The sequence below is a fragment of the Argopecten irradians genome, chromosome 8 (assembly GCF_041381155.1).
Source record: "Argopecten irradians isolate NY chromosome 8, Ai_NY, whole genome shotgun sequence".
NCBI classification, from domain to species: Eukaryota; Metazoa; Mollusca; class Bivalvia; order Pectinida; family Pectinidae; genus Argopecten; species Argopecten irradians.
This window is the reverse complement of record NC_091141.1, coordinates 2,949,730-3,013,906: the sequence shown is the minus strand read 5'-3', so window position 1 is coordinate 3,013,906 and position 64,177 is coordinate 2,949,730. Positions and strand designations below refer to the sequence as shown.

The following is a 64,177-nucleotide window of genomic DNA, read 5'->3' as shown; positions in this document are numbered from 1 at the left end:
TTTGCCGTTTTGACCTCATACACTAGAATTTAAAGCCATAATTCCCTAATGAGGTGTTTGATATGTATGGATGTTTGTAGAATTTATTTTCAAGTAGTCTTCATTAAAAATATACCAGTTATGATTAGTAAGAGTCATATTTTTTCTCAAAATAACAAAATATGCTACCCCTACCCCTTAATTTTGAGCTCCAAAATGCACTATTTTCAGCCATTTTTGTCAAATTTAACCCTTTATAGAAAAAGTTCTGGTATTAAACTTTTGTCAATAGTTTGCATATCAATAGGGAAAGGGTTGTTCTTTCTAAATCAGGCAGAAAAATGGGGGGTCCGTGTGCTTACTTTTTTGCCCCATTTAAATATTTGTTATTTTTCAATATTTTTTACTAAAAAATAAAAGTGCTCAAATTACCATTAAATGTAGAAATAAAGTGACAAAAGTGTTTCATTTCACACATTAATGTTTAATATTTTAAATAACTTGAACCCAGTGAAGATTTACAGCAAAAATTAACTCGATACAGCTGAAAATGCTGACGCGGTGATGATTTAAGTAAAAACAATTTAAGTAAAAAATGGGAAAACGGTGGCTCTACTCAAAGACAAAAAATACACAATTTCAAAATGGCGGCCAAATGGGTCATTTCTTAAAATCCCTGTGTAAAAAAATCTACTAAAAATAGAAATGTAATTCTTTGACAAAATTTGCTACAGACCACATGCTACAGATATTGATTATTGCTCCGGGTGATGTTATTTTAAGTTAAGACAAAAACATTTATCAATATTTGGTTATTGCTCCGGGTGATGTTATTTTACGTTAAGACAAAAAACATTTATCAATATTTGGTAAGACATGCTCCGGGTGATGTTATTTTAAGTAAAGACAAAACATTTATCAATATTTGGTTAGACTTGCTCCGGTTGATGTTATTATAAGTTAAGACAAAAACATTAATCAATATTTGGTTATTGCTTCGGGTGATGTTATTTTAAGTTAAGACAAAAACATTAATCAATATTTGGTTAGACATGCTCCGGGTGATGTTATTTTAAGTTAAGATAAAAACATTTATCAAGATACGGTTAGACTCCCTGCGGGTGATGTTATTTTAAGTTAAGACAAAAACATTTATCAATATTTGGTTAGACTTGCTCCGGGTGATGTTATTTTAAGTTAAGACAAAAACATTTATCAATATTTGGTTATTGCTCCGGGTGATGTTATTTTAAGTTAAGACAAAAACATTTATCAATATTTGGTAAGACTTTCTCCGGGTGATGTTATTTTAAGTTAAGATAAAAACGTTTATCAATATTTGGTTAGACTTGCTCCGGGTGATGTTATTTTAAGTTAAGATAAAAACATTTATCAATATTTGGTTAGACTTGCTCCGGGTGATGTTATTTTAAGTTAAGATAAAAACATTTATCAATATTTGGTTAGACTTGCTCCGGGTGATGTTATTTTAAGTTAAGATAAAAAACATTTATCAATATTTGGTTAGACTTGCTCCGGGTGATGTTATTTTAAGTTAAGACAAAAACATTAATCAATATTTGGTTAGACATGCTCCGGGTGATGTTATTTTAAGTTAAGATAAAAACATTTATCAATATTTGGTTAGACTCCCTCCGGGTGATGTTATTTTAAGTTAAGACAAAAACATTAATCAATATTTGGTTAGACATGCTCCGGGTGATGTTATTTTAAGTTAAGATAAAAACATTTATCAATATTTGGTTAGACTCCCTCCGGGTGATGTTATTTTAAGTTAAGATAAAAACATTTATCAATATATGGTTAGACTCCCTCCGGGTGATGTTATTTTAAGTTAAGATAAAAACATTTATCAATATATGGTTAGACTCCCTCCGGGTGATGTTATTTTAAGTTAAGATAAAAACATTTATCAATATATGGTTAGACTCCCTCCGGGTGATGTTATTTTAAGTTAAGATAAAAACATTTATCAATATATGGTTAGACTCCCTCCGGGTGATGTTATTTTAAGTTAAGACAAAAACATTAATCAATATTTGGTTAGACTCCCTCCGGGTGATGTTATTTTAAGTTAAGACAAAAACATTTATCAATATTTGGTTAGACATGCTCCGGGTGATGTTATTTTAAGTTAAGACAAAAACATTTATCAATATTTGGTTAGACCTGCTCCGGGTGATGTTATTTTAAGTTAAGATAAAAACATTTATCAATATTTGGTTAGACATGCTCCGGGTGATGTTATTTTAAGTTAAGATAAAAACGTTTATCAATATTTGGTTAGACTTGCTCCGGGTGATGTTATTTTAAGTTAAGATAAAAACATTTATCAATATTTGGTTAGACTTGCTCCGGGTGATGTTATTTTAAGTTAAGATAAAAACATTTATCAATATTTGGTTAGACTTGCTCCGGGTGATGTTATTTTAAGTTAAGATAAAAACATTTATCAATATTTGGTTAGACTTGCTCCGGGTGATGTTATTTTAAGTTAAGACAAAAACATTAATCAATATTTGGTTAGACATGCTCCGGGTGATGTTATTTTAAGTTAAGATAAAAACATTTATCAATATTTGGTTAGACTCCCTCCGGGTGATGTTTATTTTAAGTTAAGACAAAAACATTAATCAATATTTGGTTAGACATGCTCCGGGTGATGTTATTTTAAGTTAAGATAAAAACATTTATCAATATTTGGTTAGACTCCCTCCGGGTGATGTTATTTTAAGTTAAGATAAAAACATTTATCAATATATGGTTAGACTCCCTCCGGGTGATGTTATTTTAAGTTAAGATAAAAACATTTATCAATATATGGTTAGACTCCCTCCGGGTGATGTTATTTTAAGTTAAGATAAAAACATTTATCAATATATGGTTAGACTCCCTCCGGGTGATGTTATTTTAAGTTAAGATAAAAACATTTATCAATATATGGTTAGACTCCCTCCGGGTGATGTTATTTTAAGTTAAGACAAAAACATTAATCAATATTTGGTTAGACATGCTCCGGGTGATGTTATTTTAAGTTAAGATAAAAACATTTATCAATATTTGGTTAGACTCCCTCCCGGGTGATGTTATTTTAAGTTAAGATAAAAACATTTATCAATATATGGTTAGACTCCCTCCGGGTGATGTTATTTTAAGTTAAGATAAAAACATTTATCAATATATGGTTAGACTCCCTCCGGGTGATGTTATTTTAAGTTAAGATAAAAACATTTATCAATATATGGTTAGACTCCCTCCGGGTGATGTTATTTTAAGTTAAGATAAAAACATTTATCAATATGGTTATGGTTAGACTCCCTCCGGGTGATGTTATTTTAAGTTAAGACAAAAACATTAATCAATATTTGGTTAGACTCCCTCCGGGTGATGTTATTTTAAGTTAAGACAAAAACATTTATCAATATTTGGTTAGACATGCTCCGGGTGATGTTATTTTAAGTTAAGACAAAAACATTTATCAATATTTGGTTAGACCTGCTCCGGGTGATGTTATTTTAAGTTAAGATAAAAAACATTTATCAATATTTGGTTAGACATGCTCCGGGTGATGTTATTTTAAGTTAAGATAAAAACATTTATCAATATTTGGTTAGACTTGCTCCGGGTGATGTTATTTTAAGTTAAGATAAAAACATTTATCAATATTTGGTTAGACTTGCTCCGGGTGATGTTATTTTAAGTTAAGATAAAAACATTTATCAATATTTGGTTATTACTCCGGGTGATGTTATTTTAAGTTAAGACAAAAACATTTATCAATATTTGGTAAGACTTTCTCCGGGTGATGTTATTTTAAGTTAAGACAAAAACATTTATCAATATTTGGTTATTGCTCCGGGTGATGTTATTTTAAGTTAAGACAAAAACATTTATCAATATTTGGTTAGACTCCCTCCGGGTGATGTTATTTTAAGTTAAGATAAAAACTTTTATGACATGCTCCGGGTGATTTTATTTTAAGTTAAGACAAAAACATTTATCAACATTTGGTAAGACTTTCTCCGGGTGATGTTATTTTAAGTTAAGACAAAAACATTTATCAATATTTGGTTATTGCTCCGGGTGATGTTATTTTAAGTTAAGACAAAAAACATTTATCAATATTTGGTTAGACTTACTCCGGGTGATGTTATTTTAAGTTAAGATAAAAACATTTATCAATATTTGGTTAGACTTGCTCCGGGTGATGTTATTTTAAGTTAAGACAAAAACATTAATCAATATTTGGTTAGACATGCTCCGGGTGATGTTATTTTAAGTTAAGATAAAAACATTTATCAATATATGGTTAGACTCCCTCCGGGTGATGTTATTTAAGGATTAACTTGAATAGATTTTTTATGTTATGGAGATATAACACAAAAATCTGAGTGTACTCTAAATAAACCGCGAAGCGGTTTATGATGAGAGTACACTCAGATTTTTGTGTTATATCTCCATAACATAAAAAATCTATTCAAATTAATCCTTATAATTCAATTTACTAAAGATAATCTCTTCAACATTTAAAATTCATTTTGGGACTCTTTTGTCTATGAAATTATTACGCCGTCATCTCAGCCAATCAGAACTCGGTAACCATTTTTTTCATTTCAGAATATTTTATTGTAGTATTACAATTGGGATTGGGCAACAGGCTATGCCTATATTAGCCCTCTCCCCGGTAGCTACATGAATAACAGTACAATACATAAAATCCATCAATAGAAATAGCATCTCGTTAACAGAAATTACAACTAATTTAGGAGAATCTCATAAGCTTAAAATAAAACATAAGAAATTATTGTCAGATAAGTATCACAATATTTACAATATTTTAAAGATGCTCCACCACCAACAAGGAATAAATGAATTTCATTATTTGAGCAATAATTAGCATTTAATCATGTTAATATATATCTATTGAAGTAATTTACAATACATTTGGTGAATGTGTTCCATATAGAGCACAGTGGCATGTCTCGGGATGTAATAAATTATTTTATATTTTTATTTAGAAGTAGAAAAGAAGTTAAGACTTTCTGTAGAAAACATCAGTTCGTTTGCTCATGTATTTAATGGAGAGAAAATAGCATTCGTTGGTGGAAAAGCATATTTAATAAATGTTCACAATATCTTAATGAATAGAATTAAATGTTCTCAGTGTCAATGACATCTCATACAAAACGTCTGGTATCTCTAATGTATTCATGTACAATTTTCAATAGTTTATCATTTGAATTAAAATAATGGCAATTATATCCATAGAGGTAAGTGTCGATAGAATGAGGAATGTTGATATCTAGTGCAAGAATAGAATTACACAAGCGAGTTCTTTGATTATTATAGAGAGGGCAATAAAGGAAATAATGATAGGAATCTTCAATTGGAAAACCACACACAGGCAGACAGGACTGTCGGTTAAATGAGAGTTAAATAAATCAGAGTTTAGATTACTAGCGGAATTTCTTAATTGGCACAATGTAATATTTGTTTGCCTCTCGCCAGAATATTTAAATGCTTCCGAACATATTGGAAAATTATCGGTAATACCAGTTTGTAAACATTCCTTTTTTATTGCACGTATGGATGACATAGAGGGAAACGGACAGGACGGAGAGTTCCATTCTGACATTAAAGACGGAAAAAAGCTGTTATTGTATATTTGAGTTCTGGAGGTTGGAATATTAAACAATCTAGTATGGCGAAAAGTATAGGCAGTACTGGTGTTAATGAATGGTTGTAGTCGGTCTTTTATATGGTTGGGACAGTTATTGTTGAAGATATTATAAAAAGTGATATTTTGATGAAGATGTCTTCTCTTAATGAGAGGTACAATACCAATTTCATTATATAATATATTATGACTAGTCCCCTTTCTTAAACCTGTAATTATACGTATTGCTTCAAGCTGGATTGACTCCAAGAGGTCACATTCTGCCTGGGTACAATTTGACCACACGATACTAGCATATTCAAGAATAGGTCGGATAAAAGAAGTATATACAGTTGTTAAAGACTTTCTATCTATTTTGTATTTTAACATTCTGAGTATATTTATCTTTTTATATGCTTTTTCATAAATGAAATTGACATGATTCGACCAATTAGCCATAGAAATATAAAGAAGAGACCAAGATGTTTGTGGTTAGTTACATTCACTATTGTACGGTTATTAAAGACTAGGTCAGGATGTAAAGCCTGGGAGTCAGTCCGCCTTGAAAATAGAAGAGCTACTGTTTTATCTGGATTAAAAGCAATTCCCCAAGCGTTTGCCCACAAAGTGATTTTTCTAAGATCAGAATTTAAGATATTTGCAGATTCATGTCCGTCTCCCTCTATAAGTGTATATAATGATGTGTCATCAGCAAATAGTTTTACGTTAGAATTTAAATTTTCACTAATATCATTTATGTATAAAAGAAAGAGATAGGGACCTAACACTGAACCTTGTGGTACACCTGCCTGAATGGTTTTCCAAGAAGATCTGAATCCATCAACGACCACTCTCTGCATCCTATTACATAAGTACGATGAAAACCACTTAATCATGTTTCCGCTAATACCATATTTTTTTTAATTTATATATAAGACCATCATGCCAAACGCGGTCAAATGCTTTACTAATATCACAGAAAACCATTCTTACTTCTTTACCCTTATCCATATGTTTAACAATTGTATCAATTGCGACGTTACAAACGGCGACGCCATTTTTTCCTTTATGGGCTGATAAAGTAAATTTTTAAGCCAATGGAAATGCTCGTAACAAGCAACATTGAATTATTTTAAGTTAAGATAAAAACATTTATCAATATTTGGTTATTTATCCGGGTGATGTTATTTTAAGTTAAGACAAAAAACATTTATCAATATTTGGTAAGACTTTCTCCGGGTGATGTTATTTTAAGTTAAGACAAAAACATTTATCAATATTTGGTTATTGCTCCGGGTGATGTTATTTTAAGTTAAGACAAAAACATTTATCAATATTTGGTAAGACTTTCTCCGGGTGATGTTATTTTAAGTTAAGACAAAAACATTTATCAATATTTGGCTATTGCTCCGGGTTATTTTAAGTTAAGATAAAAACATTTATCACTTTTTGGTTAGACATGCTCCGAGTGATGTTATTTTAAGTTAAGACAAAAACATTTATCAATATTTGGTTATTGCTCCGGGTGATGTTATTTTAAGTTAAGACAAAAAACATTTATCAATATTTGGTTAGACTTGCTCAAATTTTATGAAATGTCATGTTAGCAGAATGTTATTGGTAACCATCAAGACGCTATCGTTCTGAAGATCCCAAGGTCAGATTTAACCATATGCTCTTGCAACGAACGCAAATCAGACACTCAAAAAATACAATGAATTTAGTTTGAGATGATCACTTAAATTGTGATTATTTTGAAACTTGTTACAGTGTTCATGTTAACAACTATGACTTTAGACTGTATTCTTTTTTTTTTTCAAAATCAAAACGTCTGTGTTATATGAAAGCTGATTGGGCTCGACTTTCGTAATGTCAACATTTTCCACCCTTAAAATTCATAACGTACTATTCCAGCGTTTAGATGAATTTTAAAGGTGGTAAACTAAAACTGAAGGCTGGTGGATCGCGATTCGCCTGAAAGCACAAACTTTATGAAATATGTATATGATGTACATGTGTGTACCTGGATTATTTTCAAAGGAATTTTCACACATGACGATATTGGTATTAAACCCACCGCCATGCCGTTCTACAGGTCGGTGATGAATGCGGGATAGCTTAGCCCGGTTATTAGAAGTATACAACCGGATCGTAAAGCGAATGAAATATTGACTGTCACCAAATCAATGGTACCTCTTTTTGATAGACTTTGTAGGCACGTCACGAATTGACATTGGCACCAGCACCGTATTTACGAACGGAGACCACGTTTTATTGGGAGATCCGAATCTCGATATGTGGTAACATTAGTCGGGAACGACATTATTAAGCAGATTTATAAAGAAAATACAAAGCAATGAATCCAATTTATTAACAGTATTGAAAATGCCGCCAACATAATCTTATTAGCATCAGTCATTCCTCGTGGAATCGGAAGCTTGGGTCGAGCAGCGGTAAAGATTCTCTGCTGTAAAAATGTTGGCAATAACTTAGTCAGACAGTGGCGCCGGGGACAGTGTAGGACACATGTGGCAGGATGCAGAAGTTAATGAGAGTTTGGAATCACGAGTTGTGGTGCATTACGTCAAGGCAATGTTCTGGGGCAAAGTCAGCCATACTTTCCGAACGTTGTAATATCAGTTAGAAGTGATTCATCACCAGATTGCCATAACATCTGTATCAATCATTGGACTGTCCGATTTTTAAAGCCCAAAATTAATATCTAGATTTATTTGTTCACAAATAATACTAGAATAGTTCTAAGATTATTTTGTAACGAGTCATTTGACGAACCTTATTTTTTCTCTGTGTAACTTGAGCGTCATTTGATTTGCATGTATACTCTTTAAACAAACAAGTTCTAAATGAAGTAGTACCGGTTTCAATCTGATTAAAATCATATTTTGATTTTTACGTCGTTCCGGTAAACTTCCTCTCCGTTGAAAGTTCTCAGGCCTTGATGCAACAGAGAGAAGGTTTACTTTTGTTTTATTTTTTTTAAATCAGATTGTACTGTTTTGTACGGTTATATCATAATGAGTGTACTGTGTGTATTGTATAAAACAACAGACAAATTGTATGGTATTTTCATGGGTTTTATAAGCAATATATTATGTCAGAAAGCATATACAGATCACTTACGTTTTTACAAGCAAGCAAATTATTGTCCAATGTAATGGTCGGATCATGTGTAAATCATTGTCAAATGTAATGGCCACATCACGTGTAAATCATTGTGAAATGTAATGGTCGAACCACGTGTAAATCATTGTCAAATGTAATGGTCGAACCACTAAATTATTGTCAAACGTAATGGTCGAACCACGTGTAAATCATTGTCAAACGTAATGGTCGAACCACGTGTAAATCATTGTAAAACGTATGGTCACATTACGCGTAAATTATTGCCAAATGTAATGGCCACATCACGTGTAAATTATTGTCAAATGTAATGGCCGAACCACGTGTAAATCATTGCCAAATGTAATGGTTTGATCACCTGTAAATTATTGTCAAACGTAATGGTCCCATCACGTGTAAATTATTGCCAAATGTAATGGCCACATCACGTGTAAATTATTGTCAAATGAAACGGTCGAACCACTTGTAAATCATTGTCAAACGTAATGGTCCAATCACCTGTAAATTATTGTCAAACGTATTGGTCCCATCACGTGTAAATTATTGTCAAATGCAATGACCACATCACGTGTAAATCATTGTCAAATGTAATGGTCGGATCACTTGTTAATTAGTCAAATGTCATTCTGATTAAAAAAAAACCGATTCTTAATATCACTATGTTTGATAAGAGGATCTGACAACATAACATTAGGGGTTATTTTCTGGTGACCTTTGGAAATGGCCAATCAAATTGCTGCTGCCACAACCTTGACTGGGGCGAAGCTGCTCTTTTCGAGTACATAGTCATATCGCCCAAAGAGCACAACAAAGCTAAATATGTAGGTAAACTTGGGCGAACTGTCATTAACAATTGACATAGCAAAGTACAGAAAAGCATTTAATCTAAAGTACATGTGTACAGGTGTCATCCGAACATGACTCCTTATCGGATGGCGTCAGATGCATTATCAAACGGAGTGCTTATAAGGATCTGTATATTAATCAGATTGGTCAAATGTAATGAGCATGTCACGTGTAAATCATTGTCAACTGCAATGGTCGGATCACGTGTAAATTATTGTCAAATGTAATGCTAGGATCACGTGTAAATCATTGTCAAATGTAATGGTCGAACCACGTGTAAATCATTGTCAAATGTAATGGTCGGACCACGTGTAAACCATTGTCAAATGTAATGCTAGGATCACGTGTAAATCATTGTCAACTGTAATGGCCACTTCACGTGTAAATCATTGTCAAATGTAATGGTCGGACCATGTGTAAACCATTATCAAATGTAATGGTCGGATCACGTGTAAATCATTGTCAAATGCAATGATTGAATCACGTGTAAATCGTTGTCAACTGTAATGGCCACTTCACGTGTAAATCATTGTCAGATGTAATGGTCAAAGAACGTGTAAATTATTGTCAAATGTAATGGCCACTTCACGTGTAAATCATTGTCAAATGTAATGGTCACATAACGTGTAAATCATTGTCAAATGCAATGGCCGGACGACGTATAAACCATTGTCACATGTAATGATCACATCACGTGTAAATCATTGTCAAATGTAATGGTCACATCACATGTAAATCATCGCAAAATGCAATGTTCGGATCACGTGTAAATCATTTTCAAATGTAATGGTCACATCACCTGTAAATCATTGTCAAATGTAATGTTCGGATCACGTGTAAATCATTGTCAAATGTAATGGTCACATCACCTGTAAATCATTGTCAAATGTAATGTTCGCATCACGTGTAAATCATTGTCAAATGTTATGGCCACATCACGTGTAAATCATTGTCAAATGTAATGTTCGGATCACGTGTAAATCATTGTCAAATGTTATGGCCACATCACGTATAAATCATTGTCAAAGGTAATGGCCACATCACGTGTAAATCATTGTCAAAGGTAATGGCCACATCACGTGTAAATCATTGTCAAATGTAATGGCCACATCACGTTTAAATCATTGTCAAATGTAATGGTCAGATCACGTGTAAATCATTGTCAAATGTAATGTTCGGATCACGTGTAAATCATTGTCAAATTTTATGGCCACATCACGTGTAAATCATTGTCAAATGTTATGGCCACATCACGTTTAAATCATTGTCAAATGTAATGGTCGAACCACGTGTAAATCAGTGTCAATGTAATGGTCGAACCACGTGTAAATCATTGTTAAATGTAATGGTCGGATCACGTGTAAATCATTGTCAAATGTAATGGTCACATCACCTGTAAATCATTGTCAAATTTTATGGCCACATCACGTGTAAATCATTGTCAAAAGTTATGGCCACATCACGTTTAAATCATTGTCAAATGTAATGGTCGAACCACGTGTAAATCATTGTCAAATGTAATGGTCGGATCACGTGTAAATCATTGTCAAATGTAATGGTCAGATCACGTGTAAATCATATGTAAACATTGTCAAATGTAATGGTCGGATCACGTGTAAATCATTGTCAAAAGTCACAGTCACAGATATATAACGTACTAAAACACTGTAAACCATTGTCAAATGTAATGGTCGGATCACGTGTAAATCATTGTCAAATGTAATTGTAGGATCACGTGTAAATCATTGTCAAATGTAATTGTAGGATCACGTGTAAATCATTGTCAAATGTTATGGCAGATTAAGTGTAAATCATTGTCAAATGTAATGGTCGGATCACGTGTAAATCATTGTCAAAAGTCACAGTCACAGATATATAACGTACTAAAACACGTGTACAGCATACAGAACAACAAGGTTGACAAACGTTATTTGACAACATTTTAGCATCTCACGACCTTAAGAAGGTTAATTGAGTATTTTATTGCAAGATATCAATTCTCAAATTTAGAACCCATTCAAACTCACACTCAGTCAAACATATATGGAATCGTACGCTCTACCACGCACATGCATACGTACGAATCACATCCAGATATTTTAACAAAACCATATATATAAAGCATTTCTGTATATGGTGAACAACACGGTGTGGTAAAACCAGCAGGTGTAAAACTTTATAACATATCATAAAACAATAAAATCACCAAGGTTTTGTCTTAAATAAATATATTTTCACAATATAGACATCTTTAAAATGTTCTGTATATAGAACATATATATATATAATATACAGACTTAACGATTCTTATTGCAATATATGTAAATATATGTAACAACAATAAAACAAAATCGTAAAAGTAACACAAGTACGTGGAGTGCTAGTGATAAACACCTAACATCTACAGCGTCATCGCATCGGCTAATTTAACGATAAAGACATTTAGTATTTATCATCCTCGATACTCTATGGGGCTATTATCACTCTCGTGATATACATCCCGGCAATATATCACAGTAAAACGGGAGGCTCTGTGTTAAACAACAGATGATCAGAAATAATGATCGAATAAAGATCGAATAATGGTATATAGCACGACTTTAAAATTGACCATTGTTCTCTGTAAAAATTCAAAAGAAATCTCTGGAGTGCTGTGATTGGTCATTTTTTTTCTCCTGGTTTGCCTTCAGTTTAACAATGGCATAATCCTGGGGTGTATATTAAGACAGTAATAGTAAGTCCTGGAATATCGAGAATAGGAATTGTAAAGTTACTACATTGACTGTAATAATGAATGGTGCATTATGTGTTTCAAACGCACCACAATAAAAATACATAAGTTACGCATGCTAAGAGCAAAAACATTATATCTATGCGAATAAAATATATTTCTAATGAACACACATTAAACGTACATTGATGGATAGCGAAATATGTCTTAGACAATTAACAATTGGACATTTTTTCTCCTCGGTTTTGTTTATGAGTAGCAATGGTATATTGGGATCTTGATATACTGCAATGCCGTATGTCTTATATGTATATCACTGAGTTTTTTTCCTACTTAGACCACGAATTCACCGTATTGATGTCTTCGTGAATGAAATGGAATAGTGATGCAATCATGAAATAACTAAACTTCGAATTGAAAACTTGACACAGCAATATCATTGTTATCCATTTTAAACTTCAAACTAGAACATTGGATTGATTTAATGATATTGCCTCTTCTAAGTTTACCTACGTGATTCAAATAAATCAAATCAGAACCTATAAATATAACAATGACATTGAACTCATCAAACATTGTCTCAAACTCTGCGCCAAGACAAAACCGGTACTTGTAGCGGTGTGATCAGAGACCATAGTCGCTTGCTTGACCAAACTCATCTCTCTTGAGACTAAACCATTGCCTTGCTAGACCTAGTCTGTGATGTTCTTTCCTCAATTTCTCCAACAAGTTTTTGATGCTTTCTCCTTGATCTCATTTTGCGTATTTAAACTTTGACGTAGTATCTCTTGAAACTTAAAACTTTGTCTGTGCGTGATAAGTTTACAAAGGAGTCGTCAGAACTAATCTCTTGGATACTTGACGAAGTCTCTTTAGAAACCAATACAAATATTCGAGACAATTAGTTTGCAAAAATCCTTGCATTGTAATTCAAAATAAATCGTCCTTCTTTTTGTGATTAAACCTATTAATATTGATATCTCAAGGACAGACAAAGTTTACTTATAATTTGATTAAGTCTGCGATTCTCCTTGAGGATTAGTACTACATTGTTCGTTTTGTAATGTGATCGTAATAGAGTCAGGACCTATGTCTTTAGAGGCAACATTCTTCGATTCTTCACCTGAACATACTGTTTGTGGTTCAGCCTTTGTATCGCCAGTCCCTGCTGGGTTGTCGGTAGTGATGGATTCCACTGTACTGACATTAGCCTTAGCATCGATGTCGTTGTTCTCAGTTCTGCTTTCATCGACAACCTTTTCTGGTAAATTGTTCTCGTTATTAACATTAGTTTTCACTCTCTTAGGAAGATCGTGTGTTTCAACATAGTGTTTTAGGAACGCTACCATGCTTCTTCGTCCTTGCTGTAAACATAAGTAAATAAGAATGAGAATTGCATTGCGTCACATGCTTTGTTTGTTATGTTTTAGTTTGTCCTGTTAAATAAGAAATATTGACTATCACTCGAGAATACCAAAATTACTCTAGTTAAATGCTCAATTTATACTGGTTATTAATTACCTAGCTATTTAATCTTTGTTATCCTAATTGACACAACCTATTATATTGGTAAATGACGTCATACCTGTACTGTGAAGTCTTTGTCAGCTACCTCCATACCGAAGTCCATCACGCCCACGTGACCCGTATTTATCCCAACAGATCGATCAATATCCTTTTCCTGCAGAAAATACCAAACCCATGAAATGTTTATAATTAGACGAAGCTTGAATTACAGAAAATTAAACATTCTTTTATTGCACAGAAAATAACATAAATACATTATACATGTACACTAAATTTCCACATGTGTCAAACGAAACAATCTAGGAAAACGCATGAAATATTTAGACGAAACTTGGATTACAGAAAATTGCACAGTTGGTAATTTCACAGAAAATAACTGTAACACGTTATATTTAAGTGCCATACGAAACAATCTAGGAAATGGTCTAATAGTTAAATCCTTTTGAGAGTATTGGTATCCATTGGATTCTCTAAACAATATGTTTATGATGAAATTGAGCTTATATCAATATGTTTTAATATGCTCATGTTATAATACTGGGATGTTTCTTGGCTATGGATAATTCAGCCACACAGTCCATCAGCTAGCGTGTGTGGCTGTGTGGGTGGGAGGCGTGTCTGTGTATCATAGTTAAACATCGTCAAGGGCTGTCTGCTCTAGACCAAATTAAATTAACATCATGGGGTGAAACCAACATTTCGTAGGAGAAAATTGAAATTGGGCTTAGGATGTAGGCAATTTCATGCACATTAAGAATGTATACATTTCATTTCGTATCAAAACTTTTAATTTACCAAAATGACACTTGATGGATAACCGCGTCTCGGCCTCGGTACTTTACATTTGGTGGTAGCAGTGAGTGGTTTTAGAAGCATTACGACAATTAGTGCAATGGACGAGAAACTCACCCAACAAAGAGTAGACCGTGCGTTTACATACCTCGACATATCGTCTACTCCCATTCACAAGCAATGCATTTTGCAGCGCATGCGTGAACGATTGAAAGTCGTTGATATCCTGTCTACTGTAACCTAGGTAACGTTCTAACAGGTAAACTCCGTTGCTTTGGGCGAAATCCATCAGTTCTTGGAACTGAATCTGCAGAAAAAGAAACAAAAATGAAATTGGACCGATTTTAAGACGGCGATATCGCGTTGTAATGCCATAATTTCTCCTCGCTGCTTTTCAATTGTCTAGCTGTCATCTGAATAACAGAATGAATATTTATTTAACGTCGCATATTAAATAAATATTCGTTCTCTCTATCACATTAACGTCGATTCTGCTTACATTCTAGCATCTATGGCTTGATAGTGTAGGTGGAGTGGAGTGTATACCGATATTGAGTACTGTGATGGTAAAAGGTGACTAAATTTTGATCTTCTTTCTAAAAGACTTTCTTCACCTTTACGCCTTTAAGCTTCGCGCTATAACGAAGACTGGGGTTCATCCATTCGGTAGTGTTCCTACATTCATAATTATACAATATAATGTGACCTGTCGGAGTTTTCTGCTCGGTGTCTCTGACATTGTATTCATGCTTTATTTAGCTGATACATTTAGTAGACAAAGATGCGCCTTAGAAAACCAACAAAAGTGCACACTTTCAACAAACAAATACATTAGACACGCTTAGGACGCCGTCATCAAATCACCTCATATGTTAGAGGGAAGTTAAACAGCGCATTACCAAGATAATCTTAAGTGAAGATGAACTATTCCTGTCAAAGACTTTAACATGAAAAAGACAGCATAATCCTACTTGAACAGATGATTGTGTTCGTTAGTTACAGATAACCGTATTCCTCACCTCTCCATCCTTACTACTGTCTAACAGTTCAAACGCTTTATCTGCCGTGATGTCTGGTCCGAACAAAGTTTCTTTGATTCCATCTGATATCTGTAGATATACAATTGTGCGGTCTTTGAAATTCAATAGTATTATCGTGTTGTTAATATAGCATGTATTGAATAATAATCATCGCTTAGTTTTTATTTGTTCCGTTTATTGAACTTGGTGACGACAACACTAACGCAAGCGGGAAATTCAAAAGATATACGTGTATAGTTTTGGACTAGCATGATCATAATAGAGATAAATATCCAAGGCGCCCTAACGGGCGCCATTTTATTTACCTTCCTTCGGGATTGGCTTCATATTAACTGTATGTCCGATCTGGTAACAGTTTATTGCTTAAGTGAATGGATCTCTAAAAAATATGGCGCTACTTTCGAAAACATATGACGTCACAATCAAAATTTACCCGCGAGAACAGATAACACTATAATATGCAAATAAGGAATTGTGCTGTATGCAAAATTTCGAAGAAACCTAAAACGCTTTTTATACGTTTAATGTTTGCTGACCGATGTCCTAAACGTTAAACTCACAATGTAAATACGAGTCATATAAATTGATACCAATATCTAATCGGATCCTGTGTGCGCATATTTAGGTTACACTGATATACTTACATCTGTAAAAGCTGCCTCCAGTTCTGACTTGCTAATACAACCATTTCTGTTAAGATCATGACGGCGTAGTATCTACCAAAAATCAAAATTGAAAATTTGAATCCCTTTCTTTAAATTATGTTTAGAATGATATTATACAAATATGAGGAATTGCATTTTGAAAGGTTTCTTTTGTATCCATCAATTAAAGCAATGGTAAAACAAAATGGGCACACATTTATTCTTTCAATAGTATGTGCTCTCTGAAAATACAAAATGGGGTGTTGTATAAAAGGAAATATAATTTATGAATGATAATATCGGAAACCTTTATCAACATTACATGTAATTATACACATGTAATAACCATTTAGGAGATGAATGTTTTTCTTTCATACTTCAAAGAATTCCGTGAAAGCTTCCATGATTTTCTGGTGTTCTATTTTCGCTATGCTCTGTAATGCCTTCTTCTTTAATTTCCGTCTGGAATAGAAAAAGTATCCACTATTAAAATCTGGTGATTTTCACTGAGATGATATTTTCTTTCGAATGACGTTATAGAAATCTGAAACATTCAAAATCCGAAACAAATAGCTAACGGGTAAAATACGTCATCTTTTCGCTAGATCAAGATATTATTTAGTGAAACCCGGTGATGATTTTGAAATGGCCGTTTATACACGTATCACAAGGAAATTTTGTGATAAAACGCATAGTGCTAAAATTGACTTTGAACTGAAAATACGTTTACTCAAAAGACTCTTTGTTAAATATATTTCTAAGACATCACAATAGCTAGTATTTTCTATTGTTAATATTAACAATGTATATAATTAGAGTCCGGAAGTCCAGCTTTACTGTACATGTCAACATTGATCAATTCTTTGTCGTATAGGTATAACAACTCAGCTAACATGTCCATTATATTACGTAATAGGATTATCATATTAGTCCACTGGTCATCTTCAGATTGTCTCAGTTTAATTTAACACCTATAGATAAGCGACATCTGTCAATCACAATTCTAGAATTTCATTGTCTGTATATGTATTTAACCATGTTATGTTTTATTTCATGTTAGTTAGGTCTCCGACTTTGTACGGAACACAACGGCTATATTCTGGACACTCCAGAATAGCCATCCGTCAAGTCAAAGTTATCATCATTAAATTCCAAAGTTCAACTTCAACATTTTTTACGTCATTTTTACTTCTTGACAAAACGTGCGGAAGTTTCCGTATGTTAATTGGTGGAGTTAATCCGGATAGTACCCACTTTTTAGCTGGGTACGCTTTCCCGTTACCTCAGCTGCTAAGCGAAGTATTCCCTACGAGTGACACAAAGATCTAGAAGGACCAACTCTATTCGGAATCACACGGACTGGAACCCAACCAAGGCTGTGTTCGTCATACTTTGGATCTAACCAGAGTAATGTTTGTGTATGACAGTAACTGTCAGGATGACGAACGCCGCATGTTACAGATGCGGTGATAAATTCGTCCCCAATCATGTATTGTGGTGTCCTGCGAATGGATGTTACTGTTTCCGGTGTGGAAATATTGGACATTTTTCTCGGATGTGTTTTCGTCGGACCGGATATCGTACTGAAAACATCAGTACTACAGGATCTTCTCCCTGGACCAGACAGTGTCCCAATTCCTTTGCACGTCCTGCTTCTGCTCCGAAAAATTCTTCGGACAGAGAGTCTGATCGTCCGACATCGCCAAGGAAAAAGACCAAGTCCACATCTAAACGGCGGCGAGATTCCGAACGACTCAGGAATTACCGAGAGATCAAAAAGGTACAGAAATCATTTCCTTTTTATGAACTTTCTATCATTGAGCTGACAGCCGTTTTGAAAACTGATATGAAACAGGACAATCTAAAATGTCTCACAAAAAAGAACAAAAGACTAGTGTCTACAGTAGAGATTCTACAACGACAATGTAATAATTTTCGATATGAAATCACAACTCTTAAGGACTGTGTCTCCGAACTTCAGAACTCCCAAGACAACATAGCATCGGCATGGCAAAAACAGTTTATTACCCTTAAGATTGAACATCAGAACACAATAAGGAAATTGCACTCCAGAGATATTTTCATCGAGGACTTACAGGCATCGCTTTCGATTCAAAAAGAGGAATTTCGCACTATTAGTTTAGAAAACAGCAGGCTTATCCAACGGAACACCAACCTCGGCAAAGAAATTTCTATATTAAAGCGGAACAATAAAGAATGTGTACAGACTTTACCATCTCATTCAGCAAATTATATGCACAACCAGAACACGTGTTCTTCAAATGGATTGTCCCGTGAACCAACAGCACCAGTACCCCTACAATACAACCATGGGCCGTACCAAAATAAACGAAGCCGAAGAGGGAGATTTAAATGACTCTCTGAGACGAGGACGTCTCATTTTTCGTAGCCGGAAGGAATTATCACAAGGAAATTTTGTGATAAAACGCATAGTGCTAAAATTGACTTTGAACTGAAAATACGTTTACTCAAAAGACTCTTTGTTAAATATATTTCTAAGACATCACAATAGCTAGTATTTCTATTGTTAATATTAACAATGTATATAATTAGAGTCCGGAAGTCCAGCTTTACTGTACATGTCAACATTGATCAATTCTTTGTCGTATAGGTATAACAACTCAGCTAACATGTCCATTATATTACGTAATAGGATTATCATATTAGTCCACTGGTCATCTTCAGATTGTCTCAGTTTAATTTAACACCTATAGATAAGCGACATCTGTCAATCACAATTCTAGAATTTCATTGTCTGTATATGTATTTAACCATGTTATGTTTTATTTCATGTTAGTTAGGTCTCCGACTTTGTACGGAACACAACGGCTATATTCTGGACACTCCAGAATAGCCATCCGTCAAGTCAAACGTATCATTATTAAATTCTAAAGTTAAAATTCAACATTCTTTTACGTCATCTTTACATCGTGACAAAACGTACGGAAGTTCCGTATGTTACACGTACGATATGCCGATATTAAATATTTTCACCATGGCGCATTCATTGATAAGTCGAAACTGGAGATCATTCCTATCTAGGTGCTGTAGAATTTATCAGAAAGTCGGGACATGTATTTTGAGGCACCATGTATATATTTCTGCCATCGTATATCGGCATGTCTTCCTAACATGCTATATATTTAAATGAGAAAAAAGCATTACTTCCAATATTCTGTTATAGGCAGCAGCACGTGGAACAATTTTCAGATTATTTATAGTCTATAAACAAGTTTTGTGAGAAACCAGTGGAATGCTTATGATCAATACATTTTTTTTAAGTTTTGATCAAAGGAAATAAACCAATGGCGGTATTATTTATTGTACCAACAGATTCAGCCCAATTTCTCCAGAATGCATTGTTGTATAATAACACTGCTGACCTGATATGCTCTATAGGGGAGATTGGGATACCGTCCAGACTATACAATCAACCGTTAAGCAGACGACGTGTTTGTGTTCTAGCCAAACATGCAGTACACGTGCACTACGAAACATAAACAAATTCCATGTGGATGTTACGTACAGAAGACGATGATACTACATTTTACGACATACTTAGAGAGACTTGTTTTCGGTATTTTCCCCATCTGTTTCCCATATCTCTTCTCCATACTAAACCGGAATAAATCCTCCTCCAGGTCTTCATACTAAAACACAATAATCGTCAAACATTTTAATTAGGTTTTGATCTAAGAGGATTTGAAAATATCCCTCTAATTTGAAACAGACTTTTTGAAAATTTTCTGAACATGTTACATATTTTTGTTTTAATTAAATGTTTGACGTGGAGGTGCAAGGGAAATCCACAAGGTTTCTGGATAACAAAAAACAATGGTACTTGACATCTGCCTTCCCCACTTGGGTTTTGAACCCGTGACCCAGAGGGGAAGGACTGGTGTATAGTAGAAAGTCTCAAGTATGGCCACCGTGGCTATTTAAGAGATACCAGTAATGCAACAATGTTATTCGATCAAGAGATGTTCTCGTTAAGCGAGAAATCATTCAATACCTCCAAGTAAGCATACTTCTGCTAATGGCTCCTGTCACCTACCACAAGAAACCCTAGCGTTTTAGGATTCCTGCCTTCAAATCTGCCATCCCTCGCGAGGAGACCAGGAAGTTTGTCTAGAGGTTTGAGTCTCTCCAGGAATGTGTCGCCCGGCTCCATCGACAACCACCAGCCTACGACAAAACGTAGCAATCTTTATAAGATTTATACTCGTAGTTTTAATGTTTAATATTGATGAAACAATAACCATTTTTAGAAGAAAAAAAAACATACAAGCAAAAACAAACAAAAATCCCGAATTCTGACGTTATAATTTGTCGATTTTCAAATCGATTCAATAAAGAGAAATACTCAAATATATATTTGTATTAACACTTAAAAGAATGTGAAAGGTTCCATAAGAGTACGTTCCCAATGTTCTTCGATGACATCCGTCGTACAAGTCATAGCCCCCAATGAGAATCGGTTTACAACAATGGACATGTTTTTGAGGAATTGTCGACACAATGAGTAAAGCTCATTATTTTCTTTAGAATCATATTTTTTAGAAATATAGATTGATGCAAAGTAATATACTTAGTATCATAAGCTATGTAAGGAAGTCATTACACTCTTTTAAAAACAGGAAGGCGGATATATTTGGTGTTTTTTCTGTGGCTAACAGGATAACACCTCTGCTCTCGACTTGTTATATATAACAGGATAGACAATGGTTTGTATTGCGCGATATCTATGCTACCCTAAAAAGACCTAGGTTGAAAGGGGCATTGCCTTTTATGAAAATATGCCCAGTTGTGATACCAAAATATATCATCTACTTCATGATCACAATATAGCGAGAACCTGTGATTTGGCTGTCCCATTCTACTCCAATGAGACAATAATCTAGTGTGTGTATCAGTAATAGGCTGTCTATAACAGCAGTTGAAAACTATCGTCAATGAGATGATAATTCAGTGTATCTATATCAGTAGTAGACTATTTACCGTCATAACAGTGTATGGGGAAGTTACACATGATCCCGCCGTCCACAAAGACGTCCTCGTCACCTGCCTTGTCGTATTTCACTGCTTGAAATAAAACTGCAAACAAAACAAAAATGTATCAATATTATGCACAATTAATTTAATTGATTATTTAATTTTAGAACAACGTATAATTGCAATAATATGAAGTGTTAGAAACAAAAGCTTGAAATGTGTATTTATTGACATTCAATCATCACGTTTTGAAAATTACAAAATTTTAAAGTGTATGTATTTAAGATCCGCAATTTTTACAAGGCACTGCCGATTCTGATACCTCCTTCCTCAAATCTACCTTTACGCCTGTACAGTTGGATATTTGATTTGGCTTTGTTTAACAGCCATAACCATGTAAGGGCATGCCAATAATATAGAGGTAAGCCGGAGTATACGGAGAAAATCAACGACTTACAGTCAGCATCTGGCAAATGTTCCAGGTGAGTTTAAACTTGCTTCCTAGGTATACACGACTATTTTACCTAGTTAGCGACAGAACGTTGATACACTTTAACAACAGGGCCACCCCGCTCTATATAGTTTCGGGGATCAAGCTTCATACCTGGAATGGACATGGACATGCGTACTGCCGTTCTGATCGGCATATGAGGTGTAGTCTTCGGGTGACAATATTCCTCTGTCATTCGGCTAACATTGGTAACAACAACACAGAGTTCTACCCCTCTTTTCTTGTATAACTGAAGCAATTGAAACAAATATATAATCATTGAAAATCACATTTAATGAAACAAATATATCAATCAATGTCACAATGATGTCGCTGTTCATAATTCAATAACTTTGAAAAACATATTTTGTAGTATACCAACTCCGCTCTATTTAGGGAGTGTCGACGATGACGTTAACTCTTCCGGAGCACTTTGATCTTAATTGCGTTTACGTACATTCGTACTAAATTTAATTTTGTTTGTAATTTACTCTTATTCATATATTTTATTGTAACGTTGGTAGATTGTGATGTGTGACTAAGATCCTGCATTTACAGAACTATAACCGCTATCAATCATCACTGACGGATTCTAGAACGAAGAAATAGTTTATGGTATAGTTTAACTGGAAGTTTGATGATGTTGTTTTTTCGTGCTCTTAACTTATAATGCTGAATCAATCCTGTGTGACCTTTGTATAATATCTGTAAGCATAATATAGTTTTAACTCTAGGTACGACAATTTCATTTTACTCACACATAAACATCAAAGTGTTTGTACGTTTATGATCGATCACATGTTACCACGGCCGGTTGCGTTACTCTAACACTAAGTGTATATAATGTAGCCATCAAAGCTAACCAATTAAGACGACCAGTTAGGGCAATGGACTGTGGTGACACTGTACGAATGTGGAGAGATGATGCATGACACAAAAATCTGTGTAGTATCTCATATACCAACCAACGTTGTCAGTTTTATCAGAGATATAAGAAACACATGAGCCAAGATGTTAGTATTCACTACATCAGTTTTCTCTCCATCCCAGTGAGATGATACATGTTAACCACAATGCCAGCGTCCTACTCATTACAACTATCTTGCTACGCGACAAACGGCATTGGATTGACAGTTTCTATTAATCAAATATTGCGATTAGGTCAAAATTATTTTTTGTAGTTTTCATGATGTTGCCAAACAATAAATGAAAGGCGCGATAACAATTAAGCGAATTAGAGGTTTGCCTGGTTTTATTCAGCTGTACGACCAACTGAGATGGGATGCGTCTAGAGATCGCCCTTGTCACCAAAAGGAGAATGAGAAGCTAGCCTGCATGACGCTGTGCACGGATTCCACAATTACTTGTCTCTGACAACATGGGGATAGAAGACACACATAACACAATATTATTTCTCCACTTCTACACGTGAAGGCGATATTTGTATTTACAATACGACAGTAGCTGACAAAGAGGACAAAAAAGACTACAGTTTACTAGTATCCCATGGCAAGCATTTATCGTTATTTATCAGACACTTCATTCAATGTCATATTTGTTTTAAGTTCAGAAAATTAACTTTCTCTAAGAATTCGATAATCGATTATTTTTTATGTAGTTATTCTGGAATAATATTTGACATTTCAATTTCAAGGAAGCACGATAATTTATAAGACAAATATTTGTGAAGAATCGTATGGATTATTGCACGCTGTTTCGGTAAAACAATTTTCAATCCCAATAAGAAGTCAGAAAACAACGCCAGTATTCTGTATATTGGTGTCTAAGTGAAGCTATAACAAAAAGAAATCACGACAACTATAAATACCTAGGAAGAAATATCCGACAGATAAACAGTTAAATTCTTGTTTATGCCTTTACATTATATTTGACCTTGAATCTAATGGCACTGACCTTGCGTACAGCCTTGATACATCTGTAACTGTACTAAACTAAATGTCAAGTTATCCAGCTCGTAAAACAACGAGTAAGCATTTGGCACTGGGAATCAATTCCGTAGCGTATATTTACATGAGTGTAAAAGGGAGGAAGTAATCTTTTGGTCCTACAGATATAAAAGACGATTGATGTGTCAATTCAAGGAATAGTCTCCAGTACACGAAGAGGTCAGGTCATGACCTGGTCTTGACCTCTGTGTCCCAAGGCATCAGACCTCACCGATAGAAACATAGCACAGACTGTAGATTGCACTCCAAACATTTGGCTACAGTGCTCTTGTATTTACTATCCAGGCTCTAGTATCTTAGAATGTTGACTCTATTTACCCAATAAAATCGACATCACGTTTTTGTAACGTCGCCTGTGATTGGCTAAAAGGGCAATTAAGTCTAAGAGTGCATTGATATTTGGATTTATTTCGGTAATACACAGATTCTAATGGAAGTGGGAGTAGTTGGTATCACTGAAACTATAGGTTTATGCGATGTTTAGCTTCGTGGTCATGAGATAGAGCTTATTTCACTGAACTTTCCCTTTTAGACTGATCTTATCAAGGTAATAGACAAAAAGACCGTGCTATGATATTGAATCCTCGAGTCTCAAAAACGACATATCGCCTTTTACTACTTTTCGATCATTCAATCTTATGATATAACTTGTATGTTATGTTGATATTTAAAATGACAGTGACGAGAAGTACTCAACTAAACCTACTTGTATTTTAAAGACAATTTTTCGCTTAACAGTTTAATAACCTCGTGAAAATGTTAGATTATATCTATGGGTTATAAATATAAGATCACGATGGCTTGGATGTAAGTACGAGTAACCTTAGACTAGGAGGAAACCCGAGGTCACGGAGAAACCCGCTATATCGGATAGGACTGGTAACTCATGTCTTTTTTACGTCCGTTCCGGGGATGCGAATCTAATTACTAAACCATCCGATCTATTTGAAAAGCTAGCATATACAACTCACTCCGGTTCCAATGATAAATCTTAATTTGTGGTTCCTGATGGCATGCCAAAATATAAGCATGTTTAAACGTTAAACCATGAAGATGTTAGTTCTTTTTGGTAGAATCAAATTGAGTATGCTTCTCTATAATATTCCTTTTTTACTTACTCTTGTAGGTATTGAGATGAAATCAGAAAGACATTTAATGATTGAATTACAATTGAGAGCTGGAGATGCCAGTTTTTTTCTTACTCTTGTAAGCATTGGGATGAAATCGGAAAGACATTTCAATGATAGAATTACAATTGAGAGAGCTCAATTCTAACGATGTTTCGTGTGTAACAGATGATGTATAGGAAGAATAATAAAAAAACGACTAGAACTCCTACATATTAATGTCTTAGCAAGTAATGAATCCCTTCTCCAACAAGAATCTAAGGACGTATTTGTTAGACTGGCAGCAGTTTGTAGTTTTCTCATGAATATTTATTTCAGATTGTCTTAATTTAGTTTGGTGATAGCGGTTCATATTGATTTTTATTCCTTCTCATTAAGAAACAATTCACTCCCAGCACCGAATAGATCACACGGGAGTAGTTTCCTGTTTCCATGTCGGAGACCCCTTCAAAACAGGAAAAGTTCATCACTTTTCGTCTTTCTAATGAAGCAGTGACAATTACAAGTTGGAGGCTTATAATTGCCTCAAATAGATCAAAGTACTGAAAGTGCTGAAGCAGGCTTATAACTTCCTCAAGTAAAAAAGGAAATTGAATTCTTAAAAATATCAAGAAAACACTATGGTCTCGCTAAACGAGAAAATCTTGAAATTGTCGACCTTGAAAATTAAAGCCTCTTTTATAACATTCATTTTGGGACTATCTGGAATTTTTTTACTAGAAGAGAAAAAAATTAAACACAGAATCACATGGAGGTATTGTTGGAGTGTAATTTTTCGCGGCGTATAAAATTCTCGCATATTTCGGTTTATTTGAAATATCCGTGATATACGATAAACGATACGATATATATGATAAACGTGAGAACATACGAGTATCATCAAACGCAAGCTAAACATGCTTTTAATATACGGATGGTGAAAATTTGTAAACCTAGAATATTTTGAAACTGGTTAGCTAAAATCTCAGCATGGGAAAACAACAACGTATACAGAATCAGACTACATGCACTAGTTTAACTGGCGGGTGACTAGAAAGTTCATTTTACCTGAAGCTTTAATTAGAATTGTAAAGACGTGCACTGCCTCGCGTTGTGATTATATGACGGCATCAGGTCACATATTATGTATCGATCTTGTTATCTCTCTTAGCCATACTTCTTTATCAACAGGTCGTAAAAGTAGGAGACGTAATTGAATTCAGGTTTAGTACATCCACTTTCTCTCGTCATCCCCACTTGTATGGAATAAATGGCCACCTGTAGCATGACATTCACTCATAAACAAGATAATATGGCTTATTCAGTCTCGATTAAGTCCTCAGACATCGCGAAAGAGATAAAAGATCTCAGTTTATATGTCTAGCAGAAGCGGGTACTTTTACACTGAAGGAGTCTCCTTCGCGAATCGCTATTTCAAACGGCAATTCATTCAACGGCTACAGTTGATCGCATTTGGCTAGTGCAGCATCATTCGGGAATTCTACATAGAAGACGACACTCCGAAACGTCATGAAGTATTTTCTTCAGAAATAAATATCTGTCGTATTGCTTTCAAGTTAAGATATGGGAAGAGGTGTTTTACCCGGCCGATAGATTAATTTTTCACTTCCTGACAGTGATATTTAATCGTCAAGGGAGGCTTATGTATCAATAGCGCACAATGGGCGACTGGTGCTGTCGACGGGTTTACTCCTACGACTTGATGTTCTACATTGCACAAGTTGTGATGTGGTAATGTATTTTACATTGCTGTTTACTGCCCGGATAAAAGTCGAAACTATGTCTCGGAGAGGCGTGTGAAATAGCGATATCATTTTTAATTATAAATTGTCGTAATTCGAATCAGATTTTGAAACGAGAACCGAAATTCACGGAGGATAAAAATCATTGTCATGACGTTATCCTATTACCACATCGATGTTTTGTTATTAATTAAAATCAAAACTTAGGCCGCCTAGAGTACAATACATTGACAAGTGAAAATGACATTAAAACAAAACAAAACCGAATCGTAGTGTATGCACATCTTATTTATATACGACAGATACTTGAAAAGGATTATTCACTGAATACACAGACTCAATTTATATGTTAAACTCATCATTCAGTAACCAATTCCACATCTTTTGATTTAAAGAAAGCCAAGTACAAATGAGATGTCAGTAGGGGCTAAACATAAATCCTTTAGTTCCACTATACAAGAAGACACAACATGAATATACCGCAGTCTCCCGAAACACGCACCTCGCACAACATACACGCAACACACCGCATACATGGGAGGCCGTCTTTACATGACCATAGCTGTCATCAAACAAACAAACAAACAAACAAACTTAAAGTTCGCAATAGGAAAACATTACATTTTTTTACTTTGGGAAAAAAATTCTCCATAGCAAAGCATTACATAAGTAAAGGAAAAAGTATCAATTCAGGAAGTCCTAAACTCCCGTTAAATGCTGTTCAACAGAAATATTTAGTTAGGGAATGTTCAAAACACTGGGGCCTGATATGGTAATGAGAGAACAAAGCGATATCTCACCTGTGCGAATGTAACATCCGGGTCCCCCATCGCCTTTGCTAAAACCCCGCCCAACCAGTTAGAGAAACGGTTACCAGGGTTCCAACCAAACTCCTTTCGTAAACCTGGTAACAAGCTCAGAACGCCCCATTTATGATCTGAAACAACAAATACTTCTATGCTTGATACTGGCACTATATTTCGCTATCAACGCACATCCTTATTTTCAAAAGAATTCATAATCGGGGAAGAAATTAGGATACCAACCGTTGACTAGCCATTACTGCTAATTAAGTAGTCAATCTGTTATCGATTAAAACATTAACAAACGTCAACTTATCTATTTGACACGTCATATGAGTTTATCATGGACAACGGCATACAATTGTTACAACTATTCCAAACTGTTTTACGGTTTGATTCCATTTGATGACTCTCATTCATGTCGTTCCAAAGTTCTAACCCATGTGTCATATTAAACCTGCCAATGTAGATAAGTCTATAAATGTGGTTCCGATCACTTACAATATCTACACCCCTGGATATATCATAGTAAAACTGGAGGCAACATAACAGAACAGGTTTGATCATATAACGGTACACTGTGGTTGACTGTTTGACTTTGAAGTAGGGCGTTGCTATGGCGTTACTATGATATATTCCAGGGGTGTAGAGATCTGAAGTGATCGGAACCCCTTGAGTATCGAGGATGATCCAGGGGTGTAGAGATCGTAAGTTATCGGAACCCCTGGAGTATCGAGGATGATCCAGGGGTGTAGAGATCGTAAGTTATCGGAACCCCTGGAGTATCGAGAACGACCCAGGGGTGTAGAGATCGTAAGTGATCGGAACCTCTGGAATATCGCGGATGGTAGCAGTATTATTTTTCGTTATTAAAGTTATTTAAAGATATTGCAAATTAATCGTAACCAACTGTTTAAATGTGTTTAAAATATCTAAACAATATCTCCATTTAATGGTGAAAATATGTTTTAGAAGTGGAAGTATGTCTACATTGGTATCTAGAGGCCAGACTATACGTAAGTGTACCGGCAAGGACGTACATATATATCATACGTCTTTGCTTCCAACGGTTTTTGCAGTCGGAAACCCCGGAAAACTTCATTATCCTACACTTGCGATCTTAACTCAGGCTTATTAACACACATTAATTACCAGACACACACTTGATTCTTAGCTAACCAACATCGATGACTAGACAAGCGTGTGTTTTGTCTTTTGACCTACCCAATAGGATACTGTTGAGGTCCTGACTCAGAAACTCGTCTACTTCTTTAGAGGTGTAACCGACTGACACCAACGCGGCGGTTATAGCTCCGGCACTGGTCCCAGCGAAACGTTTTACGTTCTGCATGATCCCTAGGTCCTCAATTACCTACTCCAAGGGAAATTAATTCAATTTTTAATTATTTATCATTATTACTTTTCCATCAAAAGGAACGACATCCATAAGTTAGCATTACCACTTAGCCTTTAACGAGACAACGTTATGTAACATCTTTGATTCACCATTATTCATTCGCCCAGAGCTACTTAATACAAAGGGAATCCTTAATTCAGCATTGTTCATAGGGACGCAAAGACCTAATCATAGAGCAATTACGTAATGAACTCATATGTTGTACAGAACAGCATGGTATTATAGGAGAAGCATTAATGGCGAATCATAAGAAACATATTATGTAATACTACGAAATAATTTTTTCTATTAATCACTCTTATGTATAGAGAACTGATACAGCTAATACTGCATAATTACCAGATAAAAGGACTTGTAATACAATCAGTAGCCACGCAGTCTCAAAGACAATTACGTGTCTGAGAGAGGAGAGGTTACCACAGAAAATATTACTACCATTCGGTTTTCTGAGCCAACGAAATAATTATCTGTTAAGTTCTTAGATAATGAAAGCAGCTTAAAGATTTTGGATTTAAGGAAATGCATTTTGAAGAAAAAAAACATCACTAACTCTTAAGGAAAAAGAAACGCAGGTGAAGCAACACATTAGAGTTAGGTATAACAATGATAACAACACCTTTATTGAACCACAGAACGCTGCCCCTTCAGCTCCACCTCCTTCAAAGACCAAGTTCTCGAAAGGGAACACATGATCCCCTAATCCGTCATATTCGTCCACGGGAACGCCCTCATCAATAGCAACTGGAACACACGACAGAAACAGGAATTGTACTTTTATAGAGTTTTCCCATACACATCCCTTGTCATCAGCCTTTTCATCGCACGCTTCACATATTCGGTGGATAATATTTTATTGCAAACTGTACGTACATGTATGCCAACACTTCTTTAGAGATATATGCGAGGTAATGATAAAGAGTTTTTTATATGTTATTCACCACCACAATTACAACAAATAAAACATAAAAACAAACACAAAACAAACATAAAATATAAACACAAAGATAAAACAAAAAAAAAACATAAAACATAAAACCAAAAAATAAAACAAACATAAAATATAAAAACAAACACAAAATAAAAAAACAAAACATAAAAACAAAAAAACAAAAACAAAAAAAAAAAAAAAACAAATGAAAATATAAAAACAAAATAAAAAAACAAAAACAACATAAAAAAAAAAAAAAAAAAAAACAAAAAAAACAAAAATAAAACATAAAAAACAAACATAAAATAAAAACAACACAAACAAAATAAATAAAAAAAACAAAAACAAACATAAAAAAAAAAAAATAAAATTAAAAACATAAAAAAAAAACCATAAAAAAAAAAAAAAAAACATAAAAACATAAAGACAAACATAAAATTAAAACAAACATAAACATAAAAAAAGCATAAAAAAAAGGACTACTACGGTGCATAAATATTCCGTGTATATCATATTTTTATCCATGCATTTGAAGGATTTTTAAAGCTTTTAAAACTCATCAAAATTTATGGCTTTCAATAGCTTATTGGAAAAAAAATTTATTGCATATGTATAAACTTTAGAGAGATGTTAAAATTGTACCAAATGCAAGTGCACCAAAAGTGGTGTTACTTGCACAGATGGTTGATAAATTGTTATCGACCGTTTCAGGAAATTTATATTACAAAATTTGCAGATTTTACAGATTTTAAATACAAACTTTACAGATTTTAAATACATCAATACATTATTTTAAAACCATTATATTTTACAGTTTTTCACGACTTTTGAACTAGTTGATAGGTTGTTTATATTAACTGACTTCGTTGGTTTGATATACTGTTAAAGCTTTCGGTACTCTCTGGTGAACATAGTATAAAGTAGGTAACAAGGCATACATTCCATTATCCCATTATCATCCTAAACTTAGAATCGTTATTTCGAAATATTCCATTGACGTAAATCAATTTCATAATGTCACCAGACTATATCAACCATCCTTTTGTAAAATGACGTCAGAGTCGTTTTGTTTTGTTCCTAAATAAAATAAGCGTGGTGTTTCTGGTCCTTCAACCCAAAAATCTATCCTGATCTCACATATGACCTTATTTGTATGACAGAGGTAGTTTTTGCTCTCTCAATCTCTCCAACTCCCTCCACCCCCTCTCTCTCCCTTCCAACTACTCAGATGCTTTCTTATTATACGCTTTGAAGGGTATCCGTCCAATTTACATTTCCGTATTTCAATGATTTTTGACATTATTTAATTTACTTTTTATTTAATTTACTTTATGTTTGTATTACATTTTTCACTTCAGTTGTTATTTCAGTCACAGACCTTGATTCTCAGACTTTACAAATCAATAGAACTGAATACGTTACAGGTGCGCCAGAATAACCGTGAATTATTCATAACGTTTCATCATTCGAGATAACACTCTTAAAAGAGCATACATATTATTGAAGGCTGGAGATCGATGGTGTTATTGCATGTAGAAGATAATATTTAGGCTTCCACTCTCGATAGGATCGTGATACTTACAGAGCTTAGTAACAATTGAACGAGTGATTGTATCTTTACGATAGCACTCCCTAAAGATGTAAAGTAATAATATTTTTCCACAGTTACCTGAACAATATTACAATTTATACTTATAATCACAATGTCATAATATATACTTAATTTCTCTTATATTACTCAGTATGAATATATCGAATTTAATCTAATAATTTCATTATATTCTTGTTTATCTAGATATAAGATATTATTCTAAGATACTTTTTTGATATTTATCCCCAAGAAAAAATTTGAACGCTACGATTTAATACCTTTTATATTGAAAAAATATTTTTTAATAAAATTTTCCACTCTATATGATATCATTGGATCATTATTGTACCAATTATTTTTCACTTGAATTTCAAATGAAATTTTTTAAATTAGATTTGCTTATTCACGTGGTGAAATATTGCTTGTGAACATTGTATTTAAAGTGAACAATCGGGCAAGGATGGCTAAAGTCGGTAAAAATGGTGTGAATGTATCCAGAATAATTTCTTATGGAATAGAAAAATAAACTTTCTCGTCAAAATCTGTCTGCGCACGTAGAAATTAATTTAAAGTATAGGAATCCTAAAACGTCCTCCCGGCTGACTATGCCCGTGGTTACATTTCCACGCAGCCTCGCTTTCAATGTTTTCACCTTTTCTTTATTTCAATGGTCAGAACTGGGAAACATAAGCAGACCTTGACCGTCGCATTAATATGTGAGAACTTTTGGAAGGCCAATGAACGCATATAGAATTGTTTTCTTTGCCCGACTATTCACTTTAACAATAAGTATCTAAATGTATCATAATGCTATTTCACTTACCACTATCAGTTTCATCCTGTGACGTCACCGATTCCATTCGCTGGGCCAGTAATTTGGCATTCTCCTTCTTTTGTTTATCCAGAGCCGTCGCTTTTTTATCTACGTGTGTCTTATCCTTAGGCTTCTTGGCCTCCTTACTAGAGTTCGTACCCATCACTGTTGTTCAGTTATCTGTAAAACAAGGAAGTTATACACTGGATCGATTTCTTGCTTACTCTAATTATTTACACATTTATGACATGGTTTTATAAATATTCATCAGCTACAATAAAAGTCGCCCTCTCCGTATATGTCCTCCGTAGCTTGTTGGTGCACCTCTACTTGTCTTTAGAAATGTCACCACCGACTTTGAACCAGCACTCTCAGCGTCCAGGCTGCCGTATCGATTGATGTGTTTAGGTTGAACAAAACTGTTTGTGTTGGCGTCAAAGTCTAATTTGTCTACACAAATGTAATTATGTTTGGAACAGTCAGTGTCGAACAAATTACAACTTGTTAGATGTGGAGAAACAAGAATGATAACTGATATTGTACATAAATTGTAACACAGGCAAAAATGACCTTTTCAATATCTAACGAAGCTACCCGCTACCAACTTACGACTAACCTGCTTGATGAGGGTGATCGTCAATAACCATCCCTGGTAAAAATTTGTCCTTTAAAATTGGTATCCAAATATACGTGGACAGATTCAATCATAAATATACATTGTGAGAAAACGACATAAAACGTGTTAGACAAGTCTAACACGGAATCTGATATTTTATTATTTTTATTTTTCAATGAATTCCTAGCATCGACCCGGACCTTTCACATTACCACACACCCTTGGACAGACAGCTTCCCACGTCTTTTTTCTATACAATTATCAATTGTAACTACGACATTTTCTATCTGTACACCTCTATAATGCGACAATATAACCTCGGCTGATCAACGCATACCATCTTAAACGACACCCCCTACGCAAGATCAGATATCTAACGACTCATGCATATATTCTATAGTTATATATAAGAACACACTGAGATATTCCACGGTGTCCTCAGATGCACTCAGAGCGTATGATAAAAGGCCCCAGGTGAAAGGAATAGTATATCTCTGATGAAATACCATTGAAACAGGTCAAAACTTATCCCTTTTATTCCTGGGAGTTATATTGTGTATAAGAATGAGTGGGATAATATTAATTTTAAAGTCGGCTATCATAGCAGAAATTCCGCATTCCTGGAAACTGTATTTATATAGTTATATCAGCAAATAAGATAATTGTGTATCAAATTTTAAATTAGTTGTTATATCATTCATTTAAAAGTAGGCTATCACAGTAGAAATTACGTATTCCATGAAAATATATAATAAAGTTATTTCAGCGTACAGTATACGTTTGATTGTGTGTGATATGATACACTTTAAAGGGACAATTCACTCAGGCTAATTCTTTTACATAACCAATAAGCAAAATATGGCATAAATGTATTGTTCTACATTTCTTATGAAACATATAACATAAAATATTGACTTATTTCACGTCATTGTTTAGTATTTTAATTGATACCGTTGTAATTACAAATCGTTGATCAATACGATTAAGCAGGTACAATATGTACGCTATACCCATACCCGAGCCAAAGTCACACACGTTAAACAAATGAACTACATAATCACTGAGGAGGTGATAAAATGATTTTTTAGGCAAGACAATTCACCTAATAAGGTAAACACACTACTGCAAGAGTGATTTGAGCAGTTCTAGACAAAAATTGCATTACTCTACAAGTAAGGGACAGGGTTCGGCATACAAGATGTTCGACCACAATGTGTAATGGCGGACAGCGAGCGAGTTTGAACATTTCGCACGCATTTCACCACCATGGGCTTTTCTGGCATATCACAGTAAAACTGACTGATCTTATTTCCGTTAGGACTGGGTTTTTCCATTATATGGACAATTTTTAATGTTCTCTTAAACTGAATTGTGTGTGATCCCTTTAAAATAGCTTATCACAGTAAAAACACACGTTACCCTGATGTTTATCTGTTCTAACAGGCAGGTATAAATATCTTCACTATCTAGGACAGATATCCAAGCCTATTTACAAATCGATAGTTGTCTGTTTAACCGAGGACTTTCAAAGCTGATATGTTTTTACCCGATTGTTTAACTATCGAATTGTCCGGTGTCGACATGAGTGTACAGTCTCCTCCCACACACAAGTGTGAGTCAATGGTGGAAATAAGTTTGATAAATAGTCTATCTATTTATTTCTGCTCGTTACAATATAGATTTTATGATGCATGACAGACAAAACAAGACATAATGACGTATAAACGCCATATCGAATGTTTTAAAAGAAAACATATTGGTTATATTGTATTGATGTAAATCGTATTGAGGCAAAATAGATGGCTTTTATTTCTAGAATATAAAGCTCAATATCACAAAATTATAATAATGGATAATTTAAGAAAGTATTGTGTAGTTAGCTAAAGCTATATTTATTAATCTTTCAACAACATGAACATTGTGCTCAATTTATATAAATCCCCTTCCTGGAAATATTACCCAATACATGGGACTACTGTAACTGGACACTATTTTTAATTAAGTGCAATGTACGATTGTTTATCCAAATTCATCGAATTGTCTCTCTTTTAATTGCTCTGCACGTGTAACGTGACGTTGTCACGTGTTAACGATGACATATGCAAGTTTGAAATCTAAGACGGTTTAAAGGAGCCGGTACTGGTGAAGCCGGTTTGATCAATGGTCCATTGGGAGGGCGTCGGCGTTTATACAACTATTGATTTATAACCTTACATCCAGGTATTACGTCACTAGACAATCAAATAATTAAGTGGCATTCAATCTAATTAGTTCACGGGGAATAACGGTTTACACGTAGGAGAAGAAAGAGGGGGTGAATCTCAATAACGACCTAACAGATGACCTAACGAAGTACTGTGATGGGGACTGGTGGGTGGATATCACTGTCGATGTATACAGTTTAATGGGAGGATGTAGGAGGTTTATTAAGATAAGGTACTTATTGGGAGGGGGGAGGGCTGTGGGAGTTTGACTTGATCGTATCTCTATATATAGCTAGTGTATATAGCGTTAAGGTGTTTTATGGGGATGTTGTGGGGGTGAGGGGAGGTGCCGGTGGGGTGGGGGCAGGAGTCGGTATGAATTTGACTAAGATAACCTTTATATATTCACATATCAAATCACAATAACCCGCCACATTCCAATCTGATATATGCATTTATTTCCCGGTGTCAGTTTTATAGTGAGCAACCCTTATATATAAAATGTTCAATAAGGCCGATTGAAGTTTTTACTAGGGTTCATAGTGCTACCGTACCGTCTTACTAGGGCCAACATCTACATATGTTTTATATACCTGTAGATGGTGGGGATTTTGTAAGGGCTAACCTCTATTTATAGAACTCAGATGTTTAAGAGGGCTGGGGATAACCTTTTTATACGCTGATATTTAGAGTTATATGTTATCGAATGGGGGACGACTGGAGTTTTATAAGGGTTCACCTCTATATATATTCAGTGTAACAACTGGTATAGGGTTTTATATTAAGCTTGTATGACATTTACTTAATAACCTAAACTATTTTAGAGAACAGCTGAACCATGAAGTAACACACGTTGGATTCTGTGCCTGCTGGCCATGCGAGTGTATGAGAGACTACGTACGTGAATACTACTGGTCATAGTCTGTACAACAACAATATCTACCCTTCATAACAATACATTGTACTGTAGCTCGGACAAGTCAGCTATCACCTGCTACGTATGTTAATAAAAGTGATCAGAAAATAGAACTTACCTGTCCCACGTCCTGCAAAGGTGAGTGAACCTCCTTTAACTAATCAGCTGTTTAAAGGAAACTGTCACTGACTAGTAGAATCACAGCTGTGAAATGCTTTACCACGCTATATAAATACACTAGGTTACGTTAAGGGAAGTTTAAGCCAGGATCACGGCATGCCTTAAATTCCTGTGATGACAGCATGCATTAACCCGGGTAAGTGCCGACTGCCGTCCTGTTAAAACACACTGTGGTCTACTTATATAAATTACATATCATATGTCATCTTCTTCAAATTTCCACCATCATGCTGAACTGCAGACGTCTCGTTTGAAATAAAGCTCGCCAGAATATTGCCTTCTCTTCTTTGAAATCTCCTCTGGATGGTCACGCCGGCCTCTTCTAAATGTCCCACAGTAGGCTCACAGGTTCAAACACCCACTAGCACTCGTGTTAACTCCACAAGCCTTTTAACTATCGACACAAATTAAACAATGTCTGTCGTTTGTCTTCAAATGTCCACTGGCATTGCGTGATTTCCGCCAAACAGAGTAGAGCAACAGAACAGAAAACTAATCCCTTCCTCTCCTGCTCATTGCCGACCAGGATGCTGCAAGCGGACTATTGACAGAAATTAAATCACATCTGTCCTTGACTCTAGATACACATCGAATCCTTTCTTAAAATGCCCATCAGAGCCTGGTCGACTTTATCGACGAGAGAATAAAAGCCTCACCGGCCCCCTCTACCAACATGCTACTTACAACAGTACTTGATTCTGTATTTTTCTTGGTGAAAGTCTTTCCATATGTCTATCGTCAGCACACTTGTAGCTACAAGCGAGTCATTTCAACTTTCTTATTTTCTCGCTTAAATTGATATATAAAACGTCTATTCATTAGCATATGGTTTTGTACTGGTGTATACGAAGTCTGCCTGACTGACTATCTGGAGTAAAGACCGCACCACTTGGCATTAGACCCAATGAATCGTGTTTGATGGCTAATGGGTATATAAATACCCAATGGAGATGCACGGCATGCTACCAAAATATACTTATTTCTCATGACATTTCCAGACAATGAACAGATACAAATTACAGAGCCATCAGCTTGTTATGATAGCAAACAATGTGTTCCGACAAATGTATGTATATCGAGTAAATTAGCTGTTCCTATGTGATGAGGTCAGAAGTGTGATAGTATCAACCATATATCATCGACGTCTGTTGTATCAGGCATATATCATCAACTTCTGTACATAATGTGTGAGAGATAATATACAGGGAATTATAATCATCTCAGATTAAACAGAGAAAATACACCGCAGCCGCGACATATGATAATTAATTGATGTTCTCTGGGTACCATATCATATCTTGATAGGGATAATTAAATAATTCATTATTCAATATCAAGTCAGCATTAATGGATGTGTAAATGGTTCACTCACTGACGGAAGAACATCGCGGATAAAGTGGAAAAGTCTTGATCGGGAGAATGGTATGCTGACAGCACTGACGGAAGAACATCGCAGACATAATGTATAAAGTTTAATATGGAGAATTAAATAATACATTGTTCATCATGGATTATAAACGTATTTGGTTAGCATGGTAGTGCGGATATGGTAGTGTAGCCGGATTTGTTCGGTCAATTAAACACAACATTGTAATCCAAATATATATTTTATTGATTTATTGATTCTGTGTAATTCAATAGTGAGAAATAAAAATATTATTTCACTTCCTGCAGATCATTTTACTGTTTGCTCAAACATCCAACAATTACCATGAAGACCGTTTTATAGAACATGCAAATTATTTCATTTTTTTCTTCGGTGCTGTGCACCAGTTCTGATATTATATTTAAACACTCTCTGTGTTCAGGGGTTCGCATTTATACAGATTACGCTCAAATCAATTAACATATACATGCTAGTTATTAGTCTTTAATCCCATGTGACTAGACTCTTTGTATTGTTATGCAATTGAATCATAATACCTAAGACATCCACCAGGAAACCCAACTCTTGTGATCTGTTACATTATACTGACACTGACACTGGAGAAATATACACCCATATACTTATCACAAGATTAGAAGCAATAACAAAGATCTTTTATTATATCAACATCCCAACTATCCATGTCGAGAAAGTAAAACTTCCACAAGCAGCGTCCGTTACGTCTGGTGTCTGCATGTCTCTGCTGACTTATGGTGTGGCCTTACTAACATCATGAGTATGGTATATGTCACGTGGGATTTGAAGTCTGTCTTTGCATATTCATTTGTCCTTGCGGGTAGGTATTGATTGCATTTGTGAGCGCTAAGTAATATTTTTCAGACAAAATGGCGTGGATTTATGTCATAAAATAATGACATAACAATCGATACTTTCCGGTAATGTTGATAACTTTAATATGCAAACACAGTATAACGGAGGATAGTAACGATAACGGGTTGTCGTCGATATAAGATTTTTTCAGCGTCTGGATACAATATGCTCTTCAGTACGAACTAGGGTATGAATTCACCCGGATTTAGCCTAGATTTGATGATCTGCAAATGTCGATGAAGCAGATGACTCAAAATGGGTATTCTATCATGATAATGCTGTTGAATTTGCTTTTGAGATATCGACAATGTTTTAGTATGAATTATGATATTACTTTAAAAGGGATGATGCCAAAGACATTCAAAATGTAAAACACATTTTAAATTACAGTTATTTAGTTTTTGTTGATGGACAAACTAGATACCTGTACTCGTAATACTAGAATTTTGAGACTGTTTCAATAAATAAAATTATTTTCTTTATGGAACTTAAAACGAATTTTAAAAATTTCTCAAAGGTAGTAGCCCATTTATGTATTATCCAAAAATACCCAAGAATACATTAACTATAGAAAACAACAACTATCCGAGAGATGTAGATTTTAATAAAAAGAATATATCTTACATTTACACTAAAAATAACGTAAAAAGAACTTAAACCGCAGATTTGTTTCACATCCCGTGAACAAAATCAGAAAAAATGGTATTTTATTGATAGCTTGCCTTTAGTTTTTATTTATGTGCTTATTATTACAAGTATAATACATATAACAAAACCGCATATTATATAGGTACATGTCGAATGTAATTTCTTATCTCTATATACATTGATGGTATGTTATAACTGCTTCGGAACAGAAAGTTAGCGTTATATTGCGATAAATAACATTTTATTTAATTAGTGTAGATAATATACCAACCACACAACGTTCCGGATATAAATAATAAAATAATACTACATATTTGATACGGTAAACCACTTTGTGAAAATACTATTACTGTAATGTGAGTAACGTAAATGTAATATTATGCGAACAAGATCATGTATACGTTATGTAACGTAAGAATGAGATAAAATAAAATAATATTAATGTAATGTGCTAGTAACGTCTAATGTATATAATATATAGTTAATACAATGTAACGTATAAATGTAATGTGCGCTGGTTAGTGAATGTAAGATGAGTAACGTGTAGATGTAATGTAAGAACATTATTGGGTATAAATCGAGTAACGTTCAAATGTAAAATAGGATTATAAATGAATGTATTGTGAGTATTGTGAGATATAATATGAGAACAATAATAAAAAAAAACAAGTTTTTCTGTAAGTAATGTATAAATGTAATATGAGAGTGGTAAAACGTGTTGTGTGACAATAACATATTAATGGTATATGTCAATAATGGATGAAAATATTATATGAAAGTTAGAAAATAAATGTGACGAATGTAAATATATCGTAATGTGAAATATCTCTCTACACTACATACGTGTACGCTGCGAGTATGTTGTGTGTCTGCACATATTGTATTGTTTTTCCTGTCTGCACTGTATATATGTATGCACTGTACTGTACTGATAAACCAATTGGTTTAAAGTAATAAAGAACTGAACTTTGTTTTCACGTACACAATATTTGTGTCTTCGTTATTGTCGACACATTCGCGAAGAAATCAATTCGCCATCAAGGACTTTTACAGACATTAGGTATAGGGAATTCATATACAATTAATGGGCGAAACGTGCGTTTTTTCATTCGCATTCCAGATCTCTCATGAAATCACGCGAGAATTTGTATCTCGCAAAAGAAAAGCTGTTTACAGTAACACTGGTGTAAAGATACCATTATACTCCGTATATATCGGAGGTAGAAATGTAAACGTTGCATAATGTAGGATATGAAGCTTCGTTTAGGCCGCTGCGGCAATGGTAGGGTGATTAATAACCGTCGGGGAACTTACAGAGAACGACAGGCCGGAATGTGCACATATTGAAGTAAAACGGTAGGTATGTAAAACGTATCACTCACAGTTTTGAAGAAAATAATGAGTAACAGAAAACATTAATGTTTTCCGCTTACACAGGATTGTATAAAACATATTAATGCTGTCAACATCATTTGAAGTATACTGAATACATCTCGCCACCATTATCTATTGTTTCATAATGATTTCCACAACGATATCTTATTCTAATTAATTTAATTGGCGGATATAAAGGTTCAGGAACATTAAATAATCTGTTATGTCGGAAATTGTAATTATCACTAATATTTAAAGAGGATTGTAATAATTCATAAATATGAGAAGGGCAATTGTTATTAAATATACTGAAAAAGTTATATTTCGATGTAGATGTCTTCGTTTAATAAGTGGTACTAAGCCAGATTCTTTATAAATTATGGCGTGACTTGTTCCCCTTCTTAAACCAGTTATAATGCGTGCTGCTTCAAGCTGAATTGACTCTAAAATATCGCAACTCGGATTGGTTGCAATTAGACCATACTATATTAGATATACTTGATTTTCCATCAAGTTTGAATTTCAGTAATCTGAGAATGTTTATTCTTTTGTATGCTTTCTCATAGATATAATTTATATGGGTAGACCAATTTGCCGTTGAATTGAAATATACTCCTAGGTGCTTATGATTGGTAACATTATTATTTTTTATGTATTGTTGCCCCATTTTTCAGCCCATAAAATATTTTTCTCATATCATTATTAAGAATTTCGGCAGATTCCTGTCTATTTCCTTCAATGAGACTTAGTAACGGCACGTCTTGGTGAAATAGAATAATCTTACTTTAAGTACGATGGGCACTGCAACTTTGTGAATATGTATAGGATATTTTGTATGGGTATTGGTCCAGAATAAACCGGCCTGGAAACGACGGACATTGGTATCGATGTCAAGACCTAACACAATGACCCTGTTTTTGGTTACTATGCGGGGTGAGGGATGTGATGTTTATTAGTCTAAGAAAATAAGTTAGAGTTAGGCTTTGTAGTGAGTGGAGTGAGTGGCACGGCATCAAAGATGTGTTCAGTGGTGCTTTTACGGTTCCTCTTCTCCACAAAGTGCTTCAAGTAGGCTAACGTACTCTGACGTCCTTGCTGAAATGTAAAATCGGTTGTTATACAAGAACTGAGTGTCAGTTAAATGGAAAACATTTAATTAAGACAATTCCTAAAATAAGACATGTTTCGAACTATTCTAAAAAAAGACGTAATACATTGTAGGTCAATTTTATAATATTAATGTCTTTCGACATAAATATTGCAAAATTAAGATATTCGTGGATTAACGACCTTACATATTATTGGTATTGGTATATAAAATAATGCATGTAAATTATCTAAACACGTAATACAACTGTATATTTTTAACACTACTTGGCAACATAGATTCAAACATTACAATTTATTGACAGGAACTAGTATGTACAACGTAAAGCCACGATCAATCTGGTTCAAAAGAGTTAAGCAACAGTCTCCATTAATGATGACACTCCAATACAAACCTAGATCAAAGCAATGTTAGTTATCTAGATATGTTAACCTCAACAGGACTTCATCAGGAATGAATACATCGCATCAAACAAGAGAAGACGAGTAGATTGTCCAAGCTAGGTCTTGCTGCAGTCCATGGAATTTCCTGATATGTTATCATGGAAACATAAAATGACAATCTTACCCTTAACAGAAAGTCGATATCTTTATCTTCCAGATCATAATCATTTGTTCCAACATATCCTGTGTAGATCCCAACGGTCCGGTCAAGGTCATAACCCTATAGGAAATAAAACGTTAGTATATCACGGTCTGGTCAAGGTCATAACCCTGTAGGAAATAAAACGTTAGTACATCACGGTCCGGTCAAGGTCATAACCCTGCAGGAAATATAACATTAGTATATCACGGTCCGGTCAAGGTCATAACCCTGTAGGAAATATAAAATTAGTATATCACGGTCCAGTCAAGGTCATAACCCTGTAGGAAATATAACTTTAGTATATCACGGTCCGGTCAAGGTCATAACCCTGTAGGAAGCATAACATTAGTATATCACAGTCCAGTCAAGGTCATAACCCTGTAGGAAATATAACATTAGTATATCATCGACAAGCGTTCAATACCTGGCAACTACCCGACATGGTATTCGAACTCAAAATACAGAGGTGAAGGTTAAGTGGTAATGTGTGAGGACATCTTAACCACTCGCCCACCTCGGTCCCTTGTATTGAAATGTCTTTATAATATATTTATACTGCACAATTTTAATACTAATGGTATGGAAACGGAAAATGTGAAAAACTTTCTTATTTTCAAGATTGACACTAACATTTGCATTAGATGTTTTGAGCCTGTGATCATTTGGCTTATTTGGCTATTCGACGGGAGTTACTTATTTGTAACTCCCGCCCCCTATCCATCCATGAGGGACGGTTACCATGTACTAGCCTTAGGCAAGTAAATTTTCTCTAGGTACTCCGGTTTTCCTCCAAAACCAAAATATGGCTTGTATTAAGAGAACACTGTTGTTGATAGGACGTCAACATTAAAAACTAAGTTATTCATAATTCAAATACATGTGCATATTTCAGGTGATATAAGAAAGGAATACCTCCATGTATATCCTGTTCGCGTTCAGGAACACGGAGCTGAGACAGGCTGAGAAGAAGGAGGTCATGCTGTCTATTTCTGTACGTTTGTAACCCGTACATAGCTGTTGAAGATCTATTCCTTCTTTCTGTTCCACAAAGTTCACGAGCTCATCAAAAGTCACCTAAAGCGAACCAAATAATCCATGAGCACTACAAAAAGCATGCTATACGAAAATAGGTTTCATGGAAGGGTTTGGTTTCCTCTACAAAAATAAATCAGTGTTGCGCGTTATATTGGAGGAAAATGTGTTATTGTGCACATGGTACTGAAAAAGTGATATTCTCTTTTGCTAAATATTTCACCTGTCCGTCGCTGTTGGCGTCCAGCAGATTAAACGCCTCCATTGCACTGTAATTCTGTCGGTGGCCGAATATAATCCGCTTGCTCTTGTCAGAAAACTCGGTCTGCAGAACAAACAAGGGTTGATCGATAACTTCCGTCAACCGCTAATGGAATTAGTACCATTACTTTGTACTGGTAATGGACACGAAAGATCGCAGTTGTTGCTGCCAACCTTTTTTTCTGTCATACATTAATCTAACTAGTATCAAATAACACAAAAATTGGTCTGTCAAATATGCCAAACATTCAGAAATTTGGAAAGTTGTAACACCAAAAAAATGTTAGATTCACTTTGAATGGCGTGCTTTTTCAATATTTTATTGGGATATCAAACAAATGTATATTTTAATTTGATGTCTGCACATGAATTTAATAAACAAGAAAAAAAACCTCAAACCTTATGTTATATATTTGGGCACTTCCAATCTTTTAAACTTTTGTAAGAGAATACAACGTGTATTTTCTATTCTCAAAAAAAACAACAAAAAAACAATCATGCAAACTTACGTCAGCAAAAACGTTTTCCATTTCCGCCATATTGATCTTGCCGTCCCCATTAACATCGTGTTTCTTCAAAACCTGATCGTCCGGAAGTCCCAGGGTGAAAACGAAAGTAGATCAATATACAGGCACAGAAGTTTACTGTCCTTAAACACGAGGTATAATTACATTCATATATATATATATATACATGTATAAAGATCAATTTAACATCAAAAAAGGTCGCTAATGGATTATTGTTACTTTGATATAGAATGTTGTTTGGCGAATAAAACAAAATGCCGTCCCATCGGTGAAGTAACAATGGGAATGGTAAGTAAGCGCAGAGGGATGAAAGCTGTTCAGTTAACCAAACTAATTCATTAAGTTATCAAATCTGTGTATGTTTTCTCAGCCTTTCTTCCGGACCACTAAACACCTAGGTGACATCACTACGTCCGATAATTTAATGGGAAGTCAAGAGTTATTCTATCTTTATCTATGTAACAATTCCATCCATAGGCGATCATTTGTCAATTTCTTTAATTGATTTAGTGATTTTTGTACAAACATGTGCAAACTGACGTCTTTTGTTTTTTTTCGACTATGATGGCCTTTAAATTCTGTCGATAATACCATCATTATGTGGTGTATCCATTCACAGGGACCTGGCACGAATTATTCAAACATCAGTATACACATATATATGGCATCAAAGGTATGAACTCGGCGGTCGAGAAAAACATACCTATTCTTTAAAACCGTTGTTTTTTTTAATAAACTAGCTCTATATACCATTAACGCATCTAACCTTAAAGAGAAATAATGTATCTTTACAATGAGTGCTTGAGTGCTGTCCGTTAGAAATGTCGTCTCGCCTCAAATGGGTACCTCACAAACCAAGACGAAATCTCACAATCCACAATTTCCTTTGAAGGTTTCATGTCCCGTAGTTAGTAGAAACTCTATTCAAACATCGTGTAGCTTAACTAATTTTAACAATCATCGCCTTGTTGCTGTTTTTTCTCGGAATGCTTCTCGATTTTACATATCGTGACTGCATTATGCAAATTATGTAGTGTTGCGCTTGTCGGTAAAATCGAGAAGCGTTTCGAAGCAAATAGTTAAAGTAAGTGAGGAACATGGTGTTTACATGGAGTTTATACAAAGTAAGGGGCATGACACCTCCGAAGGAGATTGTGGATGAACACAGTTATGGGTACTGTTTACCACCACAAGTGTAAATTTTGTGATTTCGACTTGGTTTTTGAGGACTCATTAGAAGCAAGACGACATTTTGAGCGGACAGGGAAATGTCTACCTACATGTAGCATAGTTTTCGTAAATTCCCCGATCCATCAGGCCATAACTTCGTCAATACTTGGCCAATTTTGTTAATCAAGCACTTATTGGAAAGATAAATAATTTCTCTTTAAGCTAAGATATATATGTCAATGATTGATATTTACATTATGAGTGTTTCGTCACTATATGAATCAACCAACTGACGAAAACTAACATTTGCCTATGAAAACACTACGAATACACTATATATGAATACAACGATTCTCGTGCATCGATCAGCTGATTTCGAACAATGCGCCAGTTTCACATCAATAGAAAATAGTCCCCCACAATATTTAAATGTATAATATCTAACGTGTTGTTTATTGATATATAATCAACTACGGATTACCGTTATAAGTCAATCAAATCTTATTTTAACTATATTTCTTTTTATCGTTTGTAATTTGCAAAAAAAGGTCGACCAGAAGGCGGAAGCTTGAAAACGCGACGTCGGGGAACGACTTTATCGTCCAGGTGTTCCATTTATCTCGTTTCTCGTCGTATATGGGTGTCATAATTTTAAATATAATATAAAAACCTTTCAATAATTTTTATTTTCATAAATTATTCTAATTTAAAGATATGGATTAAATGTTGTTTTTTTTTTTTAATTTTCATAGCGGCTATGAATAGCAGAAGCTATCTACATATCTTCGGAGGAGCGCTAACGCGCTCCACAGAATATGTAGATAGCTTCTGCTATTCACAGCCGCTATGAAAATTAGAAAAATACATTCAATCCCTATATAGAGCCAGTTTATTTTAAAAAAAACTCACGGTTTTAAAAAAATAGGTCCGGTTTTTTTGACCGCCGATTTCATACCCTTGATACTATAATATATATATGTATACTGTTGGTTAAAAAATCGTGCCAGGTATCGTGCCAGGCCCCTTTGTATCCATTAAGTCTTCAAAAAGAAGTAAAATGAAAGTAAACGTTGGCTATTATAGCCTTGCAGATCAGAGATACCGTAAATACAGCTAAAATGAACTATATAGAAAACCATAAGGATGTTACTCCTCCTTTAAATGATGCCCCAGTTCTATAAATATCTAAAAGGAGACAAGGAATCAATAAATAGTATCAAACATTGGGAGGGTATGGACACGTTTATCTATCATACCTTTATAAACTCGTCCACTGCTTTTATTATACATTCTTGAATTTTTTCCCTCTTGACTTTCTTTCTCAGTTCCTTCCTGAAATAAAAAAAAACACTCAAGTAAATTTATCAGTTTTATGTTACAACTCAACGATAGCATTGTTTTTCTACAACACGTCTATCCAATCTAAGGAGAACTAAGTTATGTTTTATCAAATGTTCACTCGCTCCGCCTTATTAACATTTATTACGAAGCGTCCCGATGTGTGATTGATGAACATATCCGACTACACCAAGACCTTCTGGTACTGTTCGAATGTCAGACGTTATTTCATAAGTGCCCCAGTTTTCTCTCGTCACAAAAAGTCTAAAGATTCAACACAAATATAAGGCTTATTTTGTAATAATTTATCAGCGTTGTTTAGGTGATAGGATGGGGAAGTGAAGTCCCAGGATAAAAACCTCCGATCTACCAACGGTGAATGGGAACTGCACAATGCCGATTACGACACTGGCAAGTAAAAATCCAAGATTGCTGTCTGTCAGACCTTTTGTGTCGGATTCGTCCCAAAAATGTAAGATGCGCATAATTAAATATGTTATAAGACGAAAGGCACAAAACAAAACCTGACCAAAGTTCCGTGAAAACATTTTTTTATTTCAAATCATTATACTAGAAAAACATTGAATAATTTCTTAAAAAGCTTTCACATTTCTAAAAGGTATGTCCCTTTAATTGTACTTGTTTCATTGATCCTTTCGAAGTCTCCTAAAACCTGTAATCCTTCAACAATAATAGAATCATTAGAAATAATTTTGGTCAGAATTATATATCTATATTTATGTATACTGAGCGAGAGCCCTTCTATGCAAGTATGTTTAACAATGTTCGGTGATTTGACCCCAGGGCGCCCCAACCATTGCAGTTCATGTGTTTCGATACCATAAACATCACCTTTCAGCTCGAGGAACAAAATATATGCACTGTATAATTTTTTTCACGTAATGGATATCATACCTAGCAAGTTTAGAGTCGGGAACAGGCGAGTGATGCATGACCCCAAACTCGTCTTCCGTCTTGTCTTCAAGGTAATACTTAAACAAGTCAGGGCCTTCATCGGATGTCTACAATAGAGATTAGTTTATGTAACACAATTTTGCTTATGAGTAACTGTAACACCGGTTTTGTTTATTTGCTGTTATCTGTCCAAGCAAGAAAACATAGCCCCTGGGAAATCAGTAGCCGCCATTCTCACAGACTTTCCATTATCTTGCTCACTGAATGTCACACAGGCCGATCACATACTATATATAGATCACACGATGTGATAGTATGTGCAGAAAAACATCACTTAACGTTGGAAAACATGGGTCAAAGCTACAGTCATACAATCAACTTCTTAAGGAAAAGAGGTCCATCCCATCTTGCTATAAAAATGTTGTTACTATTTGCTATTTTCATATAGCTTTTACATTAATTATCAACTCATGTACCTGGAAATCATATAAGCTTGTGGTAGTGGTTTATGTCGCTTAAGGAATAACTATATTCTATACAATTTCCGAAATATTTAAAAAAGTAGAAAAGCTAACTTAGGAAAAGATATCGCTGGATAATCTGGCGGAAATGATTAGCACATTACATTGATACCAGATTTAAAATGTACAAGTTAATTGAATAGGATGAGTATCAATTTTTGCCGTTTTGTGAACACTCAGTGAAAAGCAAATATAGTATATATATATATATAATGCATGAAGAATCAGATACATTTTGAATAGCATACAATATATATGCAGCTGTCTCTAAGGTAATAAAAAATAAGTTTTGCTTATTGTTGAGTGAGTGATCACAAAACGGCTCCCATGGACATCCCTTCTTTTTTGTGTTTTGTTAGATACAGTTTTGATTACATTTCATACCATAAGAAATCTAATGAAAATATAGATAATATCCAGTATGCAACTGTCGAAATACTGGTTCGTGTTGCCATGGATACATTGATTATATGACATTACCATTCTGGAGAAATCACCAAAAACGAGATCGAATTGTATCTCCTGTCATTGCCAAACGTAGATTAGATTGCAGATAAAAAAAAACTAGGACACTTTTAAAGGAAAATTTGAAAGATTGTCAGCTTACATTTATCGAAACACAAGTTCCCCACCGTCAAAATCATTCGATTCGTGAAAGATACCAGCATGTTATATAACGCTATAGTGATGAGGATGAGTTTTGGTGGATTCAATTTTTATTCTCGAAACAATGGCATTCGTGTTTATTGTAATTGAAAATTTGATTAATGACTCGCTGTTCAGTAATTTAAGGGTTTTTTCACTGTATAACCATAAAGAATACATTCTATTGAAAGCAATGTTGCACAAATATCTCATTTGAAATGTAGCTGACGTCACAAATTTCAGGTGGAGTAACCGTTATTTCAGGATATGGCTTGAGTTCACATACCTTCATTACATTTCACTTAAAGGTGAAAAGTTTGTCTGCCTTAAAGAGATTTAAAAGTAACCCAGTCTCTACCGGCGTACTTTAGTATTCCCTTTCTTTTTCCTTGGGAAGACTACAATGCACGTATTAATTTAGGATTACTACATATCCCGAACTGAGGTTAGTGAGGTATGCAAAATTTACAAGCAACACATGAATATACGACTAAACAGCAATACCAAAGGTTAGGTTCGATTTATACACGTTTTGATTATACCTAAAAAGTGATACAATATACAGGGTTTAAAACTTTAAACGTTTATGGCACATGTACTATTATTCCTGAACACCCACTTAACATAAGGATTCCTTTGTAGAATGATACTTTGTATGTACAAAAGTTGCGGTAAAATGTGCAACTAGACAATCGGCGTCCATCAGAAAAGATTCCATTCCGCCAAGTTAATTAATCTTGGTAGCAGTAAGTATTACTTAACCCTTCGAGTGCCACCCGACCTCTGATGAGGTTTTAGAATTCTTCCATTGATTGTCAAAGAGCCTCAAAGAGCATCGCTAGTTTTGTCCATCAAACTAACCTATATTGACATAAACGAATCACCAGAATATGTTCGCTTGAACAAACAGACTTGTAGTTTTCGGGAAGACTTCTGCGGGTCGATTGTTGATAGTAAGAAGAGGCAGACAGACGGACTCAGAGATTACTATAGGGCTTCCGCATTAGAGAAGCGGACCCCAAAGCTAAAAAACAAGGTACAGACATTGATCAATATATTTTCTCGCCCAAAAAGTGTCACTTTCAATTATGTAGACTCTTTTGACGGTGGATGCGTGTCTGTAACCGTTGAAATTGAGTCAGTGGCAGCAGATAGGTGTTTACGAGACAACATCTAACACGACCTGACATTTTATTCCGGAAAGGAAATCCGTTGTCAAGTCGCCTACAAGTTCTCCTCAGTTTGCTCGGCATTTTGCCCGCATGGATTATACATACAAACCCATGAAACATGTAAATCTCACCACGTGTAATGATTTCCAGTTCTTGTATAGAAATCAATGAAGGTACATGTATGTTGTCTTTAATAACGGTTACTCCGCCGAGAATACGTGACGTCATTTCGAGCATTATTATTTTTGCTTATGTCATTGATAATTTATTTCATGCCTATTTTAAAAGGTAATTCATCAAAGGAAGTGAAAAAAGGGAGAACTTGATTGATTATGTTTAACTTTCGTTAGACAACTATTAACGTAATTGAGTTCGGTACATAATAGGTACCTACATGTATTGGGTGTTTGTCTCGTACACGTATGCCCATACCAAAGTCGAACCGGTCAGATATGGCAAAAGTATACACAGAAAAAAGTCGAACTGGTTAGATATGATAAAAGTAAGCCCAGAAAAAAAGCCGAACTGGTTAGATATGGTAAAGAATACCCAGAAAAAAAGCCGAACTGGCTAGATATGGTAAAAAATATACACAGGAAAAAAAGTTGAACTGGTCAGATATGGTGAAAACATATCCAGATAAAAGTCGAACTGGTCAGATATGGTAAAAACATATCCATATAAAAGTCGAACCGGTTAGATATGATAAAGTATACTCAGAAAAAAGTCGAACTGGTCAGATATGGTAAAGTGTACCCAGATAAAAGTCGAACTGGTTAGATATGGTAAAAGTATACCCAGATAAAAGCCGAACTGGTTAGATATGGTAAAAACATATCCAGATAAAAGTCGAACTGGTCAGATATGGTAAAAACATATCCAGATAAATGTCGAACTGGTTAGATATGGTAAAAGTATACCAAGAAAAAAAGTCGAACTGGTAAGATATGGTAAAGTATACCCAGATAAAATTCAAACCGGTCAGATATGGTAAAAATATACCAAGAAAAAAAAGTTGAACTGGTTAGATATGGTAAAGTATACACAGATAAAAGAAGAACTGGTTAGATATGGTTAAGTTTGCCCAGATAAAAGTCGAACTGGTCAGATATGGTAAAGTATACCCAGATAAAAGTCAACTGGAATGATATGGTAAAAGCATATCCAGATAAAAGTCGAACTGGTCAGATATGGTAAAAGTATACCCAGATAAAAGTCGAACTGGAATGATATGGTAAAAGCATATCCAGATAAAAGTCGAACTAGTCAGATATGGTAAAAGTATACCCAGATAAAAGTCGAACTGGTAAGATATGGTAAAAGTATACCCAGATAAAAGTCGAACTGGTGAGATATGGTTAAAGAATACCCAGATAAAAGTCGAACTGGTAAGATATGGTAAAGTATACCCAGATAAAAGTCGAACTGGTTAGATATGGTAAAAGTATACCCAGATAAAAGTCGAACCGGTCAGATATGGTAAAAATATACCAAGAAAAAAAGTCGAACTGGTTAGATATGGTAAAGTATACACAGATAAAAGAAGAACTGGTTAGATATGGTTAAGTTTGACCAGATAAAAGTCGAACCGGTCAGATATGATAAAGTATACTCAGATAAAAGTCGAACTGGTCAGATATGGTAAAGTGTACCCAGATAAAAGTCGAACTGGTTAGATATGGTAAAAGTATACCCAGATAAAAGCCGAACTGGTTAGATATGGTAAAAACATATCCAGATAAAAGTCGAACTGGTCAGATATGGTAAAAACATATCCAGATAAATGTCGAACTGGTTAGATATGGTAAAAGAATACCAAGAAAAAAAGTCGAACTGGTAAGATATGGTAAAGTATACCCAGATAAAATTCAAACCGGTCAGATATGGTAAAAATATACCAAGAAAAAAAAGTTGAACTGGTTAGATATGGTAAAGTATACACAGATAAAAGAAGAACTGGTTAGATATGGTTAAGTTTGCCCAGATAAAAGTCGAACTGGTCAGATATGGTAAAGTATACTCAGATAAAAGTCGAACTGGTCAGATATGGTAAAGTATACCCAGATAAAAGTCGAACTGGAATGATATGGTAAAAGTATACCCAGATAAAAGTCGAACTGGTAAGACATGGTAAAAGTATACCCAGATAAAAGTCGAACTGGTCAGATATGATAAAAAAGTATACCCAGATAAAAGTCGACCTGGTCAGATATGGTAAAAGTATACCCAGATAAAAGTCGAACTGGTAAGATATGGTAAAAGTATACCCAGATAAAAGTCGAACTGGTTAGATATGGTAAAAACATATCCAGATAAAAGTCGAACTGGTCAGATATGGTAAAAACATATCCAGATAAATGTCGAACTGGTCAGATATGGTAAAAGTATACCAAGAAAAAAAGTCGAACTGGTAAGATATGGTAAAGTATACCCAGATAAAATTCAAACCGGTCAGATATGGTAAAAATATACCAAGGAAAAAAAGTTGAACTGGTTAGATATGGTAAAGTATACACAGATAAAAGAAGAACTGGTTAGATATGGTTAAGTTTGCCCAGATAAAAGTCGAACCGGTCAGATATGGTAAGGTATACTCAGATAAAAGTCGAACTGGTCAGATATGGTAAAGTATACCCAGATAAAAGTCAACTGGAATGATATGATAAAAGCATATCCAGATAAAAGTCGAACTGGTCAGATATGGTAAAAGTATACCCAGATAAAAGTCGAACTGGAATGATATGGTAAAAGCATATCCAGATAAAAGTCGAACTAGTCAGATATGGTAAAGTATACCCAGATAAAAGTCAACTGGAATGATATGGTAAAAGTATACCCAGATAAAAGTCGAACTGGTAAGATATGGTAAAAGTATACCCAGATAAAAGTCGAACTGGTGAGATATGGTAAAAGAATACCCAGATAAAAGTCGAACTGGTAAGATATGGTAAAGTATACCCAGATAAAAGTCGAACTGGTTAGATATGGTAATGTATACTCAGATAAAAGTCGAACTGGTCAGATATGGTAAAGTATACCCAGATAAAAGTCGAACCGGTCAGATATGGTAAAAATATACCAAGAAAAAAAGTCGAACTGGTTAGATATGGTAAAGTATACACAGATAAAAGAAGAACTGGTTAGATATGGTTAAGTTTGACCAGATAAAAGTCGAACCGGTCAGATATGATAAAGTATACTCAGATAAAAGTCGAACTGGTCAGATATGGTAAAGTGTACCCAGATAAAAGCCGAACTGGTTAGATATGGTAAAAACATATCCAGATAAAAGTCGAACTGGTCAGATATGGTAAAAACATATCCAGATAAATGTCGAACTGGTTAGATATGGTAAAAGAATACCAAGAAAAAAAGTCGAACTGGTAAGATATAGAGAATACACGGTTAGTATCTTACAATACAAGGTTTATTTTGGTGCGAGACTTAGGAAAGCCGAGATGACGAGGCTTTGCCGAGTCATCTCGGCTTTCCGTGTCGAGCACCAAAATAAACCTTGTATTGTAAGATACTAACCGTGTATTCTGTTTATCCTGCAACCATTATGGCATTCAAAACGAAAGCAAATTGACAGTTCCTTACTTTGTTTCGCTCGAAGCGAGACGATTCTTTGATGCGGAGGTAAAGATTCATTCACTAACCGAATGAGAGTGCACTCCTTTTTACTGCCGTGGGAAATAAATAAGCGCATTCACAAACAGTCACCGTAAATCTATTCAGTGTGATATATCAAAATGAAAATACTCAAATAACAATAAATACCCATTAAAGAATTACTTGACAATACATACCTTTGTCATGAGCCAAGAAAAAGACGGCACCGCCATACGAGATTTTCGATATAGTAAAAATGACGTCATTTCGGTGAATGTGACGTCACGTTTTAGCGGGACTGAATGACGTTTCATTCACCGGAAGGTTCAAGTTCTGGGTCAAGTTAGAAAAAGTGCCGTCAGATATGGAACAAATTCACGTGATCGTATTGACGGATAAAGCATATCGTATTGACGGATAAAGCACAAGTTTATCCGGCAGTAGTTATCGGTCAGTATGTGGGACAGTTGCAGGATAAATGGTAAAGTATACCCAGATAAAATTCAAACCGGTCAGATATGGTAAAAATATACCAAGAAAAAAAAGTTGAACTGGTTAGATATGGTAAAGTATACACAGATAAAAGAAGAACTGGTTAGATATGGTTAAGTTTGCCCAGATAAAAGTCGAACTGGTCAGATATGGTAAAGTATACCCAGATAAAAGTCGAACTGGAATGATATGGTAAAAGTATACCCAGATAAAAGTCGAACTGGTAAGACATGGTAAAAGTATACCCAGATAAAAGTCGAACTGGAATGATATGGTAAAGTATACTCAGATAAAAGTCGAACTGGTCAGATATGGTAAAGTATACCCAGATAAAAGTCAACTGGAATGATATGGTAAAAGTATACCCAGATAAAAGTCGAACTGGAATGATATGGTAAAAGTATACCCAGATAAAAGTCGAACTGGAATGATATGGTAAAAGTATACCCAGATAAAAGTCGAACTGGTTAGATATGGTAAAAGTATACACAGATAAAAGTCGAACTGGTTAGATATGGTAAAAGTATACCCAGATAAAAGTCGACTTGGTCAGATATGGTAAAAGTATACCCAGATAAAAGTCGAACTGGTAAGACATGGTAAAAGTATACACAGATAAATGTCGAACTGGTTAGATATGGTAAAAGTATACCAAGAAATAAAAGTCGAACTGGTTAGATATGGTAAAGTATACCCAGATAAAAGTCGAACCGGTAAGATATGGTAAAAATATACCAAGAAAAAAAGTCGAACTGGTCAGATATGGTAAAGTATACACAAATAAAAGTCGAACTGGTCAGATATGGTAAAGTGTACCCAGATAAAAGTCGAACTGGTTAAAAATGATAAAAGTCAGACCAGAAAAAATGCCGAACTGGTTAGATGTGGTAGAAGAATACCCAAACAAAAGCCGAACTGGTTAGATATGGTAAAAGTATACACAGGAAAAAAATTTGAACTTGTCAGATATGGTAAAAACATATCCAGATAAAAGTCGAACTGGTCAGTTATGGTAAAAACATATCCAGATAAAAGTCGAACCGGTCAGATATGGTAAAAATATACCAAGAAAAAAAGTCGACCTGGTCAGATATGGTGAAAGTATACACAGATAAAAGTAGAACTGGTTAGATACGGTAAAAGTATACCCAGAGAAAAGTCGAACTGGTTAGATATGGTAAATGTATACACAGATAAAAGTCGAACTGGTTAGATATGGTAATGTATACCCAGATAAAAGTAGAACTGGTTAGATATGGTAAAGTATACCCAGATAAAAGAAAAACTGGTTAGATATGGTAATGTATACCCAGATAAAAGTCGAACTGGTCAGATATGGTAAAGTATACACAGATAAAAGAAAAACTGGTTAGATATGGTAATGTATACCCAGATAAAAGTAGAACTGGTTAGATATGGTAATGTATACACAGATAAAAGTCGAACTGGTGAGATATGGTAAAAGTATACCCAGATAAAAGTCGAACTGGTGAGATATGGTAAAAGTATACCCAGATAAAAGTCGAACTGGTCAGATATGGTAATGTATACCCAGATAAAAGTCGAACTGGTCAGATATGGTAATGTATACCCAGATAAAAGTCGAACTGGTCAGATCTGGTAAAGTGTACCCAGATAAAAGTCGAACTGGTTAGATATGGTAAAAGTATACCCAGATAAAAGTCGAACTGGTAAGATATGGTAATGTATACCCAGATAAAAGTCGAACTGGTCAGATATGGTAAAGTGTACCCAGATAAAAGTCGAACTGGTTAGATATGGTAAAAGTATACCCAGATAAAAGTCGAACTGGTTAGATATGGTAAAAACATACCCAGATAAAAGTCGAACTGGTTAGATATGGTAATGTATACCCAGATAAAAGTCGAACTGGTTAGATATGGTAAAAACATACCCAGATAAAAGTCGAACTGGTTAGATATGGTAATGTATACCCAGATAAAAGTCGAACTGGTTAGATATGGTAAAAACATATCCAGATAAAAGTCGAACTGGTTAGATATGGTAAAAACATACCCAGATAAAAGTCGAACTGGTTAGATATGGTAATGTATACCCAGATAAAAGTCGAACTGGCTAGATATGGTAATGTATACCCAGATAAAAGTAGAACTGGTTAGATATGGTAATGTATACCCAGATAAAAGTCGAACTGGTTAGATATGGTAATGTATACACAGATAAAAGTCGAACTGGTAATATGGTAATGTATATCCAGATAAAAGTAGAACTGGTTAGATATGGTAATGTATACACAGATAAAAGTAGAACTGGTTAGATATGGTAATGTATACCCAGATAAAAGTCGAACTGGTCAGATATGGTAATGTATACACAGATAAAAGTCGAACTGGTTAGATATGGTAATGTATACCCAGATAAAAGTAGAACTGGTTAGATATGGTAATGTATACCCAGACAAAAGTAGAACTGGTTAGATATGGTAAAAACATATCCAGATAAATGTCGAACTGGTTAGATATGGTAATGTATACACAGATAAAAGTCGAACTGGTCAGATATGGTAATGTATACCCAGATAAAAGTCGAACTGGTTAGATATGGTAATGTATACCCAGATAAAAGTAGAACTGGTTAGATATGGTAATGTATACCCAGACAAAAGTAGAACTGGTTAGATATGGTAATGTATACCCAGATAAAAGTAGAACTGGTTAGATATGGTAATGTATACCCAGATAAAAGTCGAACTTGTTAAATAAAGTATAAATATTTTTTCATCATCCAATAAAAGTAGAAATATCCAAATGGTACTGCGGTAATGTGCGATTGTCAATGTTAGCATGCTCACATACGATACACTGCGCTGACCCGGATGTAAGCGCGTAATGGGTCATTTGAGTGGGAGGAAACCGGAGAATAAAGTAAAAAAAAACCCACATGATCGGCCAGTTAACCTCTGACATTTTCATGTCCATGCCGCGGAATTCAATCATGACAATTGGAAATGATAAACACTGAATTACACTAGCACTGACTACCACTGATTGAATCAGGTCTAGATTTCAAACAAAGAGGTAAAGATATACATGTACAACTGTATGTCTCTTTGACACAACGAGCTGGGTTGTGTTAGATTTCCGTATATTTACCTCTATCGTTGGTGAATGGAGACTTATTTCAGAACAGAAATCAAAACATTGTATCAAAGCTTATCATAACACATCGGCCTACTGACATATCCTGTCGATTTCAATCGGATTAATGATGATTGACAAAATTATGCTAAAAACTCGAAAGAAATCGAAGATCAGGTAAGGCAATTCCTAACAGTGTTGCTATTCGACAAACGAGGCACGTTACGGAATGGACTATGTCAAGGGAAACCACTCTCATAACGTTTGTAACACTAACAATAAAAGAAAAATTAACCAAAGTCTAAAGCACTGAACTAGTTTAGATTACTCAAGATACCTCTGATGTCTCAAGATTATTAATGGTCTTTGTTTATAATTGAACGCATTTGGTCATTCTAAAACAGAAAAACGAATAAATCAATTCCTCAAAGTAATTGAGTTTTGTCAAGCCTTACCAGAAAGAATCCAAGAGTTTTATGATTCCGTTGTCCAAACCGGTTCCGTTTGCTTAGAGTTTTAGGTAGATCTTGGATACGGTGGATCCTCTTTAAAAAGGAATCTTCTGGGTTCATTGATAACCACCATCCTACAAAACAATAATCACATTCATTTAAATACCACCCTCGATATCCCTGGGATACAATGTCACAAAATCTAGTGGTGATAATACTACAGTGATAGTAACCCCTGAAATATCGAGGATGCTGTTCTACCTACATTGCAACACTTTTGCTACTAAATTACGATGTATATAAGCTTTTATCTGACAATTTTTGTGTCGAAGAAAACCCTCACAAAATATTGCTCGATATTACTAGATTTAACAGTATTACCTAAGAGCATACAGATTGGCTATACAAAGACATCGATCCTTCAATTACACAATTACGATTTCCATACATACAATTTTCAATCACAGTTTTAATTGAAACAAGAAAGTAAATATTCGGGATGACTTATAGGAAACCTTGACATTCTATCTTTCCAATAAATCAAGCATGAAAAGTTATCATTGAATACTTACCGTCATAGCAGTGTAGTGGGTAGTTACAGAAAAGTGCGCCATCTACAAAATAATCCGTGTCACCACTTGGCAAGGTTTTCGTGACTGGCTGGAAAGCACCTGAAAATCATAAATTGCAATAGTGTTTGACAATGTTACTGCAACCACGACATGATTAAATAATAATCACAGAAGTTTATAGGGCTAAAACAGCCAGTTCTTATACGATGTGGGGCATTCTGCAAGGCTTACGCAATTGATTCTTTAGTACCACGCTTAGCAAATATTGTCAGTCAAATTGTTTTGCTGAAATATTTTATATAGCAATAACCGTTTTACCTGGATAAGAAACAGACATGCGCAGAGCTCTGCGGACTTTCATTTTGGGTGTTGTTTTTGGATGACAGTATTCTTCCTGCATATTGTTGACGTTGATCATGACGATACACAACTCCTTGTCGTACTTCCTATAGACCTAAAACAAATGTCATAGTGTCCGTTATGTAAGGTAGATGTTGTTATCCTTTGAGTTCATTGTTGAAGTATCTGATCTTATGGAAATTAAAACAAATGTCTAATCATTCATGCAAAATACACAAGGTCTTTATCAGCACCACTGTTAGTTGTAGGATGCAAATTATATATGTTTTTCTTGTATGCTCTGAAGGACGTCTTTGTAAATGTAATCCGTGATTATCGCACGATTCACAGAGATGACATGACCTATAATAAACGCATATAATGTTATGGGCCTTCTGTTGATATTTTATATATGAATTTTGATAGGATATGACCAAGATAGGTAGAGGACGCTTACACTTCCTGAGTACATGACTCTAATTTCTCTGGATTATTTTAGGAACCTTCGTACAAATCTATATTTTGTAAATAGTTGTCAATGATATAAAATATTTGATTTATTTTTTTAATATTTCCTTCCCACGCCTTATATGTTTACCTGTTCGAATGTGATGTCAGGATTGCCAGTCCGTTTCTCCAAAATGTATCCAAAGTAGTCGTACAGTCTGTTACCGGGATGTAAACCATACCGTCGGATAAGGTTAGGAATGAAACTCAAGTAGCTGCATTTAGCATCTAGAAATTGAAAGGAATCTAGTACTCATTAACATACTTTCCAAGCATTATTGTTTTTGAATAATCCTTCTATTATCACAATAATTTATAGCACGTTACGTCCTTGTTACTTCGGTATCATAGCAAATGTTAAATTATTTTTACTTGTTTTACTATTAATTCCACGATGTGCCTGAAGATGGCTCAGAGGACGAAAAATTGCAAAAGAAATCATATTGGGTCATTTGTAATATTTTAAAAGCAACCCTTTTGAACTATGGAAAGTAGAATTGTGTGTGGAATGTGTCAAAGCTAAGTGTTGTTCAAGTAGTTGTACATAAATGATATTCCGTATTTGCACATGAAACATTTATCTGTGAAGTCGTGTGTATGCGATCCCTATTAAATCAAATGATTTAATAAAATATTTTGAAATGAAAATGTGTTTGCGACCGTAACGTCATACTTTTCAGAGAAAACGGCATGAATTAAGCTCATTTGTAGACTGAAAAGCTCAAAATAATAGCTTCATAATGTATATCTATTCACAGTAACTCTACTGAGCAACAATGGAATACCTTGACTAAATGAAATAAAGACAATATCATGACTACTCCAACGCCTCCTTACCAAACAGAAGTTTACTGCTGATATCCTCCTTCATAAGCTGTTCCATCTCCTCCACAGTATACCCAACAGCCAGGGTTGTGGCGATGATCGCTCCAAAACTCGTGCCACCAAAGCGCTTTATATTCTTCAGAATCCCCAGACCGTCTAGAACCTATTGTGTTATACAAAAATGTTAATCAGGCTATCCACCAAGTGTTGGTTAGTATGTTGGTAGTAGTGTTTTGGAATATAAAAATATGCTTGATGTGGAAATCTCTCAAGTTCATCTTCATTGCTTAATTAATAAAAAATGAAATAAATGATACTTTTTTGAAACAACAAAATGGCATCTCTTATTCATTATCTTGTTCGCTTGGATGCCTTAGAAAACGTTAAAAAACTGTTATTAAATATTTTAAAAGTTGCAAAGGTAACTTTTGTAACAGATTTTTTGTATCTCAGACAAATTTATCTGCATGTTCCATATAAACAAAGACTACATTATGTAAGCCAAATGTACATCCTGACCTGAAGTCCGCCAAGATGAGCTGAACCTTTGCTTCCGCCCCCTTCAAACACTAAATTTTCGAACGGAAACTCCTCCTCCTTGAGGTAGGCAAAACGAGACTGTTTACATTCTTCACACTTGTCCGAAGTTCGCTGTTCTAAATCATCAAAAATAAATTCGATCGTAGAACAACAACTCTTGGAACGAAGCAAAACCTTGAAAAAGCGCAATAAGTTGACATTTTTTAGATACAAAAGGGTATCGGAGGTATGGGAAGAGGGGCGGTTGTTCAAGAGTTACATTTTGTACGATGATCAGTTCTGAAAGGGGTGCTGTTATTTGTGATAAGTAAAAAAAAAACACCATTATATTATTAATATGATATCCTTAAATTCATATCCTCTAATTAAAACTTATCTTTGTGATCTATTATATATTTGTTATCTCGTTTCGGAGGGCTGAAGTTGGTTGCGAGTTCCTAGTTCCTAGTTCCGTTTAATAAACGGAACTAGGAACCAGACCCGAGTTCCGTTTAACTTAAACGGAACTAGGAACCAGACCCGAGTTCCGTTTAACTTAAACGGAACTAGGAACCAGACCCGAGTTCCGTTTAAGCTTATACGGAACTAGGAACCAGACCCGAGTTCCGGTTAACAAACATACTGGCCAACGAGCGGAGTTCCGTTTATTAGGATTCCTATCCCTAACTGCATGTTCAATTACCTATTATATACAGGAATCGAACTTAGAGCTTCCATGAATAATACAGCACAGAATTAATCACCTTAACACAAATTCCCTTAAACGGATCTGACACCTAGACTCCAGTTCCGTTTAACTTAAACGGAACTAGGAACCAGACCCGAGTTCCGTTTAACAAACATACTGGCCAACGAGCGGAGTTCCGTTTATTAGGATTCCTATCTCTAACTGCATGTTCAATTACCTATTATATACAGGAATCGAACTTAGAGCTTCCATGAATAATACAGCACAGAATTAATCACCTTAACACAAATTCCCTTAAATGGATCTGACAGCTAGACTCCAGTTCCGTTTAACTTAAAGCTCTAAGTTCGATTCCTGTATATAATAGGTAATTGAACATGCAGTTAGGGATAGGAATCCTAATAAACGGAACTCCGCTCGTTGGCCAGTATGTTTGTTAAACGGAACTCGGGTCTGGTTCCTAGTTCCGTTTAAGTTAAACGGAACTCGGGTCTGGTTCCTATTTCCGTTTATTAAACGGAACTAGGAACTAGGAACTCGCAACCAACTTCAGCCCTCCTCTTGTTTCTAACAAATTATAGTTTCCCTAGCTATAATCTCTCTACCTATTTGCTCGTCTATATCCTTCTGGTCTTCTTCAGTAAGAACGGAGTCGAAGTTCAGACCATCGTCCTCTTTCGGTTCCACACTGTAACTTCCGCCCATGATTTAAGTCGGTTATAGATTAGACCGGTCCTTGTCACAGAAAACAACAGAAAACACAGAGTTTAAAAGTATAGAAATTATCATGCAACTTTAACTTGTTAAATGTAAGTAGAGTACAAGATATTTAAGGGTTAACCGTGCATTTATTTAGAGTATATTATGATATCCGTGTAATAACTCCATAAAATTAAAAATCATTCCAGATGATACCTAACGTTCAATAGAAACCAGTGAAATTCCAAAAACCCTTAAATTACTCTTCTTTTCTGTGACATCGTTGTGCCGTTGCTTTAGCCAATATAAAAATCTATTCAAATTAATCCTTATTCTTTTTTTGAAAATTTCGAATTCATTTTGGGACTCTTTTTATTTCTATATTTTCGCCGTTATATCTCAGCCAATAAAAAGCGACGTAACAAACCGCGATGCTGTTTATTTATTTATTTATATATTTATTCTTTAGGGGGGGGGGGGGGCTGATAAAGTAAATGATCAAACCAATGAAAATGATTGCTACGAGCAAAATTGAATTGTAAAAATATAATGAGTAATTTAAATGGGACCTTAATTTTTACAAACATGTACAACGTGATCATCTGATGGTAATGGAGATGGTGCTGTCTTTGATGACGTCGTTCTGTTTTACTTAGAATACTGAATAGTTGTTTTTATTCGCGAGGGATTACATTTCGCTATACTCACAATCACGTTAATTTCTGCTAACTGAAATACCAGGCGAAATAAAATGCAAAGAATAACATTACAAGTAAAATAATCTGTATCGCTTAAAATCGTAAAAAAAAAAAAAAAAAAAATGAAAAATGTGTTTCCCTCTGCGAATTAGTATTAGAGAGGAGATCGTAACACTTATTTCCCGCGAAATTAAATACCATTTAATAGTACTCTAATTCTGGTTATTTACCCGAATGACTAAAAAGACTCGCAATTATCATATATGAAATGGACGTATGGATGTCATTTTGCGATCGAATCTCTTATAACGACACGAAGCTCACCGTGCGACAAAAAATGTAAATTGCAGTATGAGCATAACGTTATCTGGTTTAGATAATGTTAAAATATTAAATGCTCCTCTTGATTCGTCGGTGTGAATTTTAAATTGTAAGAATCCATGGCATCATAATACCAGCCCGATTCTTTTTACGACAGAATGATCGCGTTTTTGGCGTAATCTCTACCATTGCCATAGCAGTATCCATGTACTTTTTTTTTTATCAGTAACGAAACGTTTGAATATTTGCTAAACCATAAATTGATAAAAGGCCACGGATCCGGAGTGACTACCTCATAATCCAACTCGAGTACCCATATGACATTGGACAATAGTTAAACAACCAACCATAAGAAGCAAAAGGAACCAAAAATGAAAATACCAAATTAACATAAAACATGGAAAGCATTACCGTCGAAAATGTAAAATGTTTGACACAAATAATTTCTTATAATTTTGAAAGGATAAATGGTCAACAAGCGTTCTTTGCTCAATTACATGCATTAAGCAATTAAATTATTTTGCATTTTCATTTTTGTCATTTCCTATTTTTCCAATATAATTCAATAAATACATATTAACCCAAAATGCAAATAATATTGTAATCAACCTTAATATTATGTAATCATAACTACTTACCTTTCAGCTTGTCAATCACCTTAACGAATGGAGGGTTTCAATATCACAATCCACGCTGTCCTTTAGCACTACAATTCACACCGGAGTTGCTCAATAATGTAATGAATGCAAGCAAGACGATTCACCTTGAACGTATGTCCATTACACAGAAGAATTATGTTCATACCAGGATACACGACAAATGTATGTTTCCTTTCACACTGAACACATTCTCAAAAAGGAAATGATAGACGATTAATTTTGTTGCAAGTCCATTCCGGGGATAGCAAAAATGTAATCCACCGCATTAATGGTCATTAAACATCTGAGTAAAATATAAGGTATATTTTATATCAGTTTTGTTTGTCTGTTTGATTATTTTAACGTCCTATTAACATCCAAGGTCATGTAAAGACGGCCTTCCATATGTAGTGTGAAACGTGTGTGAAGTGCGAGGTGCGTGTTTTGTTAGACTGTGGTATGTTCGTGTTGTGTCTTTTTGTATGGTGGAACTGTTTCCCTTTTTATAGTGCTACATCACTGAAGCATGCCACCGAAGACACCAAGCAACACACCCCACCCGGTCACATTATACTGACAACGGGCGAAACAGTCGTCCCACTCCCCGTTTGCCGAGCAGGAGCAGAAACTACCACTACTATAAAACTTTGGCGTGTCTCGGCCAGGGGACAGAACACAGAGCTTTCCCAACAGGGCGAACGCTCAACTCAAGGCCAAAAGTGAGGCGGTGCCAAGGGAGGCATTAGGAAAGATAAAGTCAGTTAGGAAGAAGAGAAAAGATAAGATCCTAAATTTAGTCGCCTTTTACGATCATGCAATAGAAATACGGATAACAGTAGTAACATAGTAACCTGAACAGAATACGTCTGTTGTCACGATACAGACAGATTGATGACTCCTGCAGCAAGAAGTCTCAAAACCATCAGCGTTACTGCCA

At 34.8% G+C, this 64,177-nt stretch overlaps 2 protein-coding genes and 1 long non-coding RNA gene across 3 annotated transcripts; all 3 read right to left on the bottom strand.

Moving 5' to 3' along the window:
• Positions 1 to 11,232: 11,232 nt before the first annotated feature.
• Positions 11,233 to 37,198, bottom strand: LOC138329094 (uncharacterized). Its single transcript, XM_069275837.1, has 15 exons — positions 36,124 to 37,198; positions 32,279 to 32,449; positions 29,553 to 29,677; positions 28,744 to 28,891; positions 27,517 to 27,653; positions 21,995 to 22,130; positions 21,397 to 21,492; positions 20,453 to 20,583; positions 19,957 to 20,048; positions 16,755 to 16,839; positions 16,378 to 16,449; positions 15,713 to 15,802; positions 14,842 to 15,000; positions 13,960 to 14,055; positions 11,233 to 13,738 (listed from the first exon to the last, which is right to left on the bottom strand). The coding sequence occupies exons 2-15, from the start codon at positions 32,430 to 32,432 to the stop codon at positions 13,388 to 13,390; spliced, it is 1,872 nt and encodes a 623-aa protein (XP_069131938.1). The 5' UTR covers positions 32,433 to 32,449; positions 36,124 to 37,198; the 3' UTR covers positions 11,233 to 13,387.
• Positions 37,199 to 43,053: 5,855 nt separating this feature from the next.
• LOC138328892 (uncharacterized) lies at positions 43,054 to 58,322 on the bottom strand. The gene is made up of 7 exons (XM_069275608.1): positions 58,304 to 58,322; positions 57,986 to 58,084; positions 57,417 to 57,547; positions 47,401 to 47,507; positions 46,404 to 46,479; positions 43,960 to 44,031; positions 43,054 to 43,514 (listed from the first exon to the last, which is right to left on the bottom strand). Exons 1-7 carry the CDS (start codon positions 58,320 to 58,322, stop codon positions 43,359 to 43,361), a joined length of 660 nt encoding a protein of 219 aa, XP_069131709.1. The 3' UTR covers positions 43,054 to 43,358.
• Positions 58,323 to 60,181: 1,859 nt separating this feature from the next.
• Positions 60,182 to 63,596, bottom strand: LOC138328744 (uncharacterized). The gene is made up of 3 exons (XR_011209345.1): positions 63,241 to 63,596; positions 61,490 to 61,619; positions 60,182 to 60,312 (listed from the first exon to the last, which is right to left on the bottom strand). It is a non-coding gene; the product is annotated as an uncharacterized lncRNA (long non-coding RNA).
• Between the last annotated feature and the right edge of the window lie 581 nt (positions 63,597 to 64,177).

What these genes read in the sequence shown, in the direction of transcription:
- LOC138329094 (XM_069275837.1), bottom strand. Translation starts at nt 32,432, where the DNA reads ATGGGTACGAACTCTAGTAAGGAGGCCAAGAAGCCTAAGGATAAGACA. An exon ending in ACAGGATGAAACTGATAGTG is followed by an intron (nt 29,678 to 32,278) that starts GTAAGTGAAATA and finishes CGTGTGTTCCAG; the next exon opens with TTGCTATTGATGAGGGCGTT. An exon ending in CATGTCCATGTCCATTCCAG is followed by an intron (nt 21,493 to 21,994) that starts GTATGAAGCTTG and finishes TTTTGTTTGCAG; the next exon opens with TTTTATTTCAAGCAGTGAAA.
- LOC138328892 (XM_069275608.1), bottom strand. An exon ending in CCCACTACACTGCTATGACG is followed by an intron (nt 57,548 to 57,985) that starts GTAAGTATTCAA and finishes ATTGTTTTGTAG; the next exon opens with GATGGTGGTTATCAATGAAC. An exon ending in CCCGACTCTAAACTTGCTAG is followed by an intron (nt 46,480 to 47,400) that starts GTATGATATCCA and finishes TTTTTATTTCAG; the next exon opens with GAAGGAACTGAGAAAGAAAG.